Below are 72089 nucleotides of genomic sequence, written 5' to 3'. Positions count from 1 at the left end.
TGGGCATTGCTGTGCAGCATCTGTAGCAGAGAGCAGGAGGGAACAAGCAGGAGGGGGCTCAGCTTGAAAGCAGATCCCAAGCTAAAGCAATTTCAAAATGCATTCAAATGCTATAGCCCTACTTTTTTTTTTTTTTTTCTGGGAAAAATGTGGGGGTTTTTCTTACTTTATGCAATCTTCTTTATCTTTTCAGTCTGAGGTTTCTCCCTCTTAAAATAAAGACTGCTTGATATTTAACAGCTGAGACACCTCCTGTGAAAGCTGTTTCCAGCTGATGATAAATTGTGATGCATCTTAAATAGGTAGAAATTTTTGTTTAAGAGAGTGCTTTATTTAATTGACCTGTCACTACAAAAATCTCATAGACAAGACTGAAATTTATTTAACAAAATTAATAAGGCCTAATTTTATGTCTACAAGGTATTTCTTCTGCAGGCTCTGGAAACACTTTGAAGACTGCTAGGCCAATCTAAACTAGGAGTAGGACTCTTTATATATTTCTAAGTAATTACAGCAATCTTTCTTTACTAGAAAAGCTATGAATGAGGTTTTTCTATTTTTAGAAAAGGAAGCAACACAAATTCTTCAGTTTTAATGGCAAAGAGGTATTAGATTTTCAGTACACTGGAAATTTAGGAGCAGCAATAAATTTAATACTTTGAAAAGTATTACTGAGACATAATTACGTTTTTAGTAAGAATATGTATTGTGTCTTGTGGTGACTTTATGATGTTGTATCCCCTCTTGCTGCTCTATGCCCAGAAATTAATTTTGTGCCTTTCTGTGCCTTTAAACTGAGCCTGAGAGGGGGGAGAGGAAAAAACTGAGTGAACTTTTCAAAGCAGTTTGTTCAAGAACACAGACACGTACTCCTCTGCTTCTGCAGCAGCAAGAGGGGAGGAAGCACCCTGCTTGCTCTTCAAGCAGCTTTCAGCTCCTTTTCTCCGGAGGGAGACGGAAAGTTGTTTTCCTGGGACTTCGGGGTTTTATTTCCCTTCTTCTCTTCTGGACTGTTTCAACATCAAAATACATTGGGAGAATTTTCCACTAAGGCCCTGGAGGTGGGCCCACACTGACCCAGCTCCAAGGAGGAAGAGAGAGACCATACCTACAAAAGGACTCTGAAATCTTCCCAGGTTTCTCTCCACAGCAAGAGGTTTTATTATTCAGCATTATTATTCTTTTCCTGTGTGTTTGTTAAATAAACAGTTTTTACCTTTCACTTTCCTCCAAGGAAAATTTCTTTTTTCCCAAACCTGGTGAGGAGGGATGGTTGTAACCTGCCTTCTATCAGAGGATATTTTCCTCCAAATTTGTACAAACCGGCGCAGGAAGCTAGATGTTTTTTTTAAATATGTGAAATATAATCCTTTCACGGTGTTCCAGTTTGCCTATGTACGTAAGATTATTGAACACAGGGAAATCTGACTCTTTTCGCTGCATTTGACACCCAAACTGCTTTCCTGCCTCCAACAATATCAGATCTACCCTCATGTCACCACGACTGAACTAAATTCTTATATTCTTGCACTCATCCCCATTCTAGCATATTATTCATGATGATGCTATTCTGATATACGTGAGAAAAAGAACAAAAAAAAATTAGACATATCTGTATATATTTCAAAGAGTTTTCCAGTTTCTGCAGAAACTCAATTCTTTTACATAACACCTAAAACTTTGGTAATATTATTAAAAACAGGAAGAGTACTGTGACAGTAAGGTAATGCTAACTACAAGCCTGGATTTACTTCTCCTTTCCTGTCCTGAATCAATTGTCTTTATTTCACTTCTCTGCCCTCTTTCTCCTGAGTATGCTGTCTGCTGCATCCCTTCAAGTACAGTTCAACAGAGAAAAACTCCTTGTTTTAAAACTGACGTATTGCAAATCTCTAGGCACTTACAGGTAACTAATTTTTTTTAATAAAAATTGCTCTCCTAATTCGCCTTTCATACAAGACAGAAACTTACACAAAGTACTGGAATTTCCTGTGCTTATTCAAAAGTGAAGCTACATTTTCTCTTGATCATTTCTACAGAGAAACTTGGTTTATTTTCTTCAGACATAGGAGCCTAAGGGCTAGATCAAGTACAGCAAGCAAGCAGCTAAGTCTAGGCAATCCTGAAACCTCAGCTCTTGGCTGAAGGAAAATGCATTTCTGCACCCAAGATCTAAACCTTAGATTCTGCCCCTGACTTGAGTTTTCCTGAACAAATAGCTGGGATCTGCCTTTTCCTTTGCAAATAGACCCTTATCCCATAACAGCGTACAGTCTGGAGAAAACATTTCACAGGGACTCTACAGCTACATGCAACTCATCCCAGGAGATGGCACTAGTCAGGAGACCAGGCCTGATGCTGTTAGAGTTATGCCATGGTGTACTGGTATCCAGGGTTAGTAGTATAAGGAGGTCTTGATTTTGTATATGTTTTTATTTCTGGTTTTATTAATATATGAGATTAATTGCTCATGTAAAAATTTAAAAGTATCTTTTTATTGTTTTCCCATAAGCCTGCTATGCCTGATAGGCTTTGTTGCATTACACCCCCTTTGCAAAAAAAAAAAGTTCTGATAAGTGACACTTTATCGAATTAAATCTTTTGGTGGCCCTGCATGGAGTGCAGATTGCATCTCCATTAGGTGAGAGAAAAAGATCTGTGTAAAAACACCTGCACTGACATAATTTGCATGTTTGACCCACTTCTATGGTCCCCGTGTATAATAGCCAACCTGCTTCAGGAGAATTGTATAGATGATGAATTAACATTTTGTTGTCTGCATTCTCTGATAATGTTGTGTTGCACCCCTGCCCTAAATTCACACAGCATGGAGAGAAACACCCCTGCCAAGATCTTTTCTGTACTTAATAATTATTCTATGACTGTGGGTGCACACATGTGAACAGGATTTACACTCACCTTTTTATCTTTTTTGGTTTTTCTTTCTTTCTAAACTTGCCTTTTTCTTTTCAGTTTTTCTTTCTTTCCCCAAATTGCTACTGAGGGATCATTTTGATTTAAGAATCTTATCCTATCTTAAATGTCCATAATAAGTAAAGCAATGTTTACCATTTCTATGGGGGTTTTATTGCTTGCTTTACAATAAATTACTCTGAAAATAGGAATGACTGCGAAGGGTTAAAACTGATCTGTTTCCTTGTCTGTGCACATGTGGGTGTTTGCCTGTGTGTACACGTGCTCTTTGGCAAAATACTTGTCAATTAGTTGGAGGGAGATGAAAAACAGAGAAATTCGCAGGATTTTAGAAGAGTATTTTTAAAGCATCTTCTCTGCCCCACTTAACTGATATAAAAGAGTTGGAAACTCTTTTCAAGAGCTAAGGCTGAAACCTTAACTATCCAGACAGCCACCAGCACTGACATTCAGCTCTCAGAAGCTTCACAGTATTCCAGTTACTCTGTGTAACTTTTAATGTTTGAAAGCTGATTTAAAGAATATATTTCTTTTATTTCCAAATTTTGCTCTATCATTTCTTTAGGCTTTACTTGAAATGACCCAGAAGATATGTTTTGATTCATGCTGAATTGCTCATTTTATTGGCTGTGTGAGAAGTTCAGAGTTTTCCTTCTTTTGTTTTAAATAGGACATATTCTGTTAGCACATCAGGTCTGTTGAACATATTCAATGGATGGAGTTAATCTATTTAGTAAATAGAAGATTCAAAAAGTGCTGTGAAGATGAAAACATCTCAATCCACTCTATTGGCCGATCCAGCCAGTAAGGTCTAATGTCCCCAAAATCAAAGCACCATAGAAAACATTTCTGAAGTCCTACATCTGATCAAAGTTTTTCTTATAAGGAAGATATTTACTTGAACTCCAGCAATACTTTAACAGAAGTGTGGGCATATATACATAGCATGACCCAGTTTCCAAATCCAGGGTAAGGATTGTAGATTTTAGATAGGGGTGTAGAAAACAGATGCATTTGAAAGTTTGGAAGTGTTTATATAAAGTCCTCCAGATGCACTGGGACTTTCTTACATGGTTTTACCAATGATTTATTCATTCATGAGCAAATTACTGGGTTTTGGTTTTAATATACCTTTGAAAATAAGTGAAAAATTTGAATTGCTATCAGAGGCAACCTGTCACATGCTAATACAACAAAATTTAATCTCACCCAGGAACTTGACATCAAGTGAATTCTTCTTTCCTTCCACGTGAGGTACCACAGAAAGGAAGATTACAAATAAGCCTTGGAGACTTGGAGACAGAACACTGCATGCAAATTGGGGTGCAAAACTGCTTGCAGACTGTTCTCTGAGCTGAGTACTAAAATAAGCAGGGAGCTAGTGAAACTGTATGAGATTGGATGCATCTGGTGACATTGTGGGTTTTAGCACACACATGAAAGGGCAGATGACAGCTGTGCTCTGAATAAAGTAAGGAACATGGACTTTGGGATGCAGAAAATGTTTTTTTAAAACCCAAGGTGAGGAAAGGTGAGTGGGTGCAAGTTGCAGAAAAAGCTATTGTTACAGTGGATGCTGAGCAAGGTGCACAAAAATTGTGAGTGGAGCTCATAGGTCATGGCATACATTGATGCTAACAGTGAAAGTTCCTTTTCAGAAAAAATAAAATCAAAAGGTAAAAGACAGAGAGAAAAAGCAAGGGAAAACTCTCAGTGGCCAGTGGGAAGTGATGGACATCCCCAGTTAAGCAGCCACCCCAAGGCTCCTCTCGACTGCAGCAGGGTTTCCCCACAATACTCTCTTGCAGCTGAGACACAAGCTTCATGTTCAAACTCTTGTCGATGGTTCCTGACTATATGCGCTTACCTCTGACATGCTGACTGGGGCTGGTGCTGCATCCTCACTGCTACACTCAGTGAAAGTGTATTATTCGATCTTCAGTGTACCCCAAAGACCCAAAAGAGGTGAAAATAGGTCAATATTGAGTGTTTCCCCTGCCTGACATATCTGTTTCCTATGAGAACCCACCACAGCCACACTACCAACTTATTTGGTGCAAAGCCACGAGAATAGATCCGGGACAGGAAAATCCAGGCTCAAGGCCCTGGGAGATCCTGTCCAAGTGGCTGGGGAGATGGGCACCCCATGACTGCTGCGGGAAGATAGGCTGTACGTCTGCAAACAGGAGGCTCTCAGTACAAGGGAAGCTATGTCATCCAAAGCATTGTGGAACACACTGCATGCACACAGCAAATTAGCACCGGGCATTCGCCATTGTAGCCTCTGATGAGGCTGTAGAGTAAGAAAATTCTCTTCTGAGCTGTGAGTCATAAAACAATTTTGTTAGCGCAGCCATTTATCAGCCTCAGCTCTCTAAAATTAGATACTTGGGATCCAAATCAGCGAAACATTTTCTACATGTGCATGGATTTCAGGCAAAGCTTCAGATGCAAAATTTAAGTAGTCTTTTCCTTGTCTTTAGAACCATCATAAGCTTCCTACCATTAAAAACCTTAAAATGTCTTAGAAGACAATGGAAAAAGTCAGAAAAAAATTCATTAGTTGGGAACATTCAGTGTCCAGACACTTCTGAACTTCTTCTAACAAAGAGCTTGCATAGTTTCTTTCTTCTTACTTTAAACATTTTAGACTTTTAGTGTCCTTTATTGTGATTAAGGTCATAAGACAGAGTATGGTTACTTTAAACATTTTAGACTTTTAGTGTCCTTTATCATGATTAATATCATAAGACAGAGTATGTTAAAATTTAATATGTGTGCTCTTCCAGTGCTTCCAGTGAAGTAAATGAAGAGCAGTATAGTATTTGCACTGGAAAATCCAAGATGTGCTCTTAGTTTCTTTGTAAACAAAGATAAATAGCTCTATTGTTATCTAGCTCCAGACTAATCTTTAGTAAAAATAAAATAAAATAAAAATAAAACCCAACCAACCAAACACCCACACAAACTGACATACTGTCTCAAAATCAGACACTTTAATTTCATTTACATAAATGCTTTATTCTCAGCCACTAACATGTGCACTTGGAATATATCTTCCTTGCTCTCTATTCATCCCCACTGCCGCTTTTACATGCTAGCCGTTTAGAATCTTTAGAGATTCTGGGGTTTGGTAATCTTTGTCCAAAAAACAAATTAGAAACCTATAAGCAATACAGATTCATATGCTAAGAAATGCAGATTAAATTAATTGCATTTGTACCAATGTATGGCAGTATATCACATTGTCATTTTTTGCTGGTATTTATATCCTCAGTGATCTCTGCACATGACTCATGGTTAACACACTGTGTCTTGATTACACCTTTTTATGCAGGTTTGAAGGTGACTTTTTAGCTTTCTCATCTGCACAGCTACATACAAAAATGTCTGTGAATTTTTTTTACATTTTTTATAAATTTGACTGTGTTTTCAGAAAAGTAAGCTCATTTTTATTGCTGTTGGTTGAGTTAAACACAATCCCATTACATTCTAATAAAACTTGCACAGAATCACAAAATGGGTCAGGTTAGAATGGACCACAGTGGTAACAACAGGTAACAACCTCCCCTCTCAAGCAGGGCCATCCCAGAGCACACTGCACAGGATTGTGTCTAGATGGTTCTTGAATATCTCCAGTGAGGGAGACTCCACAGCCTCTCTGGGAAATCTGTTCCAGTGCTCAGTCACCCGCACAGGAAAGAAGTTCTTCCTCATGTGCAGGTGGAATTTCCTGTGCATCAGTTTCTGCCTGTTGCCTCTTGTCCTACTGCTTGGCACCAGCAAGAAGAGCCTGGTCTATCCTCCTGGCACCCTCGCTTCAGATACTGACAGACATTGATCATATCCCCTCTCAGTCATCTCTTCTGGAGCCTGAAAGGCCCAGATTCCTCAGCCTTTCCTCCTAAAAGAGATGTTCCAGTCCCTTAATCATCTTTGTAGCCCCTCATCAGACCTGCTCCAGATGCTCCATGTCTCTCTTGTGCTGAGGAGCCCCGAACTGGACACACCACTCCAGATGTGCCTCACCAGGGCTGAGTAGAAGGGCAGGATCACTCCCTGCAACCTGCTGGCAAAGCTCTTCCCAATGCACCCCAGGATACCTTTGGTCTTCTTGGCCTCAAGAACACACTGCTGGCTCATGGACAGCTTGTTGGCCACCAACAAGTATGTTGCCCCAGGTGCTTTTCCGTGGAGCTGCTCCCTGGAGCTGCTTCCCAGGAGATCAGCCCCCAGCCTGTACAGGTCCATGGGGTTATTCCTCCCCAGGGGAAGGACTCTGCACTTGCCTTTGTTGAATTTTACAGTTCTTCTCTGCTCATCTCTCCAACCCATTGAGGTCCTTCTGAAGGCCTGCACAGCCCTCTGGGATACCAGCCACTCCTCACAGATTTGTGTTCTCAGTGAACTTGCCTCTCAGGAGGCATCTGCACCTTCATCCGAGTGAGTGACAAATAAGTTTTGGTAAATTAAAAAAGCCTCAGTCCAGGACTGAACCTTGAGGGACACCATTAGTAACAGGCCTCCAACTAGACCCTTATCCATTGATTACACCCTCCAGTATCTGCTGTTCAGCCAGTTCTCAATTTACCTCAATGTCCACTTATCTGGTTCACACTTTCTGAGTTTACCTATGAGGATGTCATGAGAGATAGTGTTGAAAGTCTTGCTTTTTCTATTTTTGTTACTTCTCCTTTCTGAGCTTCTCTCAATATTTTCAAGAACCAGTAGAATATGTATTTTTTCATAGCAAATACTCATTTGAAATAAGGCATGAGAAAAAAAAATATATTGTAAATGACTTTTTATTTAATAACCATAGGAGACAGACAATCTGTAAATTAATTTAAAAAACATCTATAGCTTTGTTTGTTGAATGCAGCAATTAGAAAGTAACCAAAACCAGAGCGAATGCAAAATACCTTTCCTAAGGCTTATGAATTGTTACAAACATGAAAGCATGCATAAATCAGGAAAGGAGCCCCATACTCTGATGTTACCTAGACCAGAGGTATAGCAAGGACTTAGTCACAAAGACTGACAAAATATTTGAGTTGCCTCACTGCCAATAGATATTGAAAATATGTATAAAGTAGTCACACTGAGGTTTTTCCAACTTCACTGTGCCTTCACAGTTCTTCTTTTCTTTCTGTCTTCAAATTCACACTGCGTGTGAAAGGGATGGTTGAACAGTGCCCTGTTTCTGCATTGTAAGGCATACCAACAATGTACTGTGGTACAATGGATTTACTTTAAGGAGTTATAAGATAACAGGGAACTTCTAATGAGCTACATTTATCACTCAGAAGTGAAAAACTCACCCACACTACACAGGGAGAAAAAATATTAAACTCTTGCTACAATACTGAAAAAAAAGAAAACTCAATTGGTCTTGAACTCTTGTTTCTTGCAGTAAAAACTCACATTACATGTTCTATAGGGTCTATAGATTAAATGTAGAATCATGAAGAAACACTCAGTTTGTCACAATCCGCTAATGCAAGCGGGGGTCGTGATGGTTCGTTTATCGATCTCAGAGTGTAAAAGGACACAAGAGATTTCAGTTTTAATCAAAACAGTGCACCTTTATTAAGTGCCCACAACACAGTAATGCAATAAAAGAGAGTAAGAGAGAGAGAGAAACAAAGTAGAGAGGGGGAAAAAGAGGGGCAATAGCTACCAACGGATGAGACGAAGTCCTCGTGGTCTTCCGCCAATAGATTCGTCTTCTTTCCGTGGGGAGATCTCCGACTTGGTTATTTCAGAAAGTCCCTTTATAGTCCTTTTCAGAAGCGAGGGGCAACTGGCCAAGAGGTTGGGAAATCTACAGCCATTGTTATGGGGTCCGTTGCTTTGGGAAACAGGTACAGGACAGACGTACAAGACAGGTGTACTGGAGAGGTGTACAGGACAGGTCATTCCTTTCTGCTTCGGCGCAGTCCTTCCCGCCTGGGCAGCAAGAACGGCGCAGTCCATTGTGACCTGCACTAATTTTCCTCAGGAATGCGTACCAGTTCCCAGTGGGCACACCCGTAGGCAACACTTGGCAGACAATCCCACCTCAGCCAGGCCAGGACTGCTGTGTTCAGTCTCTGTCTTCGGCGATGATCATGAGGCAGATGAGGGATTTTCGGACTGTCTCTTACACCACCCCGTGACTCACGATTGTCGTCAAGCGAGCTCCATCAGCATGATTTTGTAGTGTCATTGTGAAGTCTTCAGGACTCGTCAATGTTGGTAGCATATCCCGGAAAAGGGTAGAGAACATAAGAAAGGAAGGAAAAGAAAAGAAAAGAAAAGAAAAGAAAAGAAAAGAAAAGAAAAGAAAAGAAAAGAAAAGAAAAGAAAAGAAAAGAAAAGAAAAGAAAAGAAAAGAAAAGAAAAGAAAAGAAAAGAAAAGAAAAAGAAGGAAACAAAAGAAAGAAGTAAATAATTTTTTAAATCAGAATACACATGTAATTTTTTTAATCAAAATACCTCTAATTTCTTATCACATCTTATTTTAATACTCGTGTAGTTCGTCTTGTGTCAACAACCTTGGGGATGTCCACAGTGGATGGGACATGGACATTTATTATAGATGTCAATTGTGTTAACCGTTTCATCATTCTCCAATTCATGATGTATAAGACTGCTGATAAAGCAAAACCAATCAAGATCAAAATCAAGAGAACAATGATGGGATGACACAATTTGTTCAGGACACCTGTAGCAGTGGGTGACCACCCAAAAATAGTATCCCACCACCTGTGTTCAGCATCTTTCTTTATCCTTTCTAGAACACGATGTATTTCTTTCACATTGTGATGAACAGTTACCAAGGCTTTCTGTCCATTTTTCTTGATCTTTTGCAAAATTTCAATTAAATCTTGGTGAAGCAACAATTGCTTTACCAAAGTAAGGTTCATTCCAATGGGGGTAGGCAATAATTGGTGAATCAGTGTGTAATTGGACTGTAAAAGGTGATAAGAAGTAACTGGGGCTAAATATGAAAAATCGCATCCTATGATTTTAGTAAAGTTACAAACACAAAAATTTGAATGATTTTTAGTATCTACTACTACATTTTCTACAAATATTTTATCACAAGCAGTTCTTAAGCATGCACATCCATTACCTATATAGACAAGCACTGTTTCAGGAATTTCGTTAGGATGAATTTCAAAATGACAGATATTTTGTTCTGTATCTAAACAAATGTCTTGAGCTCTAATTGCATTACTTTCACAGATAAATCCTTGTTGTTCTCGGACAATACAAGTTTCTAAATTAACAGTTTGCCACTTCTCACCAATTTGACGGGCCCATTCTCTATGCTCGAAAGGATAGAGAACAGCTCCATCATGGTTCAGCCCTAATGCAATGACAGGGAATATCAAATGCACTGAAGCATTACGTATGGTTAGAACAAAGGCTGTGGCTGTGTTTGTGAGGGGATCGTAGGTAAAATTTACTAAGTTCCACCAGGATTGGAATTCTCTTTCAAAATCAGTGGCACTGTCCCAGATGATTTTCCGAATTTCAGTAGGAAAAGTGCCTTCTTCGCCTTCTCTTATAATTGAGGCAGCAACTGACTGCATCCATAATTGAGCCTGGATGCAGCTGAGAGCCAAAGAAATGTTGTTTTGTGTAGCATCGAGTACGTCAATTATCAATTTGTGGTCATTCACATTTACCTTTTCCCAATTTGGTAATATGTTTGATAACAACCACTGATGGCTTCCCAAGGCTAATAGGGATGACTGTAGTGGTTGTTGTATTTTAGTCAAATCTCTAGTTGTGGCAGCCAATTTATTCATTAGTACTTCTGAATCAATACTATTTAAGATTCCCAATCCTGTTCCCATAACACCGGTTATGTCTCTTTGCGTTCGTTTCTTAGAAGGGTTCCGCTTTTGCAACCAGGTTGTCCACCCCTTGAAGGAAGTTTGCAGAAAAGGTGAACAAGCTGGCTGAACTTCTGAGACATTGTTTTGCATCAGCAATTTAACTTGTTTGAGGGACCATGCCGGATTCTTCATGTCCCTCGGAGTTCTTCTGTGAAAAGCAAACACAACAGAGTCTGCCACCAAAGGCAGAAAATTAGAATGATGGAATTATGCAGCGTGTATGTATCCGATGCTCTCTCCCTAGGGCATCAGAGGCTACCCATGCATATTTATTCAGAGGGCTTTTTAGCACTAGCGGTACTTCTCCTACAGTAGGAAGGTCTACCAAAACAGGTTGTCCAGGGTAGTGTGCAGGATTCTTAGGATCATTTGGTCCCTGTAGTGAGAGCGTTCCCAAGGCATTTAAAACACAATATCGGTTCTTTGTTGGAACAATTCCACACCTCTGGGCATCTTTCTTTGTCAGCGCAGAAATTTGTGCTCCAGCGTCAATCAGAAAAGTTACAGGTGCCCGTTTAGGGCCTGTAATAGCTGTGATCATTATATCTCCTGTTTTATATTTAGTGAGCATTCTCAGGTATATCCATGCTCCGTCTCTTCGCCCACTGACAAGAGACGGAGGGTCTAGTTTCCCTGGTTTTGAGGGAGAGGTCGTTTTGGCTCACTGCACAGACTTTGAGGGAGAGGTTGCTCTGACTCACTGCCCAGATTCTGAGGGAGGAGGGGTGCACTGGGTTGAAGTGACGGATTTGGTAGAATGGGTTTTTGGCAGTGCCAGTTAGACACTACCTTACTCAATTTGGGTAAGCCATCCATCATATCTTTGGGGACCCCCTTTTTGATGCCTAATAACCACCAATGCTGACGCTTAGGGATCTGTTTTACATTCTCTGGTTTTTCACTATGAGGAGCCCTAATGTACCTGACACCTTTTGTTTTGTCTGATTTTTCCTCTGGGATTTTTATAGGTCCATATTTCCTACTGTAATTAATCAGATCTTCTGCAACCTCACTCCATGTCCAAACTTTGTGATCACCGGCAGGTGAATTTGATTGTGAACCTGGCGGCTGAGAGGGGGTTGAGTATGGAGTAAACCCAGGATCAGTAGATCCAGTTTGGTCGCTCGGGTTTCCAAGGAATCTATCCAGCCTTTCTACGGGACCTACAGCTGCTATGGTTTTTTGAAGGACAATTGCTGTAGGTTTGAGTGATTCTGGAAGACCTCGGATTAAAGGGGTCATCAATTCAGGTTTCACAGGTAATTGCATGGGGGATTCATATCCAGGAGTTAATTTCCTTTCATGGATCATTTGCAGACAGGCGGCTTTGTGGACGCTTTCTAGAAGTTGATCGGGGGTACCAACTATAGCTAAAGGGTCTCCCCTTTCTAAAGGATTGAGTCCCTCGGCCCAGAAAGCTGCGTGCTGAGTCAGGGACCATGTGCCACGTTTGTCTCCTGTTGTCAAGAAAACTCCATGTCCCCAGTATCCACTGGCCTCCTGTTCAGTTAATTGAATTTGGTCTCCTCCAGTGAGGGACACTCGGAAAACATATTCCGTCTCAGATTCATGGGGGAGCCACCCATACTCCTTTTTTAACCTGGCCAATTCAACAGCAGTGTATGGTATTTGTTTAGTGGTGATATGCGGTTTAAGATCTTCATCATTGATATAATTATATTCTGTTTTAATCAGGAGTCTTATACGAGGGCAGCAGTTTTCCCCACAATTTTTTACTAGTATTAGTTCTTTCTGGGGGTATATTTGGTTAATGTGAGGAGTTTCCTTTTCCTCTGTCTCTTTTGGTGAGTCAGTATTCTGTGAATTCTTAAAATATTCCTCTTTTAAAGCAGTCTCTAGCAAATGATTTTTATTCTTCTCTTCATCTAATTGTTTCTGTAAAATCTCCACTAGGTTTTGAAGTGAATCTATGATTGCTTTCTCCTCAGTACATCGCTTTAAGCGATGATCTATAGCTGCCGCAAGGCATGCCCCTAAAACAGAGCAGATTATGGTTTTATTTCGGCCAAATTTAAATCTAGTCTCATGTTGTAAAGAACATACTCTATCAGTTACATTATCCAAATTAAACCAGTTATTTTGAGCCCATTCTTCCCCTCCCGGAGAGGGCCGGGCATTGTGTTTTGCTAGCAGAGCATAAAACGCGGCTTTAACTTTTGCACTAGGGTTTTCAGTCATTTTATAAAGGGATCAAAACCACCACGGGGAGGTAAAAGTTAATTACACACTGCGACACACACAGCTTCACTGTGTCTCCCTTCGCTTCCCTGGGTGGGTGAAGAGACCAAATCTGCTTGGGAGGTACTCCTTAAGTTACTTATGGTTGTCTCTTCACTACACCAAGCAGTCCAAATTCACACACACACCAAAAAACACAGTTCCCCCTTTTACACTAAGAGATCTTTTGCGAAAAATCTGAAGACAGAGCCCTCAACTGAGTATGGGGTGCTTTTCACCTAGGCGTGTGCAGTTTGCGGGAAATTCGAGTCACCCCCCTTGCTTTCTAGACACCGCTCACCCTTTTCGGGGTGTCGGGCTAGGTGCGGCTGGAGTGAAACGTCCTTCCCCTATTACAGACTACACACAACCTTGCAACCCCTTCTGTCTGTCAGATCCTGTCCGTGACGCCAGTTTAATGTCACGATCCGCTAATGCAAGCGGGGGTCGTGATGGTTCGTTTATCGATCTCAGAGTGTAAAAGGACACAAGAGATTTCAGTTTTAATCAGAACAGTGCACCTTTATTAAGTGCCCACAACACAGTAATGCAATAAAAGAGAGTAAGAGAGAGAGAGAAACAAAGTAGAGAGGGGGAAAAAGAGGGGCAATAGCTACCAACGGATGAGACGAAGTCCTCGTGGTCTTCCGCCAATAGATTCGTCTTCTTTCCGTGGGGAGATCTCCGACTTGGTTATTTCAGAAAGTCCCTTTATAGTCCTTTTCAGAAGCGAGGGGCAACTGGCCAAGAGGTTGGGAAATCTACAGCCATTGTTATGGGGTCCGTTGCTTTGGGAAACAGGTACAGGACAGACGTACAAGACAGGTGTACTGGAGAGGTGTACAGGACAGGTCATTCCTTTCTGCTTCGGCGCAGTCCTTCCCGCCTGGGCAGCAAGAACGGCGCAGTCCATTGTGACCTGCACTAATTTTCCTCAGGAATGCGTACCAGTTCCCAGTGGGCACACCCATAGGCAACACTTGGCAGACAATCCCACCTCAGCCAGGCCAGGACTGCTGTGTTCAGTCTCTGTCTTCGGCGATGATCGTGAGGCAGATGAGGGATTTTCGGACTGTCTCTTACACAGTTGAACTCCAAAAGTGTTGTTAGCTCTGCACAGCACAACATAGAGACAGTGTCTCACACCTCTGGATGTGTCATTGAGGAGCCAGCTTTGGGGTTCTTCCCCTCCAAAAGCTGCATAGGATGCTGTGGATATACCCATAGGCTTCTACAGATTAACGAGCTTGCCACAAGACTGACAAATTGACATGTACTTCACATGACCCCAGAAGGCACCAGTCAGCAGCAGGGCTGACATTGTTCATTATCAGCAACATGTATCACACAAACTACACATTCAGCAAATGTGCTGATGATGTCAAATTAGGAATGACACCAGATCAGGTGGTTTTATCTGTAGCAGGATAAACACCGTCAAACCTGTAAGAAGCTAACAAGCAGATGCAGCTTCAAGACTGCTGCAGACAAAACTGGTCAGTATAAAGAACCATTTTAACTTTGTACACAGGCTCCTGGACTAGCAAATGCATTAGGACTTGTCATTGATATTTCTCTAACAGTCATCCATGTGGGGTTTTGATCCATATCACTAAAAATTCTATATTGTCGGGGCTCTGAGCACCATTTCCAGCACCCAGTGTGATTTACTCCAAGATTGCTCCAAGACTGACTTCCAAGATTAAGATATTATCATGAAAACCACAAACACATGAATCATTCTGAATTAGAGCTGAATTTAAAAGGTATGCAGTGAGTATCTCCTAGGGCCACATATTGAGCACAAAAAGATAACACTGAAGACAATAAGCAAAGCTGTACTGGATTGTGTGGAAAAAAAGATACAAGCATATAGCTAAGCAAGTGAAGCATAAACACAAGGGACAAAAGTCACAGACAATCTTTAAAATGTTATCCCTACTTGAATTTGCAGTCTTAATAAATTGTTTTGTTGTTGTTCCTGCTGGTTTTATGTAGCAAATCTATTATTTTTCTTATTCTGGCCCGATTTCCTCTACCTTCCTGTTGCAGATCTTTAGGATAAGAGGATATAAAATTCTGCCAGAAGCAGGAAATTAGCTTCCATGAGTAAGACTATCCAGAACTATGAAGTTTTCTTAGAGATAGAAATAAGGGGAAGAGTTAGAAATCACTTCCACATTGCATTCCTGTCCTGGACTGAGTTGGTTCCACACAATTTTTTCTACCTCCCTCTCTCCTGCACTTGTATGTGAATCAGGAATGTCCCACAGTATTGATGCTGAAATCCATCTCAAGTTCACAACTACCTCCTGTCTCCACTTCCTCACCAGCCCTTCTAGCTTTGACAGTATCAACATTGCAGGGCATATATCCCTGGTATATTGATAAGAAAAACAGTAAATTTAAGGTTTAAAAAAATTTGCAGCCACTGGAAAGTCTGCTCTTGGTCTCAGTGAGACTGACATGTCCTCTTGAATAAGCAGTAAATGCTGGCCTGTTGATTCTAATAATCCTTTTCATAATTAATCCATCATCGTTTTCTTAAACATACTTTAAGTAGTAACAGAATTTCCAGTTCACTGTATCTCATGGGCACTGCGAACAGGCAGTCTTACACTGATAGTGTAAAGGTGTTTTAATACTTGTTTATTAATCCATCATAGTTTATCATTGATATTTGCAAAGCATTACCTTGGTAGAAAATAAGTCTAGATTGCCATGAATCACATAAAACAGGTTTCTGCCATGAACCAACCTTGGCCTTCTCTGCAAATATTTAATCAGCAGAGACATACAGATTTAGGCTGGCCTGGATTATAGCCACATGTCACTGGATTAGGGCCCAGGGCTGGGAATCCAATTTTCTGGCCAAAGTCAGCTTGAGTGAGAAATCACTAGTTTGTGACTCCTGACAGACTAATTGCTATGTATGGGGCTCCATAATAATTTGTCTATATTGATTCTGACTATGCTGTGTGAATTGCTAATCTAATACCCTGGAAATCCCTGTATTGTGCTCTATTTAGCTGTGTAAATGTGCTTGCCACTTATTGCAGAGCTCTTACAGTGGTGGTTGTTCTGCATGGTTTCAGGCAACAGTATTGGGGAGCAAGAATAAAGAGGGGTTCTAGAGATGATGCATCTGTGATCAGCCAGCTCTACCAAAATTTTCAGACAGCATTACAGATTAGTACTACAACTGCTTGTCTCAGTTATGTGACTTGTTTTCACTGGGTAGCAGATCTTCAGTAGCAGTGTGAAGTTTTGTAACTTGTAAGAAACGTCTTTGTATGATTACCTTTCTAATAGTTTTCTGTATGCAATTGCTATTGATTTGGGCAACATCCTGGGGTAGCTTCTATGGAAGACATTTGTAAATATTTTCATAAATCATGATATTTGCTTAAGTAGCCAGGAAAAGCAATCACCAGCATCATTTTCTACCATTCTCCATGGTATAGAGACAACTTTTCCTTCATCAAGAAGAAATACTGAGGGAAGAAGGAAATACAGATAATTAAGACAGCAGCAAAGATGGTAATTTGGAGTGTGGTTGTGAAAGGGTCTGTGAGAACTGTGAAAGCTTTAGACATAAACCAAAAATAGAAGGAATGAGGAGGTTTTCAACTAATTCCAGAGATTTCAGACACATGCCATATAAAGTCTGCCCTAACCAATGAGAGATAGTGATTTAGACTCCAGATGTTTTTGTGAATGAGCTTGATCATGTCACAGCAGTTGAAAATACTAAAGATAAAAAAGAGAGAGGGGAAGAAGGAGGAGTGCAGAAAGAAGAGGGTAGTATGATATAAAAAAAGTTTGCATTACACAAATTGTTTCAATATTGGAATAAAAAGCAGAAGTGGATTTTTTTTTAGATAAGTGAAAGGCACATGAAGTGGGAAAGAAAGAAAAGCAATTCACACAAGAAAAATTGCTAGCATTGTTGGAAATAAGTTGAGTCAGGGATGTTAAGCTATATGTCACTTCTGTTTAATTTTCAAAGCAAAACCTACCTGTCACTGTAATAATTTATTCAGCTCTGTAGTATCACAAAGTCATAAAATCATTCAGGCTGGAAGGGAATTCACACTGACTGTACTTCCACCTTCTGCTCCAAACAGAGTCTACACCAAGGTTGGACTAGGTTTCTGAGGTCTTTGGCCAGGTGGGTCAGTAAAATCTGCAAGGAATGGGGTTATGGAATCTCACTGGGTAACTTGTTCCTGTTTTGCATACCAACTTGTTTTTCTGCTCACCATGGACTTCAGCAGAGAGTCTGGCCCCATGCTCTCTGTAACTACCATGCAGGTGTCGCAAGGCTGTTGTCAGGTTTCCCCAAAGCCATCTCTGCTCCAAGCTGCACGATCCCATCTCCCTCAGCCTCTTCTCTTAGGGCAAGTGCTCCCACACCCAAAGCATGTTTGCTCCCTTCAATGAACTCATTCCAGCTTATCCTGGAGTCTCTTCTGGACATAGCAGACCAGAAGATGTTTAACAAGTGCTGAGTGAAGGAGAACAATTGCTTCCCCCTTAGCACAGCCCAGGATACTCTTGGCTTTTGCTGGTGCCAGGACTCACCGCTGGCTCGGGTTCAGCTCACTGCCCACAGATTTCATGAGAGTTTATTCTGCCTCCTCCTCCTCCTCCTCCTTCTCTTTGCTAATAAAGATATTATACAGAGGACAGTGTACTGAGGTGCTTCACCTGCTTCAGGCATTTAGGTGGAGCACAAAGCATTGACCACTACTGCATGGGCTCAACAACTGGACCAGTTTCTTACCCAGCTGGTAGTGTCCCAGTCTGGACAGAGATACATCTACTGTTAAATATGACAACGTTTAACAGGCCTCTCAGAGAAATGATGACAAGCTAGGAGCTCCTCATGCTGAGAAGAGTCTGGTAAATGCAATCACACAACTGAGTGTTGCAGGTGTTGAGGCAAATGTGAGCAAAGTAAATCTCTTCAGTGGTCCGGATGATTTCACGAGAGTTTTGGTTGCCTGCAGAAGGCCATAAATTGGCCTAAACCAAGGACCTTAATACTTCTAAGCACTTATTGGAAGCTGTCAGTCATTGCAGTCACTCCATGGGTCTTAGTCATAAAATGGCAACTGGCCAAATATGTCTGTTATTTTATAATTAGTTCCATTATTTTTCATGTCAACACTGAAATGCAAATTAATGCAAATGTTATTGCAAGTTCTGTTCCATTTTAAAACTAAATTAATATACCATGGATGGCATTGCATGTCTTGGGAGCCACTCTAACTGAACAAACAGGCTGTTAGGGAAAATGTTGCTGCATGCAGTCAAGATACTCTGCTGAGCTCTGCCCAAAAATGCACCTACATCTGACAAGTGGAACTGAAAGACAGCCCTGAAGCCAGCACAGACACTTCTTTCCTTCAAACCTTTGCCATTATAGCTGGAATTTCACTACATCACTCTAAATGAAAGAAGAGGGAAGTCTCTGTTCTTATATGCTCCATCTTAGACACCCTACTTCATAATTGCCTTCATTTGATATTATTAGAGCAACGTTTAAGGTTTCTGAATCAAAGCCTCTGTTACACTGCTAATCTGTAGCACTTATTGCAGGGTGAACATCCTGAAGACAGAAATGGTTTAACTATAGATCAGATGTACCTCTTCTGATAGGCACACTAGACACTGTAGGCTGGCTGGGAGCTCGGTATCGCTAATATGTTTCATTCCTCCTTTTTATAATTTAGATGTGTTTGTTCAAGTGGAAAAGCATTAAATACAGTAAAATGATCCCACTGGTTTTCTCTCAGCTTCAATCTTTGAAAACAAAATGAGGAAACCTTGTTTGGTTTTCCCTCTTTCTTTTGCATATGAAGTTAATATTCACCTAAATGAGAGCCTTGTCAAGTTGTTGAATTTATGACATCATTTTGAGTTAGTATTTTTATTGTTTTCCAAAAAAAAATTAAGGATCACAGCTTAGATATGTGGTACTTTATATCCGATGTAAATATGTATTTGAAAGAAAATTATTTCAACATGGCCCTGTCTGAAGGACTTTGACGTGCAGCAAGTGAAATGATGCATTTTTGGTGAAAATTTAAACTCTGTCTGTGGAGAAAATATGTTTTAAAATCAAAATTTATATTGCATTACTGAATTGAGGGACATAATTATGAATTTCCTCACATGATTTTTATCCTACAGATAAAAGCCTCTGAATACTCTGTACTTGCACTTAATTTGAAAACCTATGCAGTGCTGGCTGATTCATTCAGTCTTTCTCAGCTCTTCAAAGTCGCAGAAACAATTGTTGAGGACTTATACCTGCTCTTTCTAATAAGTAAAAATAAAAATGATGTATGAGATGGTGAATTTTTACCCTTGGGAAGATGGGATTTTCATATTTACTGTTGAAGTTCACTTGTATCCAACCTCATTAGTTATACTTTCAAAAGACTTTGTACTTTGTTTCATACTGTAACTTATGAGTCTAGGAGCCCTATTAAACCAAGCACTACTGATTTATACATAATTCAGATAAAAATATACATCATAAAGTACACATTAAGTAGGGAATATCCACACTAAGATATAAGTAATAGTGAAATTCAAACTGGGAAAATTCAACAGAATTTCACTTTTGCATCAAAATTCTAATATAGCACTATTCTGGACAGATATATTTAGGATAACTGCATATCCTTCAGTTTAATTACAACACTCATACTTCCATTAAGGCTAAAAATATAGAGAACAGATCAGTGTTATACTATAGAGTAGATAAGGTGCTTTATCAGAGGTAGGAACTACTTAAATTAACTAACCTTTATCTGTGCTATTAATTTTTGTCTTAATTAATGATATGCTAAAAATACTACATAGTTCTTTTATGGTAATGATGTTAATTTGTATTCAAGTGTCCTTCTGTAACAGAAGATATTCTTTGCTTTTTTCTAGCAGTTGTAGGAAAGCATACAAATGAAAATACAGTGACTTTATCTGAACACGTGGGAGAAATGACATCCCTGTATTTCTCAGGACTATATTTGGTCTGCTGACAATTACATTAAACTTGATTTATTAGTTCCATTAAATTGGGAGCCATCAATAGGTCAGATCCCTAAATGCAGTACTTTGGCATTGAGGACAGTGCAGCTAGGTTGACCTACCTTAACTATGGATCTGGCCCACAGTTCAGAAAACAGAATATTCCAGAGACTTCCATTTACTCAAGGTTATGAGTGGAACTCAAATTCACTTTTAAAAGACAAAATCTATTAGAAGATTAAAAATCTTTAGGCTGATTAGAAATATAAGAATTTTAAACAACAAGCCTGATGCGTACAAGCATTTGAAACTTAATAATGCTAAAATGCACTCAGTGGGATTTTTAAAAGCACCAAAAGCCAAGAATTCAGTATTCAAAACTATCATCTAAAAACCTATCCATAGCTTGAGCTATTTCCTTCTTTAGGTTTGGTCATTGAGATAAATTGCTTATATCAATATATTGAACATTTGAAAGAGTACTGGAGTGGTCAAGCTACTGTGAACCTGTGTCAGGGAAGGCATTTATGGTAGAGCTAAAGCAGACATACTCCCTGATATAACAATGGTACCACATCAGTTACACAACTGGGAAAGAGAATTCCCTTAGAAAATGATGGGAATTTTCTTTCTTTTTGAGCAGTCACTCAAAGTAATGGGTGTTTTGTTGTTATTGATTTTGGGTTGGGGTTTTTTTTGTTTTTTTTTTAGTATGTTATTATTCTTGACATATGTTGGTTATTGTACATAGATCTAAGACAATTAAAAGAAATATGACTGCAAATTCACTCTCAGAAACAAAAATCAATTATTTTTTAAAAAGATCTTGTGACTAGCCTGTGGTTTTTCATTGACACAAACACTTCATCAATGCTAAAGAGTTTTCTCAAATAACTTCAAGGAGATATCAGAACTGAAAATTTCTGCTACCATATTTGCATCTTAATGAACTTTCTGATAATGCAGGCTGCTGCTATCCCAGTGTCTGACTGGAAGTGGCATATTTTAAATTTTTTGCTCTTCTTTGTCCTGTAAAATACTTCAGAGAAGGAGCGGGATGCAGGAAACAGCAGCTAGGCTCAGAAAACAAAAACTGAGGGCAGAAAATACAGCTGACCTCCCAGCTTTTACATTAGAAGCTTAGATAGAAGTGCCTTCAGGGTTAGTCCCTCCTCTTGACCCCCAGCCTGCCTGTCCCCCATGAGAGAAGGTGCTCCAGGGATACCTGGCTGTCCAGACACCAAAGACAAGACCAAATCTTCCCTCTTCAGTGAAAGCACTGACAAGCTGACCTCAGCTCACTACTATAATCTTCTCTTTCAGTCCTGCACCTTTTGCAGACCAGACTCCCTTGCATTGTCCAGCCTTGCCATTCTGCTTGACAGACTTGCTGTCATTTGATAATTTTACTGAGGGTACCATGATAGTAGAGCTAGCCTCTGACTGCTTATCAGTCTAGCTACCAAATTACTATTTAGACAGTCTGCTTTTAGGCCATCCTATTACCGCTTTTAACCTCTTCTGTCCACATGCAGAAGACTGGAGCCAGAGGAGGCACATGCTTTAGCATCTTTCTCAAAGCAGTGCACAGAAGCACTGGACTTTACTTCACGTTCCCTGTGTCCATGAAGGCAAAATGGGTCACTCTCCTGCAATTGTCCCTGCTCTACTTCTCCCAGCATCTCCCAGAAGACTGAGAACTCAGGACTTTCCCCTGCGCTGTTTCCCTAATATTTTAAGAGATGGGACTGACAATTAATAGAAAAGTAGGATGAAAAAACACACTACAGGGTAGAAAACAAGTATAAGCTGACAATAAAAAACTTAAATGGTATTCTACCATTATATTTACTATAATGTGATGCTGCTGATACAGTCAGTTTTCTCTCTTTGCATCTCTTCCCTCATCTCCCCTTTTGGCATACTGCTTTCTTGGCTTAGGAAGCAGCCTGTGTTGCACAGTGAACTAGTGGTTCCTCCATGGCTAAAAGGGTTGGAATAACACATGCAATAATGTGGGAGCACTTGGTAAAATAAACTCCAGGCTAGTCTCAGAGGCTCAGGAAGCAGTTGTTGCTTCCAACAAAATGATTAGCAGATACTGCAGTATAAACACTACAGTGCAGCAAAAGGGTTTTTTTCCTGAAGTCTGACACTAAGAGGAAGAGAAAAGCAAGACTGGGCCTCCTTCAGTCAAAGGTACATGGGAAAATTACTTAGAGAAGTTCTTGTCCTGATGATTTCAGAAATCTGGCTACACCAGAGATAACTTTCATTTGAAACTAAGAGTGAAATTAGGGATTAAGAGACTGGAGCATGTCTCTTGCGAGGAACAGCTGAGGGAGCTGGGCTTCAAGAAGAGACTCCAGAAGAGACGACTGAGAGGGGACCTCATCAATGTCAGTATCTGAAGGCAGGGTGTCAAGATGATGGACCAGGCTCTTCTTGCTGGTGCCAAGCAACAGGACAGGAGGCAATGGGCAGAAACTGATGCACAGGAAGATCCACCTGAGCATGAGGAAGAACTTCTTTACTGTGCAGGTGACCGAGCACTGGAACAGATTGCCGAGAGAGGCTGTGGAGTCTCTGTCTCTGGGGATATTCAAGAACTGTCTGGACACAATCCTGTGCCATGTGCTCTAGGATGGCCCTGCTTGAGAGGGGAGGTGACCCTCTGTGGTCCTTTTCAACCTTACCTATTTTGTGATTCTATGATTCTTTGAAATGAAAAGTCAGACTGGGTGTTTTGGTGTGTCTGAAGACCCACCCTCTGCACACATGCTGCTGGTCAGTCCAGAAATCTGCTTGTCCCATGCACTCTGCAGCTTCCAAAAGCTCTTGTCTTCCATCACACGGACATCTGCCAAGCACAGATCTGGAAAGAGGCACCTGGAGCATTTGCCACCTGAAAAGAAACAGGAAAAGCATTTTAATTTCAAAACAGGTAGCACAGACACCATGCAATAAAAACATGAACTCTTCAAGATCCTTTTAGATAAGGGGGCTGGTGCCTCCAGGGAATAGCAGGGATAGGACAGCACCTGCCCTCCTCTGCATCAATCACTCTCCTGGGGTCCCCCCTGCCCCTGAGGTCAGCCCTAGTTTGCATCATAACTGGGTGGGTTTTGAGACTTCTTTGGAATATGAATTGCTTGTGACATATGCATTGAACTTGATTTTTGCCATCCCTCTGTGTTTGTTCTGCATAGAGAAAATTAATTCACATTGGTTCCCAATGAAGGAAGAAATCAGTATAAAACAAAGAAAAATTGAGATATTTATCCTTTGCAACAAATATATCCCACAGATATTTCTAAAACTTGATGTGGCCTAGCATATCATAGATTCATAGAATCATTCGAGGTGGAAAAGTCTTCTTAGATCATCGACTCCAACCATTAACCCCCTACTGCCAAACCCACCACTAAACCATGTCCCCAAGTGCCACATCTACATGCTTTTTAATTACCTCTGGGGATAGTGAATCAACCACTTCCCTGGGCAGTCTGTTCCTCTTCTTGGCACCCCATTCAGTAAAGAATTCTTTTACTAATATTCTATAATACACCAGCATATTGGTATTTAGAAAAGAATTTAACATGTCTTTCTTTTTTTTTAACAAACACTTGCTCACATAAGACCATGTGTAAATTGCAACGTTTACATGACCCCTCACAACAATTTTGAATTGTGAATCCATCTTTTGCACAGAGTGACTTGTATGTCAGTTATAGCTAAATGGTTTAAAATCAGGAGTCAGAGTGCAATGCATATTTTATGCTACAGCACCATCTACAGTAAGGATAAAATATCTTGTGCTACAGTTTCTATTTTATCAGATGGTAAATCACAGTGGACTTGAATTTACATTTGTCTGCAGATTTGGCAAGTTATTCCCAATTTGCAATACCAAAATTGCTTATTTTCTGATTAATGAATAATAATAACCTTTGCTTCCTTATCTGTTCTTTTTCTCAGGCTGCCTCACTTGTCGGTGTTTTATAGGTTAACTTGCGGACTTTTTAATTTTATAATAATTTTTTAGTCTGTGATAACTCTTTCTAATTCTATAAAACATAGGAAGTATTTAGATGACATCAGTCGTTACAAATAAAACAACAATCTGCAACTTAAATCCTGAGTTATGTCAAATGTTATGTTTCAAGCCCAGATCTCTGTGCTTCCTCCTTTTGTCACTACAGATAGGTATTTGCTGCCAGACAAATTATCTGGCAGCAAATACCTACCTGTAGTGACAAAAGGTCCTGGTCAGGCATCCTGGTCTAGTGGGCATCTAAATATGTGTCAGTTCACTCCCAAGTTCTCACTCAAAATAACTGATCAGCTTAATGTGAGCACAATCCCCAGCGACTTTTGCTTGTTCATTGTTCTAAGCAGGAGAATGGAAAAAGTAACATTTTTCTTCCATACCATTCAACTTTCTGGAAATATCCATAGAGGGCACTATCATACAAAAAATATCTTTCAGTCTGGTTGACCATATTTAGCCTCCGTCTCCTCAAATCCTTGTAAGTATACAACATCAGTGCATACCTCATTGTATATATTTAAATTTAGAATTTCTGTTAAGTGTGCACATTCTGCTGGACTTATCTGTAGTTTATTAGGACTTTTAAATTTCTCTTTTACTTGTAATATTTCCCTTTGTTTTTCTTTTCCTGTAAGTCTTACCTAAAGTATAGCTAATAATCTCTCTAAGTGTTGAATTTTTTTTTTCTTAGTGACCTCTACCAAATTGCTTTTCCCTCCAAAATGCTACAAATTGCAAAATTTTATTAGGTGACCAAAAGAAGCTTACTTTAAACCTTCAATTCTTTATTGCTTACCATCTAAGTAGTAGAAAAGCTAACATTTTCACAGATCGGAGCAGACACTGGAGCTCATGAGATAAAGTCCTCTTTTTTTATTGTTTTCTGTACAATTAACCCTTTAGTTCTATTCTGCAAAATAAAAAAATCACAGGTGAAAAAAAGAACATAGGACAAGTAGAGGCAGGAGGTATGGAGAATGCCAGGGGAGGTCTCTATAAACTTCTCCCTCATGTCCCACAGTAAAACACCTGCATCAAATTCTGAACAATTTCAGCAGATTATTTTTCTTCTGACAATTTAGCATAATCTTAGGTGAATCACCCCATACTTTCTCCCATGACACACAGGGGTTTGACCTAAGAATCAGGTGGAATTAGAATAACAATCTTATTTAAGAAAAGAGCTCTATGTATGGAAAGGCTCTGTAGTAAGTTGGAATAACAGCTTTTTGCAAGCAGGACTTCACAGTTAATAACTTTACCTCCTGAGTGTCAGAAGAGTATTGGCAGAGCTAATGAGAAGCTGTAAGAGCTGTACCAGTGGCCTAATGCAGATTCATAAGTGGAATAATTCCTGAAGGTATGTGTAATGTAACACACATGTGAAATGATAAAGCAGCTGCTCCACAGTTTGCTCCTTTTTCACAATAACCTTAGCAGAGGGCTCATGAATTGAGAAGCCAACTATCACTTCCTGTAAACTGTGAAGGGCAACAGAGCAGCTAAAAATTCTCAAATTGTCTATAACTTATAATTTCAGGTGATTGGATGTGGCAATTATTCCACTTCTTCTATTTTTTTAACAAGTGTTGAGTCAGTTTCAATACTTTTCTTGATAATAAAGTCTTCCCAAGAGTGCTATTTAATCTTTATATCTCTTCCAGATCTAAAAAAATGGTGTCTTTCAAAGAGTGAGAGGATTTTATTATACACAGCCTAGTTACTTAAAGGTTTGAGATAATTACAAAGCATTAGACAGTCTGGTCTGATTTCCCATGTCTGAAACACTTTTCATTTTTGTACAGTTACCCAACCCATCTTATGAATTATGACAAATCCCCAAAATTACATTTAGACAAAGTTTGAGCATAATTATCTGATATTTTTGTAGCTGAACATCAAATAAAACAGCGAGGACCCTAGACATGACCAGGTTTGGCCACTTGTCCATGCTAATCTCAGTATGGTACTGCCCTTTCTACACTCTAGGATTGCTCCCATGTTCTTACATATGGTGCCTCTGTTTCTTCCCCTGTCTGTAAATGGGGATGAGCTTTAAATACATTTAATGCCTCATTTGAGACATGATTGTGCCCCTGGCTTGGGAACTAATCATGATTCTATGAACGAGGGAGAGGAAGTATCCATGACTTTTGTCAGCCCCAGATATTAATGGTGCTGTGTCTTGTTTTATATACAAGTTCTTATATATAAATTCTTATATACGAATTCTTTATATACAAATTGTTTTATATACAAATTCTTTATATGCAAATTGTCTGGCTTCAGGTTTCACTTGCTACTTCTTGTTGCCTTTCTCTGCTGCGTGTTTCCTCCTCCTGTGGATATCAAGGTTCTGTCAAAAAATCATAGTTTTGCCTTTTTTTTCCATTAAATAAACTGGATTTTTAAATACTCACAAAGTATTTCCTTTAGTCTTTAATGTATTTTTTGTGACTCATTTTGCACGTCTCCAACTTCAGCTTCTTCAAATTTTTTTTAAGTACTGTATGTGCTTAGTATAGATGAAAGTAATTTCACTTATGCTACTCATTGTTCTTTTATTAAATTTTACCCCATCACATCAGCTATTTTTGAAACAATAGTATCTTGAAAGCTTCTGTTGAATTACTTTTCTTCAAGACTTCTCTGAGTTACAGTTTTCCAGAACAGAATACTTCCTTCATCAGGAACAGACTGCATATTGGGGTTTTTTAGCTTTAAAATCATGTCAAACCTTTAAAAAAAAAAAAGTAATTGTACAAAGTTTAATTCCAATATACTTTTCTTTCTGTTCCTCTAGCAGTAAGAAGTCTGAGCTCATAACGCCTCCAGAGAGACATGAAACTTGTGGCTTGTACTGAATGTGGAACTCAGAGTAAACTGGCTTCTGAAAGTCAAAGCCACTGGCTCTCTCTCAGTACCCTCTGGATCCTGGTCCTCTCCCAGATTCTTTCATGACATTGAAAATCTACCAGCATGCCAAGTTCTGTATCAGCTCCATAGGCTGGTGGTCCTCATGCTACACATACTGACCCGCTTGCCTACTAAATCCACCTGGTTCCTTTTGGTGAGTGAGGAGCTGGAATCTATGCATTGACTTCCTGGATTTGGAATAATGAATTTGCAGCAATTTGCAGCAAAATAAACTGAATTTACCACAATATGAAAGTGCTTGACAATCATTTTCATCACTGTTCATTGTTTTAATGACAAAACATTACCAGCCACAAATATGTGCACCCCTTTAACCTTTGAAATTCCAAAAGGCAATTGTTTCCAGACTTTGAACACAATCTCCAAGTGGCAAAGCTATATTCTTGCTTTGGTTTAGCAAATACAGAGGGTCCATGCACACATTCTGTTTCCATCTTCTTCCACATTATCTGTTACAGCACCATTCAAAATGCTTCTCACAGCTGTGAAATATTATATTTAGTTGAGGAAGATATTGATTTTCTCACCCTCTCCCAGCCTTTGCCAGTAGATTGTGTTCACTAGCAACCATATCACAGATTAGGCCAGCATGACAGTTTTGGACACAGATAGCCAGTTCAAGAGGCCTTTGGAAATTATATAAACATTAAGACATGCACAGAAACTTTTTTTCTAAGATTTAATTCAAAATTCAACAAGAAAAACAAATAGCCATTGCTGAGAAAGAGCACATTAGCTTTTCTAAATGTTTCCAGTGGCTTTCATGATGAAAAATATATATGCAGCATAGTTGCCTTCTCAAAAGGAGGTGATTGCTGTAACCGCTAGACTCTGCCTAGCAGGCTGCTGCTCCCTGAGAGCTCAGCGAGGGTTTCCTAGGGCCGTGCGATTGATCACATCCTGGAGTCCATTTCAGACAGCCCCGTGACCTGGCTCCGGCAGCCAGCAGCGTTACAACGCAGTGGTGGTAAAGAAGGTAGAGAAGGGTCTCTCATGAGGGTTTGAGATGGCTTTAATCACATCTTGTCCCTGCGATGTTCAGAGGTAGAGAGACAACGTGGTCTGGGTGTGGGATGGTTTTGTCAGGGGCCCAGGGGCGGTCCCTGGGTGGGGTTGGGGTACAGGAGCAAATAGGGAGAAACCGAGGGAGTGGCCAGGGCTAGGGAGGGAACAGGGGGAACATACAGAATCAGGGGGTTAACAGGGCACCACAGGTGATGATACGGGACAAGAAACCCTGGCAACATTGATTCTCCTTTGCCTTATATATTTTTTTTTCCTAATGGTATCATACTTCAGTTCAAAGATGAGTAATTACTTTTATCACCAAAAATTCATTTCAGTGATCAACATGCCAAAATAAATATATGAATATGTTCTTCCAGGAAAGCATTTAGGGTTCCCTAACCATGTAAGTTTTGGGGTTGGGGTATGGGGTTAAATGCATGTGTGTTTGTGTTCAGGGGTTGTACAAAGGAATTGCTTAAGTTATTTCATAACCATGCACTTAGAGACAAAAATTATGCAAAACACAGCTTTTGAGTTTTTCAACAGTCATGTTTCAGATGCTAAATAATAAATTGTGAGAACCTGAAATCACTGATGAATAAATCCTTTAATTCTTGTCTCAGGGGAGAAAGGCATATTCAATTTGTTTTCTCTTGGATATTTATATGATCATGTTGATTGTGAATGTGTCCTAAAGTTTTCTTTTTCCTTGGTGGCTTCTTGATTATTGATAAAACAGACAGATTGATATGATGGAGAGAAGAGGTTTCAAAGAGGAAAATAGGCATGGATGCTGCTGAAAAGTGACTTCAGCAGAAGAGATTGAAGGGGTCTGTGAGTGCCATGGATGAGCACTGACACCACAGCTGCAGAGACCAGACTCAGTTGTCCTACCACTTGGGATTCAGTTTTTCTACGGTAGAAAAACTAGTGAAGGGCAGCCTGCTAAATTTTGCTGAATGTTGTGATGAGCCAGGAAAACAGAGATGACTGACAGCTGGAGCTGTTCATCCTGAAGGAAGAGAAGGCTCCAGGGAGCCCTTAGAACACCTTGTAGTACATAAAGGGGGTTACAAGAAGGCTGGAAAGAGACTTTTCACAAGGACCTGTAGTGGTAGGACAAATGGGAATGACAAACTGAAGGAGGAGAGGGGAGGTTTAGATTAGATACTAGGATGAAGTTCTTTACTGTGAGAGTGGTGACCTGCTGAAACAGGTTGCCCAGGGAAGCAGTGGATGCTTTATCACTGGGAGTATTCAAGGCCTGGTAGGATGGAGTTTTGAGGAATTTGGTGTCAGAGACTGAAATATTATAATTTATGACTTAAACATTTTCATGAAGGACTTTTAAAACTGTATTACAAAAGCTGCAAAGAAGACTACCGAACCCTGAATGGGGCCCTGACTGAGGCCTTACACCGGTCACTGATGAAGATAAGATAAAGTAACAACTCAGGGCTGGGGACATTCACAAAGCACAAGCTTAACACCTCCAAGGTGGAGACCACAGCCCCAGGGCTATCAGCTGCCAGGCTTGAACAGACCCTTGCACCAAAGAGGGGGTGGGGGCAGGAAAGGCTTTGGGTATCTTGGAAAAGCCTCTGGTCAGAGGCGCAGTGACTGCCCATCCTCCACTGTGCAGAGGAGCCCAGCTGAGGGGTCCTCACAGGGCAGGGGGGGTAAGCTTATCCACATCAGAAGGGGGTGACATGGCCCATCAAAGGGGCCCCCCTCAAAGGGGTCCCCAGACCCTGCACCAGAGATGATGCAACAGACCCTCAGTGTTGCAAGGGACAGTGTCAAGCCAGCCCCTGCAAGAGAGATGTGGGCATTCCCACATGGCCCAAAGTGTATATTAATCCACGGGATTCTGTACTCTCTGGTGTGTGGTGTGGTGGCGTGTGGCAGTGTGTGGTGGCGTGACCACGGCAGCGAGAGGGGACCCTCACCACCAGCAGACCAGATGGACGGGAGCAACAAGACGTCATTGGGACCCTTGGATGGGTGATATGCTTCCACCTAACCCCTGTCACCTCTCCCTGTGCCCCCACCCCCCACACACACTTCTTTCTCTATTTCTTTCTTTCTTTTCTCTTTCCTTCTCTTTGCCTCTCTACTATTAAATAAAATACATCCATTTTTTGGCATCAACATCTAACCTCGTTTGGTTTTAATCTTGTTTCTGGGAATATTTTGAACCTTCTAAGTTCTTTCCGGTTTATGCACAGAGACTTAGCTTTCTTTGCTTTTTTGGGTTTAAACCGGATCGTAACACTTGGTCTAATGGAAAATGTCCCTGCCCATGACAGGTAGGTAGGAACTTGATGGTCTTTAAGGTCCTTTGCAACCCAAGCCATTCTGTGATTCTATTCTATGATTCAAAATGTACCTATGTGTAGGTACAAAAATGCTGTTAGCGAGGATTTTCTTGTTATTTTTCTAAGTCCGTGAGAGACTTTTCTCTCTCACAGAAGAGGTAGCAGGGAATGTAAACAACCAAGCCACCTGCAACCTTGGAAAGTCTTGTTTATGGTATAGTAGAAAATATTTTGATAATGGATGTTTTAGGATTTTGGCCAATCACCCCCAAGGGGTGGCTGGTCCTTTGTCCAATTAGACTGTGAAGAAAACAGTCTATAAAAGAGTTTGTAAAATAATTAAATAAATCAATCTTGCTGCACAATTCCTGCCTGTTGGATCTTCTCCTCCTCCTCCTCCTCCCTATGGCTGTGGGACACGGTGATATACCGTAGGAACCAGGCCTGCGGTAATACCTATGTATTACAGCTGGTGATGGAGGGTCAGAGGTTCTGACCCAGGAAGAGGTGACCGGTCCGGGGAGATGGTCCCAAAAGGAATCGCCTTCCTGAGGCCCAGTGTCTTCCCTCAGCTGCTGGCAGGAGGGCCCTTGCAGAAGCTATCAGCTCTTTAGTGATATCAGCTCGTGATTTCAGCTCAGCTCTGCAGGGCAGCCTCCAGGCCAAGCCAGACCAGAGAGAGAGACGAGAAGGCTCGTGTGGCTGGTTCCGCACGAAGGTAGCTTTATTGTGGGTCCCCTCCGGCGAAGGGGAGAGCCAGGGACGAGAACCCTCTCTGCCCAGGGGCCCCAGAGAGCTTGCTTTTATAGGGATACAGGGGATCAGTAAAGGCCAATGGGTTACAGAGGATCTGGGATGGGAACAGACCAACGGGTTACAGAATGATCTGCATAGTGTCTCCCAAAGGATTGTGGGTCTGCCTTTCCTCGCCATGACCAAAGTGGTTGCCTTTCCAGGGAGTCCTGCTGGGTGATTGCGAAATCTCTTATCTCAGCAGAGATCCCTCCAGGGCAAGGGCTGGGCATACCCCACACCTATGTACTTGAATTGAAGAAAGAGTGAATCATCATTTTCTATCAAGACCAGTAATAACTGTCTCACCCTAAATCCTAATAATTCATCTTCATAATAAAGTATTCCTTTGGTATATTTTAAGATATATCACAGCATTTGTGCCATAATATTTTATCTGATTAACCTGGATTCTCACCAAAAAAACTTTCAGTGTTTCCTGCACAGGCCCTAACTTCTTCTGAGTGGCAGAGTTGGATAGACTGCTAAGCTTGGTGTGACTTGAGGTCAAGAAGAGGAGGGTTCACTTTACCTTGCAAGATGTATAAATCTATTGCATTCCCAGTTAAGTGTTTATGCCTTATTTTATTCTGAAACTGTTTAGGTTTAGCTGACAGTCCATGCACATTTTTATGTCTTTGTTTGCAAGATAGATGGCTCATATATTCTGTTAAATCACTTTACCATGTAGGTACTTACGGACATCGATTCAGTTACGTTCTAGGCTTAGATTAGAGATTGATATCAGCTGTCTTAGCATTGCAGTTATCCTTAAGTTCATGTCGAGTTTGTTATCTACCATGATCAGACTAATTCCCTTTCTGAGTCAGTGATATCCAGAACATATTCCCCCATTTGTAAGTAGCATTATTAGTGTCTAGAATACAGCCTCAAATTTGCTGCATTAAAATACTTATTATACAAATGAGTCCAGGTGGCTGCAAAGTTTTAGGGTTTTTCTGGAAAAACTTACTTCTTTTACTATTATTTTTAACTCTGGCATTTTTTATATTATATACAGCTATGTCAGCATGGATTTGCATTTCCGGTAGTTTTCTTCAGGATAGTAAGAGGTCAATGACATATTCGTCATTAATCCTACTTGAAATGCACCAACTGGATAATGATTAACCATTAACTTATCTTTTAAGGAACTCTAAGGTAATCATTTTACTGTAGACTTGAAATATATATTATCAAAATTTTAATCAAAATACTGTGCAATGCTACATCAACTGACTTCTACTAGTTTAAGCATATTTTATCAAACCCCTTGTAAGTCAAATCTGTAATCATACAATGAAGATTTGCTTCAGCTGGGATGATCTATTAGCTATAAAAAACTGTTGAGTGGTATTAATAAGATTACAATTCTTTAATTCTTTCTGAAGCATCATGCATCAAAAATTTCATAAGAAAGCATAGATATAAAGAATATAAGAAGTGAAGGCTGTGTTAAGATCTGGCAACTCTTTTAGTCAATATTTTTCTACCTGCCTAATTTCATTAAAAGGCAATGTAAACAGGCATGATTTGAAGGATTATGGTTCAGAGAAACTGCAGAGACTGGCAGTGTAGAGTGGGGGTTATCCAGTCTGACTAAGTCAACATGAATTTCAGTTTTGCAAGGAGAATCCATTTTCATTCCTAGAAATCTTGTCAGAGCAGAATATTTGCAGAGTACTCGACCAGGATTTCTAGACAGCCCTCAGCACAGCAGGAGCTCTGAACATAATGTCTGTAGATCAGATATGTTCACTGTGAAACTTCAGACCATTATCACTGGATCAAAATGTTCACTCTTACAGATCTGATCCTGATCTACTGAACATGTGTCACATCAAAATGTCTGGGCATACTCTAGCTATTGTAGATTTAAAAAAAAGATAAATACATGTAGAATATGTCTTGTGCTTTTTGGACATGTTTGATACGTAGTACATAGCACACCCACAACTACTTCTGGGCAGAAAATTTAGCAGAACTTTGGTCATCTTGCTGTCAGCCACATGGTTTTAATATTCCTCTGTGGGCAGGAATTGTATAAAAACATTACCAGAAGATTTTGCTTGCAAATTCCTGGGAGGGAGTTGCAATACAATACACTCCAATGATCCTGAACAAAAGAAAAGATCTCGGAAGTTGTGGCCTGTCAATTAAAGAAAGCATACCTGAAGCCTTTAATTTCCATCAGCAAATTACCAGGCTCCTCATCCCCATTGAGCAGAAAGGTCATATTTTTGTTTTCACAGGAGAGACATGCGAATGAAATACTGATACAAAGGTAGAAAGTGGACCAGGGAGTTAATGTGACTAACTGAGATACCTAATTTTGGTGCAAAAAGATCTGAATACTGGATGCAAAGCACTATTGGGAAACACAATCTGCTCTTCTGAAAGTACATACTTAAAGTCTTTCTGCAGACAGCACAGAAATAGCTACAGCTTTGGAGGCTTATGGAGAGCTGTAAAGTAAAATTACACTAATTACTTACATGTTCTCTTCTTAATTGAAAATGCCTACATCCACTGACAACCTGAACAGATGGTGTCTTCTAAAAGATGTAGCCAAGTGGTCAGCACTTGGTATGAATCTCTTTTCTTTCACGGTCTCAGCCCACCCTTCCAAGGAGATGCCTTTACTGTCAGCTTTTGGTTGTTTTTGCTCTTTTTATAGTTGTGAAGCCAAAAATGCATGAGTGAAATATGGTGAGATGTGGATCTAGGCAAGACAGAACTCAGCTCTCACCCAGCAGAGAAATGTTGGGGTCCCTCCCCCCTGCCATTGTGGCCCTGGGAGAGGGGCCCTGGGGGGGAGGCACAGGGTTTCCCTGCCCCTGGTTAGCCTCGTTCCCCATTGGTTGGTTTGTGTTTCCCTGTGTGGCCAAGGACCCTCGGGTCCCGTGACTGGGAGAGTTCCTGAGGAGAGCCCTGGCCATGCGGCTGGAGAAATAAACATCTCTGAAACATCTACCAAGAATCTGTCCATATATATTTCCTTTCCACGGGACTCCTGGTTTGATATATGTGTGCTACAGCAACCCCCACTGTAGCAACTGGTGGTGGAATGCGGGCAAGACACTGATCCCTGAGGAAGATTCGTGAGTAAAAACCACTCTAGACCTCTCTCTTCTCATCTTGGTTTGGATATTCTCTCTGGACTATGGAAGAATCGTGGGAAATGGGGCTCTCTCAGCCACAGAAAAAAATGTATCTAGAAGTTAAAGGAATCCTTGAACAACAAAACAAAAAAGTATTGGAACCGGGAGATCTAGAACATTTTTTTAACTGGCTTTTCAAAAGGTTCTATATTTCTCGAGACTTACTTTTTGATATTACACCTCCTGCATCTTGTCAGGGGTGGTTTTGGGACGAGATCTGGGATAAGGTAAGGGATCAAACAGAACATGGACTAGCGGTAGAAGCTCTCCGTGCATCCCTTATAATCAGTGAAGCTCTTGAGGAGCATTTGTATGGTCCCATTACTCCTAAAGCAGAGGATCATACTTATCCCATGGCCGAGACTGCGTGGCCACCATCCCAGGGGCGCGTGACTGCAGCCGTGCCGGCGGAGGTGCCTGCTCTGGATGCGCCCGGCCCCCTCGGGAGCGCGCGCCTTATCGCGGACCCCATCCCTGTCTCGGGGTCCCCAGCCACGCGACCACGAGTGAGGGAGCGATGCCGCAGGTGCCGCGGGTGTCGTGGGCCACGAGCAGCCAGGAACCGGGCATTGGCGTGACAGGCCGCTCTGAGCGACTGGCTCAGAGAGCCCTGTGGAGGGAGAAGCGGCAGTTTCCACAGCGACACGAGAAGCCGCGCAGCGCAGCGCCGAAACGAAACGGGGCTGCTCTCAAAGCAGCGTGGAGTTGGCGGAGCGGAACCACTCACAGGGCACGGGGCTGTCGGCGATGGCAACGCGGGGCCGTGCAGAGCCCAGACACGCGCCAGAGCAGAGCCCCTCGGAGGGCGCGGAGCAGCCGCAATGCGGGGGCCTGGCCGAGACGTCGGAGTCAGCGAGGCAGCGGCCACGCAGGACCGGCACCCACGACAAACACGCAAGCACGTGATAGGAGGAGTTATAGCAACGAAAATAACAGGAACTGTGCAATGGTACAATGTAAAAAACACGAGATGATACAGGGGAAGATTTATTCATCCATAGAACTGCCATTAAAAGGAATAACCCTAAAAATTACCTGCAAAGTGTAGGAGATGGGGAAGTTGTACAGTTTGATATAGTGCAAGGAAAGAAGGGTTTTCAAGCAGTGAATGTTACTGGGCCTGGAGGTATTCCCATCAAAGGCAGCCGTTATGCAGAAAATTATAAACAATATCCATCCCAGCAATTTCCCTACCCACAGCCTACTTCCCCCTTTTACCCTATACCCAATATGAACCCTTTCCTAAGTTTACCCCATCCCCAGTTTATTCCTAATCCGTTTTTCACCCCATGGCTTCCCTATACAATTCCATTTCCCTACAATTCCTCTCCGATGCCAAGGGGGGGATGAAAAGGGGGAGGGAAGAAATTAAACCCTCTCCTGCTTCAGTTTCCCCACAAAGCATGCCCGGAGAGTTCTGTCTCCCTTCTGTCAGCCCTAAGATGTTCCACAGAATCTGTTTGGACATTTGAGGACTCAGGAGGGTGGCTTGTTTTGTCTTGAAACTGTTCTTGTTATGTTTATCCAGTTGTTTTCTTTCTCCTTTTATTAAAATAAAACGGGTGAGATGTTGGGGTCCCTCCCCCCTGCCATTGTGGCCCTGGGAGAGGGGCCCTGGGGGGGAGGCACAGGGTTTCTCTGCCCCTGGTCTGCCTCATTCCCCATTGGTTGGTTTGTGTTCCCGAGTGTGGCCAAGGACCCTCGGGTCCCGTGACTGGGAGAGTTCCTGAGGAGAGCCCCGGCCATGCGGCTGGAGAAATAAACATCTCTGAAACATCTACCAAGAATCTGTCCATATATATTTCCTTTTCACGGGACTCCTGGTTTGATATATGCGTGCTACAGCAACCCCCACTGTAGCGGGGAAAGACCTGGACATTTTGTCCCTGCTCTGCTACACTAACAGAGGTCTTTAATGCAAGAATGAAAAGAAAAATTATATTTGTGGGCGAGAAAAGAATTTTTTGATTATTGATATTGAATAAGTATTTATGCTGACATTGGCTAAGCTGTATGATACATTTGTGTCCACTGAAAATAAAAGCATTGAAGTCCATGTAGCAGATCAAAGCAGTGCTGCAGTGTTTGAAAGGTACCTGAGACAAACTGTCAAAGTTATTCCATTACTTTTATTCAATGTCTATTAGAAAGCTGGATGACTTTATTAAGAAAGTGAGATACCTTTCAATTAATTTATACTGCTGTTAGCAAAATCTTCTGGGGATTAGTCCTGAAATTGAATTATATGAAGAAATTCTATAAAGAATGCATATGAAAACTCAGCTGAATTTAGCATTTAATTACTGCTCATAACATGTTTCAAGGAGGTGACATCTCGTTGCTTGCTGTCGTAGCGCAAGGCTTTGGGTTCACTCTCATCACAGGTATAAATTCAAAGTTATTTCTGATTAGTAAAAGAGTTGATAAAACTCATAAGTCACAGCCACTCTTTTCTTCTCTACATCTTTTGGAATTGTTGGGGTTTTAGGAGTTCTCCTGGGTTTTTTTCTGTTAAAGGAGTTTTCTCCATACATGTTGCTAGGGGGACAAATTGCTGGGTATTTAAGAAAAACAAAAACCTAGCCATTGCAGTGGGGTGCATCTGATTACTCTTTTTCACTTGGGTTGGTAGGCAGTCAGTTCCCAGAGTTTGGACAGAGAGAGAGGCTGCATTTTCGGCTGCTTTCCTGCTACTGGAGAAACCCCAGGACCCCAAAGCCCACCTTCCCTGTCCTGCTGGGAGTCGGGCCGTGGCCGCCCTGTCCCCGCTGTTGCTTCGAGCCTTCGCTACATTGTAGCCCTGCTTGCCCTGCCTGCCCAGACCTCCAGGGGGTTCCCACTGCATCTCGTCTGCCACCTGGGATTTGTGCTTGTCCCTGCTGTTCCAGCCCGCTGTTCCAGCCTGCTGTTCCTGAGGGTCCAGCCGGACACCGAGATCAGCTGCCCAGGGGTTTGTAAAGCTTTTGTTCCATCCCTCCCCGGGATCCCAGGCCACCAGCGCCGTGTGCTCCCCGAGCTCGCTCCGGAGCGCCCCCTGCAGCCGCGGGGGAACCATCGCACCTGCCCTGCTCACCGGGAGCCGCCAGCGCCCCTGCCGGCTGCGAGCGGAACTGCACCCGAGGGGAAAGGGCCTGACAGCCGAGAAGGCTGGGACTGGGTTTGTGATTGTTTGCTATTACTGCCATAGTTATTGTTGTTTGTTTGACTTGTTATACACATATAGATATATAATAGTGAAGAACTGTTATTCCTGTTTCCCATATCTTTGCCTGAAAGCCCCTTGATTTCAAAATTATAATAACTTGGAGGGAAGGGGAGTTGCATCTGCCATTCCAAGAGAGGTTCCTGCCTTCCTTAGCAGACACCTGTCTTTCAAACCAAGACAGGAATACACTTAAGTTCCATATTTTGCACTTCTGATTCTCTTTATGTAAGAAACAGAGAGGAAAACAATCTTGTGATATAAGCAAGAGATCTGCCATGAGAACAAATCCCTAGGGAACCTTCAATAATGCCACACAGAGCATTAATCAAGCATATTCTTGGAAAAATACTTGAATATAACCACTTAAGTAATTGCCTGGTTTATTCAACCTACACACAAAAGGCCTGCAGTCTAAAATATTTTAGATAATGCTGGTTTGCTAAAAACCATCTCAAGTTACTTTGTAAAAGCAGTGATATTACGGTTGATGTCTGGCTGAACTAAGCAAAATGTCAAGCCGATTATGAGTCCTTTGGCTGAACTTTTTCATTAGAAAATGGTGATTCACTCATATTGAAACTCTGCAAAAGAATGTGCAGCTCTAGCTAGATGTTCTGTTCATGGGGAAAACAATGTCCAGAGCAGCACCTCTGCGCTGGGAAGCCTGATTCCGAAACAGCATCCAGAACACTCGTGTCTATGGCCACAGAAGCTGAAAGGCATTTATTCATAGACTAAAGCAAGGAAAATTGCTCCAATATTATTGTTTGAATCAAATCTGGATCAAAGCAGTTTCTTATTTTGCTGATGTTACAGAAATTACTGGTAATCAATAATTTGGGATCATTACCATCAATACAACAGATAATCACCTGTACTAGACACATAAAAAGTGTAAACAGATGCTATTCTATAAAAAAATTCCAAAACATTCTAATCCTGTCCCAACACACTCACACATGTGTACACTTCGTGGACTCTCTTTTTGTCCCTCTGAACTTACCTGTGCACCTCATATCCTGAGAATGATGGTTCCCCCTTTGCAAGCTATATATTTTCATCCCCCACTGGAGATGTGTGCTCTCCAGCACTACATGCACCCCTGCAGCTCCCTCCAACTTTCTGGGACTCGGACTGGTGCAAAATGCCCCTCAGAGTCCCACAGGCACACCAAGGTGTGAGTGCCCATGTGTGTGTCCCTCTCCTCAGACTGGACACAGATGGCTCGGGGTGATCCATTGGTTGCAACTTTGCAGGGCAGCTTCTGGCAGTATCACACCAGGCTTTGCTTCAAAAGATTTTATTACGCCCCTGTCTCCCAGGTAAAAAAAATTTCAAGGGGTCTTTTATACTTCTTTTCAAGCTGATCCTTTTTATGACTGAAAAGTCTCCAAGAAAATGACTGGTTACTGGTTAATCTGGCTGGTGATCATCTTTCCCCCAGCAGTACCAGTCTGTTCAAGCACTTGGGCTGGTTGGCTTTTGGAAGTTTGGGTTAGGATCTTGTTTTATCATTCCCTAGAAACAACTGATGATTTCATCTGCTTGGATCTTTTAAGAGATTGAATGGATTAGTTGCAAGCAGTAATCAAAATTTTGAAAAGGGATTTGAAACTCGGTACTTAATTTTTATATTCCTGAAATGAGATATCTTACTAAAACCTGTTATCAAAGATGTCCCAAAAGGGAAGAGAGACAAAGCGATATCTGATTGCTGCCTATTACAAGCTTAGAGGCAATACAGAAGCAGATTCTTCTCAGAGGTACTCAACAAAGGGACAAGAAGCAACAGTTTTAAATTTCATCAAGGGAAATTTCAAGATTTTATTTATCTATAGAACTCCCCATAAAAGTGGTTAAGCACAAGTTGCTAGAGGATTTAGGATATCTCCATCGTTGGAAATTTTTAGAAATTGACTGGACAAGGCCAGGAGTAACTAGAAGTAAGCTAGACAGAAATGTTGCTTAGGGAGGGATGTTCGATTACCTTTAGTCATCTCTTCCAACCTAAATAATGCTGTGGTTCAGCACTTCCACTTTCACATATGTTGGTGATTGAATCACGGACCCAGACTGGAAGGGAATCTGAATCATTTATTCAAAGGAATGAGCTGGTTTTATACACTTTTCTAAGGCAGAGTATTTCCTTATATAGTGTGACCTATCCCGTGTTGCCACATCAGCAACACACTATTTCAGTGAGCAATGATCAGCCAAATCAAGTGGACCAAAAGGTCCATTAGTTGGATGCTTCCACAGCCCAAAAGCCTTGAGCATTCAAAAGGCTGTGAAAAATGTATAAATCCATGCCTTACCATTGGCCACAGCCCTCCCTTCCCCTTATTTCTCATATTTGGTTGCCTTTCAAGAGAGTTCTATGTTCTTCGGTAGTCAATTGGTCCTTGTTACTCCTCCCCACCTACCCCTTCTCCCATTTGCTGTGATTCCTTCTCCCTGCCTTGGTAACACCCCCTGGCTGATGTTCCATTGGTTACTGTGTGTTTTCCATGCCCATATTGTGGAAGTACAAGACCCCCTGAAAGCCACGAAGCTTCGGCTTTCTCCGTGGATTTTTCTCCCTAATAAACCATCTACCCCCGCGAAGAAGTCCCTCCGCCTTTCTCCTTCCTCCTTCATGCCATCGGTGGGCAAGGCAAACCTGATCCAAAGCATCGCCTGCCCTCCTGCACCTCGATTTGGCTTCTGTCCGCCCCTTTGGAGCAGGCAGAGATTGCCCGGTGCCCGGGACAGTGTGCTAGTTGGCACGGCACTGCAGCAACACACTTTCTATATGTCCTTCTATGGGGTGGTCACCCGTCTGTCAGCTCCCAACAGGCTCCTCTTGGTAGGGGTCTGCTGTGTGACACCTCCAACCCCCAGGGTCCGGCAACAACAAGACTCTGTGCCGCCGTGTGCCTCTGCAGGCAGGTTTTACAGCTCACAACCCAGTTCTCTCTTATAATTCCCCATACACATACTTAGCACTCTCCTAAGGACAGATACGTGATTACTGACAACAAGTCTTCAGTCTAGTAGGACAATTAAAGAACTCCTGAAGAACACTGCATCTAAAGTAGTAAAATTCTCAGTGCATGAGCACTAAGTTGGCAGAGTTTGGACAAATAAATTCTCTTAAATTTTCTTAAACATCAAAACAGATAGATGCAATTGGTTTCAGGACCCTGAGAAGTATAGGAAGGTAAGCTTGACAGAAGAAAGAGTAAGACACTAGAAAATGTGTATATCGGTGCTAACTGCACCACTGTTGGGAAAGAGCTGTAATAATTTGGTAGCCAGTAGATTGTAAGAGTTAATTTTGGTGCAACTGGCCTAATAATGATATTGCGAACTTTAGACTCATAATAAAGTATTGATTCCATATAGAAGGTGTAATTCTTTAGCCCACTTTATTCACACAAGGTGCAGCCTGGTAACCCACTCTTGAGAACCAGTTGTGAAATTTGTGTGTAATGATGTAGAATGTGGGCAATAAAGGATGGTACAGGGAATTCATCAGCTGATCAGGTCAAACAGCTGGTTTGAACCCAGGATTATTTGGAAAAGTCTGACACAGCCTGCGCTATTGGCATACATAGAAAAGTTTTGACCATGGAACTCATCAAGTTTCAGCGTCCTTGCTAGCTAGCAAAACCATGTTCCTTTCTCTTCTACGGACATTCAAACCTACATTCTCCAGTTCCTTTGTCAAAGCCTAGGCAGTGACTGACAGTATAAGTAAAACTTGAGCTCTGTTGAAAATTGTTAGGAAACCATGAATGTCAGAGCCATGAAACCAGACTGAGATAAAACAAAGTGTAATACAGTCTCACCCTGTGATTTGGACACTTAGTTTGATGAGTGACGACAGACTTGTGCACACCTTCCCCAGATCAATATGCACTCTTTATGGTGTCTCAAAGTGAGTAAACACTCACTTGGAGATGAAAATAAAAACCAGAAACAATCTGGAGAACAAATACCCTGTTTAAGTACCTCCAGTCACCTCTCCCAAGGGAGTGTCCTAGCTTTTAATCTGCTCAGCAAAGTGGTTCACTACTCCCCTTTTTCAGATGATAGATACCATCTGTGGCTGCTTTGCTCTCTGTTGAACTCTGTGCCTACTCTGTGGTAAGTGGTGCAAAGATCACACCTAACAGACCCCTGCTTTCCCCAGTGTTTTATTCAGCTCTTTGTTTCAGCTCTGAATCACAACACAGATGAGGCAGGAACTAAAAAGGCTCCTTTATACATTTGCATGCCAGGGGAACTTTGCAATGCCAAATGTTGACACTACTTACAAGTATGTTCTGGAGTTTAGGTTTTTCAAATTGCTCTTCTTGACTGTGGATTTGAAGCTGAGAGGATTTTTTGAAAGAACTTTATGTCCAAAAGTTAGACATGAAACAAATTAGATGGGGAAAAAATTAAAATTTGGTGATCATCTTCAGGCTCTCAGAGGGAAAAAAAAGAGAAAAAAGAGAAGGAATCTGTTGCCTAAGCAGCATATTTCTTGAAGAAATGTATCTATAGGAAACAGAGGATGCTTGAGCATTTAAAAGTCATCAGCAACAACCAAAACCAGGAGCAGAAAAACTAGGAACCTCTCTCAGTAAAATCCCCTTCTCACAGGAGTTTAGCTAATTTTCTTGCTTTGTTTGCACTCTGTGCTGTAAAAAGTTCAGCAGAAAAAGCTCAAAAGAGAATTAGCCCTGACTTTTCTACCAGTTTCTTGGCTACAGGGTAGTAGAAATTGTGGAACAAACATCCTCAAGCTAATGTAAACCTAGAGCCTTTCCCTGATTTCTTGGCAACTGCACTACTGTGTGAAGTAAGCCTTCTCCTTTGTATCTCCTTCTACGTTAAGTGCCTGCTCCCAAATGAGCGTTAACCCTGTTGGGGTTCCTCCCCCCTGCCTTGGGGTCCTGGGAGAGGGGACCCTAGGATAGAGGCATGGCCTAGCCACGGGGTCTCCCTGCTCCCTGGTCACACGTACCCTAATCCTGTTTGCCTGCCTGGGAAGGACTCTGGTTGTCGAGTGATTCCCGAGTCTTTGGGCAGTCTCCCAGCCATGTGGCTGGAAAATAAAGAGCTCTGAAACTTCTGTCAAGAATTGGTCCCTATTTCTTTCCACGGGCCTCACTGTCTAATGCATGTTGCAGGAGACCCCACTGCAACAGATGGTAGGGAATGCAGGCAACATAACAATTCCCTGGAGACAGCGACTGTGAAACAATCAAGATTTTGAAGATCCTCAAAAATTTGTGAATAAAGAAACTCTCTGGATCTCTCTTCTTGCTTTTGTTTTGCTGTTCCATCTCTAAACTATGGAGGAACCATGGAAAGACTCACGGCTGTCCAAGACACAAAGGGATATTTATCTTAAACTTGAAAAGATTCTTAAACAGAGATATGTAAATTTTAGCTCAATTCAGGCTCAAAAAGAACTGAGACACTTCCGGGCATGGTTGTTTAAAAATTTTTTCTACGTTTTTTGAGACTTGATTCTTACCAAAGACTTTTGGAAGAATGTTTGGACACAGTTAATTTCTGAGTCAAAATATATGCTGATGGAAGAATATTTCCCTGAATATTATCTAATTACGGAGACTGTTGAACAATATCAGCTGTGTCTCTGCGAAGGGAAACGTCCCTTTCCTATCCCAGCAGTGGACAATGGAATCCACCGTGGGGCCATGTGGTCGAACGGCGCGTGCGTTACAGTGGGCTCCTCCACTACCTCAGAGACCACGCGGCCCCGGCTGCGCGCACCGAGTGCACTACGGGCAGTGACAAGGCAGTTCCTGCGCGTGGGCAGGCCAGCACGAGCTGCAGGGTCGGTAGCGGAGCCAGGCTCAGCGGGAGCAGCGCAATGGAGCGGACTTGGCAGTGCCCGCCTGGCCCCGTGCAGAGCATGGTGGTGAGAGTCCTGTAAACATCCAGACGAGAAAAGCTGCGCACGGGTGGCAGCCAGTGGCGATGGTGGCGGAGCAGAGCTGCACAAAGCCCAGACACGCACTGAAACAGAGCCACTTGCAGTGCGCAGGGAGGCCGCCACGCGGGGGCCCGGCCAAGACGCCGGCATGGCGCCAGGCAGCGGCAGCGCATCTGTTGCCAGAACTGGAGGCAGCAGCGGTGGCTGCGTGAGGGGAAATGAGCAGCGTGGCCCAGCCCAGCCTGCATGGTCCCAAATGCGACCCCGAGAACTCGGAACTCCACGGCAAGAGCACGCAGACACGGGAGGCCCCGGTGGCCCTGGCTGCCCCAATCCGGGAGCAAGCAAAAGCGAAAGTGAAAGCAGGAACACAGTGAGACAAAAAATGGCAGCGACACACAGAAAAGAAAAAATTATCATAGCTAAGGTTTTAGGAACAGTAAAATGGTATAATGTCAAACAAAATTATGGTTTTATAACGAGATGTGACAACAAGGAAGACATACTTGCTCATCATACTGCCATTATGAAGAATAATCCCAAAAAATATATCACAAACTTAGGAGACGGAGAAGTGGTAGAGTTCAAGATTATACAAGGAAGGAAAAGCCTGCAAGCAGCAAATGTTACTGGGCCTGGTGGTGTTTCTGTGAAAGGCAGTATATACACTGCAAATCGTAGTCATCCCAGACAATATCCCCATTACAAGCAACCCATATAGTCTCCCTTTCCCAATCCTACCTTTCCCTTTTATCCTATATCCTATTATCCCCAGTGTATTCCTAATCTGTTTTTTCACTCATGGTTTCCCTCACAAAACCATGCTTTTACCAATCCATTTCCCAAAAATTCCTTTCCAATGTCAAGTGGGGGATGACAAGAGGGGGAGAAAGAATTAACTATTGTTGTTTAGAGTTCCAACAGGTACAAATAGAAGAAACCCTCTCCTGCCTCAGTTTCCCCACAAGGCATGCTCAGAGAGTCCTGTCTCCCTTCTGCCAGCCCTAAGATGTCCCAGAGAAAAAATCTGTTTGGACATTTAGAAACTCAGGAGGGTGGCTTGTGTTCTTTTAAAATTGTTATCTTATGTTTATCCAGTTGTTTCCAATGTTAAGTTTTAAATCTCTTTTAGTTAAAACAAAAGGGTGAGGTGTTGGGGTTCCTCCCCCCTGCCATGGGGTCCTCGGAGAGGGGACCCTGGGATAGAGGCATGGCCTAGCCATGGGGTCTCCCTGCTCCCTGGTCACACGTACCCTAATCCTGTTCCCCATTGGTTATTTTGTTCCCCTGCCTGGGGAGGACCCTGGTTGTCGAGTGATTCCTGAGTCTCTGGGCAGCCCCCCGGCCATGTGGCTGGAAAATAAAGAGCTCTGAAAGTTCTATCAAGAATCGGTCCCTATTTCTTTCCACAGGCCTCACTGTCTATGGATGTTGCAGGAGACCCCACTGCAACACAACCCTTCTGGGACTATTTAAAAATCTCTGAAATCACAAACTAGAGACCTTTATGGTCAGGCAGGAAGCCTAGGACCAGGTTAGATTGCCTGAATTAGTTTATGAAAGCTTGCAGTCTTTTTAAGCACTGAAGGATCCAATTTGAATGTGTCACGTGGGCAGTGTGAATGACAGGTCTCTCTTACCTTAGAGCAGTGTTGGATTTCTACAATGTTTTGTTCCAGTGCAGAACAAGAAAAAGAATTTATTTCACCTACCTGAAGTCCTAATGTCCTCTTCAAGGACCAAATTTAGTTCTGCTAGAGCGCGTTTTGAATGTATTTTATTCTGATAGCATTCTGCTATACACAGACTCCTTTATTGCTACATGGATACCAGGATGGGGGGAAAAAAGTCACTTGTAGTAGTAAAACAGAATTTCCTTGTTCAACAGTACAAACCCCCTTCACTAGTATATATTTTAGAAGGTGTTTCATACTTTCCAATAAAGAAAACTTCATTTTACTTTTTTAAGACCTAGAGGTACTTCAGTGCTGCTTATAGTATTGGATGAGAGAATATATGTTGGGGCCCTCTCCCTGCCATGTGGTCCTGGAAGAGGGGCCCTGGGGGGGAGACACGGGGTTTCCCTGCCCCTGGTCAGCCTCATTCCCCATTGGTTGTTTTGTGTTCCCCTGCGTGGGCAAGGACCCTCGGGTCCCGTGATTGCAGCAGTTCCTCGGCAGATCCTCAGCCATCCATGCAGCTGGGGAAATAAACATCTCTGAAACATCTATCAAGAATCGGTCCATATATATTTCTTTTCCACGGACCTCGTTGTTTGATGCGCATGTTGCAGTATCCGTGCTGTAACAAATATATTTTTACTCTTCTCTTTAAAATGGTGTCTGAGGAAATAAACATGAAAACTTTTGTATTGGCTGTTACTAACACTGAAAATTATTCAAAAGTATTAGGAAATTCTAGAGTTAAATTTTCAGTGCTTGTGCTAAATCTTAAGTATCATTGTTATATTACAGCCTTTAACAACATAAGCATATAATATTTTTTCCACAGGATACTACGTCATTCAGTGCACAGGACAGACTGTAAAGCCTCTAGTGAATGAAACCGTTGTCTGTACAAACCCTGCCTTATGTTTGATTGAGGTTGGAACTTAAATAGAAAACAAAACAAAACAAAAAAAAAAATTGGGCACTTTAGGAGGAGAAAGGATGGTCTTGTTCATCAGTTGATTGAGTACAGGCTGGGTATATTTCAGCCTCTGCCAGATGTCCAGTTTGTCAGAAAAGCCTAATTTCAATGTTTTCTATGAAAATGAGAGTTGGATAAAGCAGAATTGCAGGAAATGCTGTGCAAAGTGACGCTTAAATATATTTATCCATTAGTCTTTAATATAAAGATGCATTATTTTATAATACCTTTACAAACACTTTAAACATTTATAAATTTTAAATATCTTAATAAATCAGGGACATAAATCATATATTTGTAGTTAGCTGGGCAAGTTGTTCCAAGTTTACAGAGCTGTCATATTAAGCCTAACTCAGAAGGTAAATCTATCCAAAGTAAAATTACTTTGTTATTTTTAATACTAATTACCTTCTATTAGAATAACTGTTTCATTTTTAATTTCAGCAGTATTAACTATGTATTGGTTTTGGCTCTGCCTGTGGAGTACATAGGAATATTTGCACATGTTGGGACATATTTCTTCCCCACAAGGTGGTGGTATTACTATGTTATATAGTATCTTTTCTTCAGAATGAACTGCGACCGTTGTATTTCCAAAAGGCATAGAATGTCATGCCATTTCGAGCCATGAGCAGAACAATTCAAGCTCATGTTTATTTAGTTAAAAGGTTAAATAACTCCAGCCACCTCAACTTTTAAGCTTAAAATATCTTTTTGTAGATTATCTAGATTTGCCTAGAGAGCAATTTTATTGTAAGAACCCAAGAACTGAGGAATCAGTTTCTCTGTGTGATGAGAGGTGTAGGATCACTTCAGTCAGACAGAAAACTGACGTTTCTGAGGGTGGTCAGCAGCTCACATCTCAGTGGTCTCTGGGGAGCTGCTGACCAGCACCCCAAGGTGTGATTAAGCTGGGCTATGGAATGCCAAATCCCTTTCTTTTATGTAATTGATTAAAACCCCATGTTCATCACTGAAGATTGAAAATTGCTAAGCACCTAGATAAATTAACAATTAAGTAAGTCTCAAAGTGGTATCTCCAGTTTCTTCCTTGCTGAAGGGACTTAGAAATATCACCTGGTTCAACAATTTAAGGGAAAGGGGTCCTTGATTAAATTATCTAGCATCCTGTACAATCCTATCTTGAAAACCTCCAGTGGTTGGGATTCTACCACACCCCTGGGGAGGGAATTCCAGCACTCAAAACACTGTCACTAATGTAAACATGTCATTGCTAAGGGAAAGGTGTTATATAGCTGTAAAAATTGACAGCTTTAGATCTCTCCTATTTCCTGAAACATAAAAACACAAAATCTGCTAAAAATTCATTGAAATGTTTGATTGTTCTGAAGCATCATATTCCTTCTTTAATCAGAGCAATATTTAAAGTAAGAGAATACATCAGATTTTAAGGTTTGCACTTCAGGGAAAATATGAGAACAAACAGTATTAGATTCTCCATAGTAAAATTTCTTTCAAAATCTTTAATACAGCCCAAAGCAGTTTTAATAAACAATATATAAGGGCAATTTCATAGGAAACAAACTTTTGAAAAGCCAATGGTAAACCAGCCAAAATCTGCCTTCATAATCATATACATAATTCACATTGGGGAATTGATGTTGTTAATTGCTCTTTTACAACCTGCTTCTTTGGCCACTGGCACATATAATAGCAGAATTTAACATCCACGTAAACAGAAGCAGACTTTGGTAGTGAGTGCTTTCTTCAGGAAGCTTGGTGGTCTGGGAACATTACTGATGGATCTGCATTTATATGAGAGAAATACATTTAAACTCAGCTCAGAGGGGGTATTTTTACTCCATATGAAACAGAATGATCATGAATAGCATTGCTTCAGAAAACAACCTACAAATGTAGGAAATCAACAAAAACTTCAGCAATAATTTGACTGCAGGTATCTAAGAGGAGACTCCTGTCAAAATTGCAGGTTCTACCTTAATCTAAGAAGTGACAAATGGAGACATTCTTTGTAAATAGGTTGTTTTACATTAAATTCCTTAGCAAACAAATGATTTTCACTTTTCCCTTGAACCATATTAAGGAGAAGTTAGATGAGAAATAATTACATGCTCAGGGTATGTTTTACTGAAGGTCTTTGAGAGCACCACAGAATTACTTTTTAAAGCATTTTCTCTGCAGATTTTTTTGTTTTGTTTTGTTTTTTCAACAAACAGTCTTGCTAAGAGATTTTATTTTGTAAATTGAGGGGCAGGGAAGGAATGAGAAATTTGCTATTTGAAAAAAGAAGTGAATTAATGATATGCCACTGAATATTGCTCCATTCTACTAATCAGTGTGTGAACATATTCACAGATGGGAAAAGAGTAAATAGGAAAAGTAATTTGACTAAATGGTAGCTAAACCAGCTATTTTTATGGTCTTTGCTTTTGTGTTTGGAAGATCACAGACTGTTGGCTGTATTTCTTACTTTGGCCTCTGAATCTGTAAATCTTGTGATTCATCTTTCCCTGTTTTTTTCTATTTTTTAATAATGTATGAAAGGTGGTTACTCACATTGCCTGCTGCATACTCATGCCAAGTGCACTTTCACATTAGGATGATGATAACATGTAAATCTCAGCTTCACAGTTTCTGTCAGCTGTCTGAGGATTTTCTCTGATGATACCTTTTTGGCCTGAGGTAGTGTGAAGAGTTGCACATCAAGAACTACTTGTGTTACTTACTTCTTATTCCATATACGCAACTTTGGGTATCATGGTGCAGGAATTCACCTTCAGGAACTCAGGTTCCCCTTCCATGAGGATTTTAGACCACCTAAATTGTTGAGATAGACTGCCCATTTCTGGCTCCTTCTTGCAATTTTCTACATCTGGCTACCTCAACTGAAGCAATGGCAAGATTTCCCATCCCACCTCAGGCTCACATCTGAGCTGCTTTTTGACAAGGAAAGAATTTGAGGCTTATATTCCTCCTTTAGCTGAGGCAGTAAATAAACCTAAGTGACCCTAATGTTATCCTTTCCCAGGTACACATTTTAATGATAGTTATAAAGATAGTTATGCAAAAGATGGGCATTTTGCTCTACCTATATAATTCAGTTCCAAGGTCTTCCTTTAAAAGCATGATACTTCTAGCGACAAGCATAAGCACTGAACATATAATCACTTATGTCTGGCACAAATTCTTAAACATACTTATGCCTGGAGTTTTCACAGAACCAGCTGCAATTTTTGACATCAGTGCTTGAGCAACGTGGGAGTCTGGTTCATAACATGACCTATAAAGAGGCCTTAATTATTCTTAGATAATTAATGTAACTCTAAAATGTTGCTGCCTGTTCCGAGATTCCCCTCCTCCTCCCCGAGACAAGGCAGGACTTGCCTCTCTCATGTGCTCTGAACCCCTTTATTCCAGGCATGGGCAAAACCTAATGTTACTCAAACTCTTTAACAGTGTCTGATTGGCCAGTCACCCCGGGTCTGCCCCCAGTCCTCCCCTTTCCCCTTCTCTGAATAAAAGAAAAGACCAAGAGGGGGCCTGCCCTCTTTTGGCTTTGCAAATCTTTCTGTGAACATCTGTGTACTTCTGTTTCTTTGAAAGCTTCTAATTGTGGGAATTAAGCAAGCTAAGAGCTATATTTCTCCCTCTTTGCTTCTGCTGGTGGTATTAGATTTGCAGCTACCATTTTGCCACTTTTAGAGCTACTGAAATGCTGGATCGCCCGTGCTACCTCTCCAGGCTGCCCGAGGCTTTCTAAGGCATTGAACTACGAGCCTAGCCGGTAAAAAGCTGTAAGTATACCTTCTAAACATACCACCACTAAAACATATTTTCATTAGGCAATATGCCTTCCTGGAGCCTTAACTCTGCACTTAAACTCGAGGGAGCAGAAAAAATTCTGTCATAATCCATCTTTGGCAATTTCTGTTGGCTAGTCTTCCCCTCTCAGTACACAGGAGTTTGGGACTACCATTTTGAATTATATAACCCTTCCCATGCTCTGAGGACTGTAATTCTTGATTCTGGATTGCATTTCAGGGAAAAGTGCTTAAAATATAGCTACTGCACTGCCTGTTTTCAAGTTTCATAAATTCTCTTTTGGCTCTAACCTAAATTGCCATTGAAGATCTATCCTTTAATATCCAGGAAGTCTATGAAACTGAGCATTTCAGATTGCTGAAAATGCAATGCTCAGAATAAAGGTGAACAAATACTTAATCCTGAATACACTGAAAACATTTTTATGTTTTTCTTCCAGCTGGAGATTAATTAAATTAATGCAAAATTTTTACAATAAAACCTGACACAGGGAACCAGGACAGATAATAGCATGTACAGAGTTGAAGTCATGCCTGTTTAAAGATTGCCTAAACTTCATGAGCCTTTTCATATTTACCCAGACCACTTTGAGGTTTTATGCTGAAATAATGTTTAACTTGGGGTTTTGACATGACACCAAGTGAAATTCTGTTTCAATTTTCAGTTCCATTCAAAGTCCAAAAAAAAAGTGGAAGGGGAAACTGTATCCTTATCTGCTGTAAACCAGCATCTCTGCACTACTTTCAATAAGGCTGTGTAAGCTTACAACTGAAGAGCTAATCCTGGTGAAGTAAAGCTGTGTGGTGAATTGAACCAAAGAAAATGTTCAAATGAGTAAGGCCAGCTGTACAGCACAGGCAGACTCTGCAGATGGGCGCTGGGCCAGGTTTCCCCATTAATTGCCTCCCCATGCTTCATTGAAGGAAGTTTGAAACCATTCCAAATCTCCTAAGCTCCCCAGCACCACCCCTCTGTTTTTACTCCAGCCGAGACTTCCAGACATTGCTCTCACTGGCAACAAAAATGGGAATACACACAAAGAAATTTAGAAAACAGTATGTTGCGTGAGCTCCAGAAACAGGGCTTAGTCATCAGTAACTCTAGTTCCTGGAGCAGCACTGTTATAGGGGCTGGTGATGAGGATCCAAGTAGAGGAAATGAGGTGGGAAGAAGGGCCTGGAAAAACAAGGCAGGGAAATCATATGGGGAAATTAGAGCTTGTCTGAACACGTTGAAAAGGAAGGGAGAAGAAGCAGCTCTGAAAGCATAAAGACTTATGGAAAAGTCTGAGTGGAAAAGCAAGAAAGTAAAGTCCAAAAGGAAGCATATGGGATAAAGTTTGTGAGTTAGGAGATGTCCACAAGACAGATCCTTGTCTGGAAAGGAACCTGAGCAGGACAGTGTGGTAAAGAATTGAAGAGTTCTTTTAGGACAAATCATCAGGAAAGGTTGAATGGATCAGGAGAATGTGGTGGGAGTCAGCAAAGAGACACTGGGGTTAGGGAGGTGAGAGCTGGAGTGGGAAGAAATTATATTGGATAAAACAGGATGAGTGTGAACGCCTGGCTGAGGATCTGGGAGAGCAGAGAGGCTTGACACAAACATGGTGGTGGAGACATCAGCAAAAAAGGTTTCCCATCTGGAAGAAATGGCCTAAGATGTCAGTATACAGTAAAGAAGTCTCCCTTAAAACTAAAACATAGTTCCTCATTTTTGAGCATCAAAGTTTCCAGTGGCAGCACATAACTTTGAAACCCAGAGTTATTTTTATGCTGAAATAATCAAAAATAGCACATATTGAAATGGTTCTGCCCATCAGCTATCAGTGCTGTCTAGTATTAGTGTTCTGACAATTCACATATTCCAAAATAGCACTACTGAATCCTATTGGCAAACAGTCTCAATTCCCTCTCACAGCCGTTGGAGAGATGATAGCAACTTATTACTACTATTGATTAATCTCTGAATTGAAGTGGAGCTTGAAGAAGAAATGAGAACAGTGAAATCCATGTTATGGAATTGATGAATGAATGAACGTGCACAAGCCAGAAGAGCTGTTTTGGAAAGATTAAATTTTTTTCTTTACTCCAAAGTAAAAAAAAAATAAAGAAAACACTTTGAGGCTTTGAAAAAAGTTCACAAAGCAAATTTCATAGTTTTGCTATCAGGAGGTCTTCTGCCTTATGTCTTTCAGAACAGAGGAGGCCTACAATGAATAAGACAAGGATGCAAGCAAAGGACAATTTCTGAAAAGATGCAGTATTATCCATGACATGGGCTGTCACCAAGTCCCTGTGCCATGCTGGGTTATCAACCCTGTCAGCCAGGGCATGAAGTCCATATTTCCCTTGTGCCTGGTTTAGAGGACTGAAACAAAGACTATTTGCTGCTCTCTTCTCACCTCAACTGTACTCTCCATGAAAAGTATTTATCTTCAGTACTTGAGCCTTCTATCAAAATTTTCAGCTTGGAGGGGCTGATGCCTTTAGCCAGCACTCTCTCTGCTTCCTGTAGTTATGACACTAGTTCTGTTACAGAACTGTGCATACTAATCACATGATAAATATAGAGAGGATAGTTTACTAAATGCTTTACCAAGTGTTATACAAAATCAACAGCTAGCAAACTAGGCTTCCTTTTTCCTTTCTTAGTCTCCAGAGCATACATGAAGCCTCAGACCTCTTAGCCTGGCCTGTGGGAGCTGGCAGAACATCCCCTGGGAAATTCCAGCTGACAGCTGTGAGAGAACAGCACAGGCTGGGCTCATTCCCTCCCGCTCGTCCTGGCCGAGTCCAAGCTGTCCTCCAAGCATGCAGCCTATAACTCTCTGTGAATGGGAAGTCCTCAACTGGTAAGACAGTTTTTATTCTCCCCACAATGCCAAAGGCAAGTCTTGAAACATGAATGAGTTTTTCATGTTCTCCAAGATATTCACTAGCACAAACTGCACAAACTGCAAACTTTGCTCCTTTGCCTTCTGTTCTAATTAAGTCAGACTTTGGGCCAAACATTGGAGCCAGTTGCAGTGATTCTATTTCACATCAAGGTACAATAGTGTAAGCACTATGACTCTGTATTTATAGTAGCCTAAATTCCCACTTCTTCTGTACCCTTCTGTGCAACTGCACTCTGCCTTGGTTACTTTTAATTGGACCTTTCCCTGGCAAGAGCAAATACAGCTTTTTGTCATCTATAGTCTTCAGCTTTTATAGCATTTAGGTTGTTCTGGTGAACTACCCTCCCAATCTCCTGTTATAAAGTTGGAATTTGGGAGAGACAGGGAGAAGAGGAGGAACACTGCATGACAGTGATTTTCCTTCTTTTAAGCAATTGTATTTAGCAGACTCCATGCTCTTTACGCTAGAACAAAAAAACAGAGGCTAGATGAAGAGGTTTGAAAAGCATGTGGATGTCATGTACTGGATTTATTACCACTTCATAAATTCCCACAAAGGTTTGATTTCCTTTGTTTTTAATTGCCAGCAGTGAAACAGTTCACAGTACACAGGAAACACAGCCCTAGCTTTTTGTTAGAGACAGTTGGAGGGGAGGGGGAAGAGAGGGGAAAGGCTCATGAGAAACATGAATGAGTAAGCTTTGCTGACTCTTCTAACTACAGGGCCTGACAAAGTGCCTATAAATACATTTCCCATGATGTTAATAGCTGAGCAGGACTTTTGTTGTATGATAAGTGGGAATCTGATCTTGTCAAACTTAGACAAGTGGGAGTAAATTGTAATTAACATCTCTAATAGAAAAATTAAAGAATTGATCTGTATTTTACAACATAACTTTGACATATATATCATAAACACTGCATTTGCTTTACTGACTGTGTTTTCAAGTTACCTCTTTAGTGTTTTTTGATATTTTACTGCATAGAATCTCCTAGCCTAACTAATTCAAATCACAAATATCAATCACAAATACTATTTTTGGTTAAGTACAGCTGTCCATTCATAGTATATCAAACAGACTTATTGATCATGTAAGGTTACATGATTGCAAATAATGATAAAAAAAGGGAAAATATATGTTTATCACAAGGTGTATCTGAAAGGAGTAAATTTTTCCTTTATTATCTTTCACCTTCCTCTAGGGATATTTATTTCCTGAAAAGCTGTTTCAGACAAAAATTGAAAAGAACTATTGTAGTAACATCTTGGAAAATGTTTTAGTGGGCATAAGCATAAATCAGTTTCCTTTCCACTAAAAACAAACAAAAAAAGCTAAACAAAGAGGTAAAAAACATGATAAAAGAAGTATTTCAACATGTTAAAATTTCAAGAGAGACAGAATTTCAATCTCATGTGTAGGTTACGGGGGTTCTGAGGTTCTGTCGGGACGGCCGGACGTAGACGGTGACGGATGGAGACGAGAGATCTCTATAGGCAGGTCTTGGGACACAGCCGGTTTATTGTAAAGGGCGTGGGTATTGGGGCACTGCTCAGAGCTGGTAGACTCAGCTCTGAGCAGGCCCAAGAGAGCAAGAGAGTGAACGGGTGAGAGAGAGAGAGAGAGAGAGTAGGAGCATGAGTGGAAGTGGAAGAGAGAGAATGAGAATGTGAATGAGAAGAAGAGAGAGAGTGAGAATGAGAATGTCTGAAGTCCTGGTTACAATACAATAAATCATCTTCTGTACTGAATATTCTAATTGTCACTAACCAATCTAATACAAGATACAAATCCTATAGCATTTACATACAGCCTGTAAGAGTTCTTATATTACCATAGAGTGTTACATCTTAACTTCTAAAAACTACTCTTTGGACCCCTTCTGCTGAGCTAGTAGGGTCTGCTCTGACCCTTGGACCTGTTTGCAAGCAGAGGGTATTGTTCCATCAAGAGGGGATTACTTCAGTCGGCCATACCATTGTTTTCTAGTTGTTCAGTAACTAAGACCGGGTATTTCAAAAGTGGCTTTCATTTCGATGTTGCCTGTAGTTTTCATATTCCCAAAATCTTTTGTCAGGCAATCATATTTCCAAGGCTTTCCTGTTTCATCTTCCCCAACATCTCCCCCTTTTCGACGGACAATTAAGATATTAGACATAGTCTTACTCGTTATTTTTTGCACACACTGAAGTATACAAGGTACTGCTACTAAAACTATAATTATTACTACTAGAATAATCAAGCCTATTTTACAGAGTTCCCTTAGCCAGGGTGCAAAGCTCCAACCATCAAACAAACTGTCTAGCCAAGACGAGTTATCTGTTGTAATTTGGTTAGCTAGGTCCCTTAGGTTTTGTAACTGTTTGTGAATGGAAACAGAATGATCGGATAAGTTCATACAGCATAATCCTTCAAAATCTTCACAGCCATGCCCATGTGCTAATAAAAGATAATCAATGGCAGCTCTATTTTGTAAAGTGGCATGTCTGACTGCCTCTTCATCAGTTAACAAATCACTGATCATAGTAGAGGTGGCATTTACCTCTTTGCTGAGCCAACATCCCAACTTGTTTAACTGTTTTAGTGCAATTGAGGAACTTAACTGAGGAAGAAAAATGCTCGCAACAATTGATTTTTCAGAGTTCCAAGGATGAAAGTCACTATCACAGTCGCTCTCATACTGATGTCCCCAGGAAGATCTAATTTTTCTGTTTTTCTTTTTGATTACTTCTTTGACACTGGGAGCAATAATTGTAAGTTGTCCCAGAGCACAAGGGCCACCATCTATTTTTGAAGGTATACCTTGCCAGGCTCTGTCTCCACAGATGAGCCAAATTCCTCTAGGGAATCGAATAGGAAGTTTGTTAAAATGATCTGCATGAGGTTCATCATATATAAGAAGCTTAGCTTGGTTGCACCAAGAAGTTACATTGCTATAAGCTGGGTGATATGGGGGTAACATTTAAATGAGGACCGTTTTCTCCTAGAAAGTGAAAGAAATAGCAGGTATCCATAGTTAACGAGCCTAGGATTTCTAGCTCTTGAAGGTCAGATTTATCAATTTTAGAATTATCAATATAAGTTTGGTGTTTATGGCTGGTAGTTGGAGAAATGTGATCATCGTATGGCCAGTACTTATCAAGAGTAACATTATCAAAACCTTCTGGTAAAGGTATTCCAACTAAACAAGTTGAAAAAGGTTTGTCAGGGCTTGTGTCAGATAGACAGATGGTATCGGAGCCTGCAGATTTGGCTAAAGCAACCCAGACATTTGTCTTTGGTTGGTTTACAGGTAAAGCTTCACTATAAAAACTAAAACATAAGAATAAAAGCAACATGCACGCGCGCAGATGAGAAAGCTCCATTATTTTCTTGAGCTGTTTTTGGCAGATCGCTTTCTTCTGGTGATTCTACGCACTTTAGGTTTGGGTGCTTGCTTCCTGGCTTCCACTTGCAGGGTCACTGACTGGTGTGGAACAGACAGTGGGCTTTGATGCGTGGTACAGCTTCACGTTCTTTGCTGGAATCCACTTGGTTCCTTCACCTGTGGAGAGACATGCAAATCCCTTTCCCCACATTATAAGATCATAAGGTCTTTCTATTTTTCCTGATGCTAAATTCTTAATTAAAACTGGAGGGTGCTCTTTCAGTTTTGCTTTTTTGTTGTTTAGGAAATGTCTATAGATGGGGGGTTCAGGCTCTTCTGCAGAGCTGTTCAAGAAATTAAAAACATACAAGGCTTTATTCAACCTTCTTTGAGGTGTAGCCTGGGCTTTTCCCCTTTTCTGTTGATTTAAAATGCATTTTAAAGTTTGATGTGTTCCTTTTAGGGTACTTTTTGGCAGTTGTTTAAGATACGGTGAGCAAATGCCACTGTATCTTACAGCACTTTTTAGTTCTTTAATTTGGAGAGTGGAGATGAGAGCCCACATTTTAGGACTGTCAGGCTGTTGGCTAGCTATCACAGGCTTAGTTAATAGACTAAGACTTTCATCTTTATAGATTTGGGGTTTTATTTCATGGCAATCTGTTAATTTAGAATAATCTCAGCACTTTGGAGGATTTTTTGATTCAGAAGGTAGTGCTGACAAACTTTCAGAACTCGTTTTCTCTTTCTGGGTTGCAAGATCCCCGCCGCTTGCCGGCGGGACTCTGGGGCTTATTGCAAACAAATCTGGCTGCTTTTCAGAGTTTACTTGTGTTAGTTTTAAAGCATCAGCTCCGGCAGAGGGGCTCTCCATCTCCCCTGCCACTGGAGCTGCATTATTGCTCTCGGTTCCCCCCCTGCTCGCAGCTTCTGAGGCAAGGCTGCGCTGCGCGGAGGGATACGGCTGTACGGTGTCGGGGGACCCCGGCGGGGGCGGCTGCGGCGCGGGGATGGGACCCGGCGGGGCTGATGATGGCATGGCAGAGTTCGGGAGTGGTGCAGCCGATCTCGGTGGCGGCGGGCGAGGAGGCGGGGTGGAGCTGCGCGGCGGAGTCGCGGGAGGATGCGCGGCTGGTCCCGGGAGCGGTGCTGAGGTTGGAGAAGTCTGAGCGGACTGATACCACTGGTCCGGGAGTTGCAGCAATGGCGCATGCGCGTGTTGCGTCATCAGGTCCGCGCGGTAGGCTGTAAGGGCAGCAGTCCGTGTGGCGGGCGGTTCGGGCGGAGCGAAAGATGGCAGGACTGCAGAACCAGGGGCTGGGGCTGCGGTCGCGGGAGGCAGGAGGGCTGGTGGCTGGACCGCGGCGTGCTGCTGCTGGAAGCTTGTAGGCTGGGCTGGGGTGGGTGGTGGTGCCGCGGGAGATGGGGCTGCAGTGCCGGGAGACGTAGCTGGAGCAGGGGCAGGAACGGAGGAGACTGCAGACCTCCGTGCAGGCAGCGCGGCACCGGCATCAAGTGGCTCGCGGAGCTGGGGCGCTCCCAGCGCAAGCGATGGTGTGCGGGGATCGGGGAACAGCACAGAAACGGCAGGAGAGACGGGAGTAGACACAGGCGGCTGCTGTGCCGCCACGGGGCCGGGGGACCGCTCGGGGCGTGCTGTGTGCGCTTGAACGGCAGGGTGGGGGGGGTAGGGTTCCTGCGGTAACGTGCACAGGGGGTGCCGGAGACAGCAGGACGGCCGTGGCCGGCGCTCTGGGCACCGGTGGTTCGGGAGCGGCAGGGGACTGTGAAGACGCAGCAGCGGCGGACGCAGATGGAACAATGGCTATCATCGGCGCCGTGTGGGGGGGGGGGGACCTGGGGGGCTGGAAGAAGGGTCGCCGCTTGGCTTTGGGGGGGGCCGGCTATAATGCCAGCCATGGCCATAACCGGCGCGGCTGGGGGAGGGGTAACACCCGTAGGTAGCAGGGGGGTAGGCGCTGGCCCCGCCGGGGTACCGCCGGGGGGCGGGGCCACCATGATGTCAGCAGCGGGGGGTGGGGTAGCAATGACAGCAGCGGGGGGGGTGGAGCCGCGGTGACGGAACCGGGGGGGGGGGCACGGAGGGGCAGGGGCAACGGGGGCCGTGGGGGATGGGGGCAGCGGGGGCCGCGGGGGATGGGGCAGCGGGGGCCGCGGGGGATGGGGCAGCGGGGACCGCGGGGGATGGGGCGGCGCGCGTCAGCCGGACCGCGGGTATCGGAGCCGCGGGGTCCGGCGGAGGGGCGGGGGCCATGCTCCGCTGCGGGCTCGCGACGGCAAGGGGCGGACTCGCAGCCGGAACCGGGCTCGGCGGGGTGACTGCTGCAGGCGGCATCACCGCAGCAAACAGCTCTACCAGCGCTCTGCAAGCTGGGAGCAGCTGTGCAGCTGCCATATCCCGGTAGGAGATATTATTAAAGAGCTTAACTCCAACTGTGTCCCAAAAGTCTCTTGTAAAGACGGCTGAACGGTCAGCATTTGGGAAATTAAGTCGGGTCCATTCTAAAAGATTTTTTAGCTCGTGTTTAGGCAACTGACTTGGACCAGAGCTTATAAGTAAATGCTTAAGTTGCTTATAGAGATCTCTGTCATGGGCAGAGTGGGTTTGTCCCATTTTTTTAGACCAGTATGATACTCACTTAGGTGATGTCGCAGGAGCAGCGTCCTTACTCAGATGTCTGTCGTGGGGGGCTGGCCAGGCACTCCACTCAGCACTCAGGACGCTGCTTTTCGGTCCTTTCCCAGAGCTCCGGTTTCAGGCGTCGCTTGGCAACGGCTTTCCGTGCTCAGGACCTCACGGGTGGGTCCGCACTGAGCTCCAGTGCGGGCGGTGCTGAGCACTACTCGCCTGTGCTCGGGGCGTGCGGCAGATTTCCCTCCGCAGAGCTCCGGTCAGTACTGCTTAGCAGCGTGTCCGTGCTCGAGGGGTGATACGGCAGACCTCCTCAAAGAGCTCCAGGTAGCCGCTGCGCAGCAGTGGCGGCCCGTGCTCGAGGACTGCCAGGCAATTGCCTCCAAGAGCTCCAGGTAAACCCCGTGCTCGAAGGCTGCCTCAGCAGAATTACAGAGCTCCAGCTATTACGATGCGCAGCATCGGTATGCCGTGCTCACGACAAGTTCTAGGTGGCTATAACTGGTCTTTTAGTTACCGTCCATGGAGAAAAGTCCTACAGATGGAGAAGGCTGAACCGGGCGTTCAATCACGTTGTGCGCCAGGCTGCAGGTGCTGGGTGTGGGTTCGGCAATCACGGTGGGCGCCAGACTGTAGGTTACGGGTGTGGGTTCGGCAATCACGGTGGGCGCCAGACTGTAGGTTACGGGGGTTCTGAGGTTCTGTCGGGACGGCCGGACGTAGACGGTGACGGATGGAGACGAGAGATCTCTATAGGCAGGTCTTGGGACACAGCCGGTTTATTGTAAAGGGCGTGGGTATTGGGGCACTGCTCAGAGCTGGTAGACTCAGCTCTGAGCAGGCCCAAGAGAGCAAGAGAGTGAACGGGTGAGAGAGAGAGAGAGAGAGAGTAGGAGCATGAGTGGAAGTGGAAGAGAGAGAATGAGAATGTGAATGAGAAGAAGAGAGAGAGTGAGAATGAGAATGTCTGAAGTCCTGGTTACAATACAATAAATCATCTTCTGTACTGAATATTCTAATTGTCACTAACCAATCTAATACAAGATACAAATCCTATAGCATTTACATACAGCCTGTAAGAGTTCTTATATTACCATAGAGTGTTACATCTTAACTTCTAAAAACTACTCTTTGGACCCCTTCTGCTGAGCTAGTAGGGTCTGCTCTGACCCTTGGACCTGTTTGCAAGCAGAGGGTATTGTTCCATCAAGAGGGGATTACTTCAGTCGGCCATACCATTGTTTTCTAGTTGTTCAGTAACTAAGACCAGGTATTTCAAAAGTGGCTTTCATTTCGATGTTGCCTGTAGTTTTCATATTCCCAAAATCTTTTGTCAGGCAATCATATTTCCAAGGCTTTCCTGTTTCATCTTCCCCAACACTCATGGATTTTTGTCTTGCAAAAATAGGAGCTGTCTTCAGCCACTGAGTTTTTTTAATTGCCTGGGATACAAAGTTTAGACACTGGATCTTCTGGCATCCCTAGTTATAGCTTATCAATTTCCTTCAGAAAAGGCCATAAAGTTTTGTTCACTTCAGGTGTTCATTGTGATTTACTGTGCCAACTCTATTGCACTAAGTATTTCACAGGTTTGCTCTTTTTGGTTGTACTTAACTAAATCAACTGTGATTATTTTGAGCTCAAGAAATTAATGTACTATTTTTTAGGAAGATGTTACCTGTAGTGCCTCCCAATCATACCAATATCTTCTGAAAATTACTCAGTGAAATCATGGTGCATTTCCTATTGTAACTGTTGATAATTTTTAAACTGAGTTTTTGCTCCATATTTGCTTAAGATCTGAGACATGTTTCTTCGCTGTTTTAAAGGAACAAAATTACAGACGTACTAATGTAATCTGATGTTCATAGTTTGAAACCAGGTGATCTGCAAAACAGGATGAGATTTCAATGCAGGTCTATAATATACCCCTCATACTTGCACTCTGGAGTTCCCATGGTATCTTGCCTGTGAAAGAGCCACAAAAAAAGCATTATGCATTTGTTCAGTGACATTTTCCATGTGTTTCAGTGGATAGTTTTCCATTCACTCCCCCATTCCCTTCATTATATGTCATCTGCCATGGTACCTGCATGATATGCATAACTACCTGCATTCCTATGCACAACTGCAATCAAATATTGCCTGCTGAGATACATTTTATAAATTGTTTGCTTCATACATCAAAGCTACAGTGCAGCACCACTTCCTCCAAGCCTTCGAAGCTCACTCTTATGAATCTAATGAGTAAAGTTTCTTCCTAGCTGTCTTCATCCATTTCCTCAAGGTGGTTGCCTCTGCAGGCAATCTTTTTACATGCCTAAATACATATTTGTACACACACATTCTTTCACCTAAAGGTCTCAGCCCTTCATTTTTTTTTCCATATGAAACAATTTTTGGGGTGACAGCAAATTGCAAAGTGCAAGCCTCCGGAGGCAATCACCATCCAAGCTACTGCTCATTACCTCTGTCTTTGAGGTAATACCTTACTGCAAACTACAGCAACTTCTTCCAAATGCTCATGGCCTCCATCATGCCTTCTCTTGTTCATAAAAATAGCTCTCCATATGAGATATTTGACCAGTAAAGGAACAATCACCTGAGTCTTTTTACACTAGCCAGAGAAAAGGATGTATAGAGAGTCACAAATCTGTCACTCAAGCCTTTAGGAGCAGTAATGAGAGTGGTGCCCGGCCAAATGTTCAGAGGTAAGGAAAAGTCAGGTACAGCCAGTGCATTAATTAGAACTTTACTGCCTTTAAGCTCAGCATCCTCATCCCGGGATAGCTTCTGGTGCTGCCTTCTGCTGGATCTGACAGCCAGCACACTGGCAACATGGTGTGAGAGGGGGAGCATGAGGTACAGCTCAGGAAGGAAAACTGTGTTCTTCTTGGAGTGCAGGTAAATATATTCAGCTTACATTCAAATAGTGATTCTGGAGTCTTCAATTACATGCATAGAAGCAGCATGATAGTCTGCAAACACACATGATAGAAAGTTTGGGAGTATGTTGAAATGAGAGAAGAAGCAGATTAAAAGATTGGTATACTGATTTTGGCTAGGATAGAGTTTGTCATAGTTTTCATGGTGCTATGTTTTGGATTTGTGCTGTAAACAGTGCTGAAGGATTTTTTTTTAGCTATTTCTGGGCAGTGCTTGTGCAGTGTCAAGGTCTTATCTGCTCTTACCCCACCAGTGAGGAGGCTGGGGGTGCACAAGAAGCTGGGAGGGGAAACAGACTGGACAGCTGACCCCTGTCACGACCTACCTCTGAGTCAGGACAACTGGGTTCTTCACTAAAGGATCTCTTGGAGGAGATTACAGCAAAAAAATGTTCAATAACTGCTTATAGCAACAACAACAGCTTTTATTTTTAACAGCTCTGGAATCGTAACTAGAAAAACCATAAGTGGAAAAAACATAACTGGAAAAAGTGGTCTATAGGCATTCTGGGATCTAAGATTACCCTAAAAGAGGAGATATAGAAGGAGAAAGACAGAAAAGGAGATAGAGAAATAAGAAACAAGATAGAGAGATATCACCAGCTGTGGCTCCAGTGGGGCATGAATGGTTGCAATCAGTCACAGCACACAGTCCCTGTCCATCAAGGGTGAGGGCCACCCCCCCCCCCCCCCAGGGGTGAGGGCCACCCCCCCCCCCCCTCCCCCCCCCCCAGCAAAAATTAAAGTTTTTACACTCTTGGTCTCTTCCAAAAGATGGCCCAGTATTTCCCCCAGTAGGAGTATCAGTGGACATATGTCATCTTTCCTTGGAAAGGTCTGGAATGGTTGAGAGAGGGGATCAGTGTACAGGCTGAAAGCCTGTGGGTTTCGGTTGTGCAGTGATGACTTTCTGCACAGGAAGGAGACCGGCACAGTAACAATGCTACCCTGACTACCTGCCCAAAATATGGGAAGCATGGACTCTAAGTGATTAGCACCAACTCACTCCCTTCAAAGCTCTTCCTAATACGTCACATAACATGTCACATTGCTAAAATAGGCATAGACACAGCTTCTAGCTACTTCTTATGCTGAAGTCATGCATTTTGAGTCCAGAAGACTAGATCTCTGTTTTTCTCAAAACACAGCAAAAAAACACACTGTGTCATTCAGTCCTCGGACCGCAATTAGAAACCCAATCTCCAGACCCAGTCATACATGATTGGGGATGTGCCCAAGTGACATGTCAGAGGCCTGGGTAGGTTGTTGCACTGACTGTGGGAGTCCCACTGCCAGCTGTCAGACATGGGATTAATAGTTGGGCATTCTTGAAGCTCAGAATAGCAATCAGTCATCATCCAGAGACTAGCGGAGCTTAAAAGGGCATGAAACCCTGAGACTGGATCCAGTCAAAACAAGCAATGTTTTTTCAGAGTGGTGAGTCAGAAAGTTGTAGAAGATATCTAGCAAAGCTATCTGAAGATGCTCTATCTTTCTCATTTTCTCACTTCTCCCTATTTCTTTGGAGCCACACAATGGAGAAGCTAGAAAGAGAAATCTTTCAAAAACATCCTTAAACCACATGTTCAGAAAAAATGCAACATTTACATTAAATACATAATGCAGGAAACTGCTCTGCAAGACAAGATATTCCTCACTTGATTATGATTGGAATGCAATAAATAGAAAGAACTAATAAAACAAATGACAACTGAAAACACATGCATTTAGGTCTTTGGCTCCAGAATAAATTAAGTGCAAACGTAGATTTTCCATATATCTGCCAGAATTTAGGTAACTTGTTATTTTAGCCTATTTAACAGGTTGCTTGTATGAAAAGTTTTTTCTAACAATGAAATACTTGCTGTGAAAGAGCTTTAAACATTTTGTTACTGACACAGTTAGAATGAAAGTGGGTTTTTTTCGGCTTTTCTGTGCCTGTACAGTTACAGTAAATGCCAACTGAGATAACAAATAGTTGCTGATGGCAAACACAGACCCTAAGGTCTATTACATCATTAGGTCTATTTAGATCTCTAAGACTTTAAGTGCTCATAAAGTCTGGTCTTCGTGGCTGATGTGATAGATGTATTTATTTAATTAAACTAAATTCTTTCAAAAGCCCCCAAATATTACCATTTAATGGTCCATGATCAAGAATAAGTAGCTGAATTCTATTCTTGGATAACACAAAGTGACTGCCAATATTTAAAGAAATGTTCTGGATTCAACCTTCAAGCAAATTTGATAACAACCTTGAACTCCAAAAGCTAAAGTTCAGATCATTCTGCTGTAACAAAGCTCCCTTGAGATTTGGTCAGATGCCTTTACATTACATATTTTCAAATGTACTTAGCCACTGAAATCAGTTGAATCCATTTCAATGAAAGCTGGGTGCTTTGTCAGTGTAGAATCTGGTCTCCTTGTTTTGCAGTTTCCGATTTGTAAAGAGGAAATTTCCAAACATCACCAGCTGTAATTTTCAACAATAAGTTTTCATGGGGCAAAAAAAATTCAGAAGTCTGCAGAACACAGGCAGACATAGGTATTCAGTAGTTTATATTCTGCAGTTATTCCAAATTTTCATAATTTTATTTGCAGAACAGCTCTAGATTATCACAAGACCCTAAAGAACCAGAAAACATTGATATTTTCAGCTTACTGTCATTCCACAGGACATGTCACCTTCCATCAAAACTGCCATTTATCTCCTCTACACACAATTCCTTTTTTACCGTTTAATTCTACCTCCATTATGAAAACACCAATTACCATAAATGGCTTAAGACTGCACAGCCAAGTGTAGCCCTGTAACTCTCTGCTTCTTCATAAGTTTTGACTATTCTATTATTAGGATTAGGATGGTATTCAGAAATCTCAGTCATGTTATATGAAGCCTCATAGCAGTAGTCAATCCCTGCTCTGAAAACCTTAGGCCCTCAATAGGTACAAGAGACAAAAAAAATACTGTTTTCCAAACATTAGAGATTGCCGGGCTCCCAGTAACACAACTTGATGCTTCTGCTCTGAGCAATTATCAGACACTGGAAGGCAGAAAGTGCATGGTAGTTGCTCAGAGCAGCTCTTTCCTCTTCAGGCAGTAAGTGGCAGCATTGCAGTAGCCTTTGCTTCCCTATCTTCTTTGTTGTTGCCTTCCAAGGTGGTCCTGCTTTTCTGCTCAAGCTCACAAAACTCCTTCTGCCATTTCTATATCCCTAAAATATTATACTGGAAAGCAATATATTATATTTAATATAAATAATTTTGTGTAAAGTTAAATTAAAAAGAAAATTTGCAGATGTGGGATCTTGAGAATGGAGACTGTGCATATGAAAAGCAACCCCTCCATTTCTATGCTCTTGGTCAGGAAGTATTTTTTATCCTTATCAAAATTTCTAAAAACTGAAAAAATTAAAACAAAGGGAAGCTGGAATATTTTATTTGTGTTTCTGAAGCAGAGGATGTAAATGAGATTCTATCTACAGACAGACATCATAGTGTATATCCTTATTCTTGAATATTTTACAGCCACTAAAAAATAAGCTTGCAAAATCAGCATCGGATCATTTCATGTTAATTGACTTGCCAGTGATACTGGATTGGATTTACCCTGTTCTAAAAGGGCTTTTTGGAATAACAACTGTGATTTTTTCCTGGCTCATTATCATCATCAGCCATAAGGAAACAGCAATCAGAAGGGAGGAGACAGATCTGCTGATGAAGCACAAGCCTGCCTCATATCTAACTCCCTCTTGAGCTGTGTTGGCTCTGCAGTGCTAAAAGGAACAACATACATCAGGAATTCAGTTCTGTCACTTGCATAAACATATAGTCCTAAATATGAATTACACCCTTTTCCGTGTCTGCTGAAGTGAGTGGCAATTTGCAGTTGTGGGGTAGGACTAAAGAGTGGATCTTTTCCTAAGAATCCATTTCAGGAAGAAACGGATTCTCAGGATAATTGATTTTTCTGGTTATATCTGTCTGTGGTGATTAGCTTGTATAGTCATTAGTTCTTGGGCTGTTTTCACACTTTCTGGCTGTGATGCTGGATGTTCCTGTCAAAGGTTGTCATTTTCTCTGGTGTGGCATTTATGTTACTGGCCTTTGCAGAGGAATGAAAACTGTATGCTCTGTCTCTTGTGGAAAATTGTCTTTATAAAGATCCAGTTTTCCCATAAGAACATGGCAAATTGTGTAAGGCAGCTTTTCATTAAAAACCTTGCTTATTAGCTGTCAAGGTTAAGAAGTGAATGAGAAAACTCCTTTATTTTTCAGGGCAAAATGGAGCATTTCCAGTGAAGAATCCTGGAAACATTTGCAAGAAAAGGAAAAGGAAAAGGAAAATTACTTCATAATATTTGCACCATGCCTATGTCCAAAAATCACAATTTTATGACATTTCTGAGTCCCCATTTTGAGTAATGTTATATTAACTGAGGCCTGATTTGGTGCCTGGGCATTTTTGACCATGTTTAGGAGAATCAGTCATAATAATATTTTAGTGAAAATTTTAAAAGGATTAATTAAAGCATAATACACTGCATATAGTCTGGCAATTATTTAAAATTCTCTTTCGGTGATATTTATGTTTTCCTGCAACACCAAGTACGAACACTTTTATTCAGCATGTTTTTAATATACTTTGGAATACTGAGAATAGAATTGCTTTATAAATTTAAACCATTACTATTAATTATTGCTACAGAATTTTTCCTTAATTGTCTTTCTGATCTTTAAAGAACATTAATGACAAAGTTTACACATTCTGAGTATGAGCTGGTTTTAATGAATGTCTTTCCCTGAGACTATATGACTTCTAAGATGAAAGCTCTCAAATGTTAATGCACTTGAGGTTTACAATGTCTAATGTTAATGTCACAGGACATAGGTCAGCAAAGTGAACTGGGAGTGATTGCTCATGGCAAACAATCTGCATGTTATTTTGCAGCAACAACACAGGGTAAGCTAAGTCCCAGGAGTTATGTCTACTGAGTTATGACGTGATTGCAGGACTTCATCTAGCATTAATGAGGCATCATTTCAACAAATGGGAAATTCTTGAAATAGGATATCACAGAACTAATTTCTGAAGAGCTCAAGGGAATAAATGTTGAGAGAAGGCTAACTGGATCTGGCCTTTAATGATGCACAGGGAAAAAGAGGAGAGAACTTCTCACATTTCATATTCCACTGTTAGGCTACAGAAACTGCCCTGTGTCCCCTTGAGAAATAAAGGACATTTTTCAGAATTTCTTTTTTCCCCTTTGTTTCCTTCTCCTCTCTTCTGTGTTATTCTGGAGGTCAAAATTTGAGATTACATGTTCACACACAGAACATCTTTAAGTGAAAGAAATCTTTAAGCTTGCTGTTTACATTCACAGCTATAAAGCACAAAAATCTTTTAATGTTACTGCACCTACTGCACTCTAAACTACATTTTGCCCACTGGTATCCAGCTACAAATGATAGGTTTCAGGCTGAGTTGCTATGTCAGCTAGATAGCGATTCACATGTACTTTTATTTTATGGTCTGGTTTATATTCTTCTTAGTTTTGTACTATTCTGTGATAGGGACAAAAACTGTACATGCAGTGGAGGAGGACTAGAAAAAAGAAATAGCTCTTTTAAATTTTATCTTTGAAAATGAATTTAATTTTGACTACATTATTTGTAACTAAGTCTGTAAATGTTTTGAGACCACTAGTTTCAAACGTTAAATTACTTTTTATTGCTACAAATTACAGCTTCAGAATATATAAAGGAAGCTGCCCTTATAATGGTAATGGTGGAATGTGCAAAACTTATATAATCCAATTAAATACCTGTTCCGCCTGCTAGCTTTTAAAAAAGTAAACACACAACTAGTTCTCCTAGAAGAGATGCATCTATTTGTCCCCATGCTCTCAGACTCAAAGAAGCAAGGGTTATGTCTATTTTCTACCCAGCATCCTATAGTCTTCCTGTGGGATAACTAAATCCTTACGCTACAAAGTGACAAAGTCACTTGTACTCAAATCTGTTCGTACAGGATTCCCTGGAGGAGAGTCAATGCGAGCGAATGGGGTTAATACCAGCAGAGAATTTGAACTATTTGTTGGTAAGCGGGAAAACAGCATAAACTACCATTGTCATAAATCTCTTTTGTAAGGTTTATAAGAAATTAGAGATATGTAAATAAGATACAGGAAATTAGTTTTCTTTCCAGGGAATTAGACTGTTTTATTACAGCATGCTTTGGTTATTTAATAACATCTGGAGAGGCTATTTCAATTGCTTTCAAGACAAAAATTAGATAAAAATCTTGGAACATACCATTTCATATAAGTGGAAATAATGCTGTGTATGAAGGAGGAAAATAAATAACAACTCACGTATTCATGTTATTAGGCAGTTCTCAACACACATTTTTATAGAAATTATGAAATTCTTTTTTATTTCTTACCTTATGTCAGTCATTCCTGACAAGTAATTTCTATATTGTTGTGTGCTGCTATAGAAGAGGAACATTTAAAACAATGCAGGTATTTTTGGGAACCACCAAAAGCTCTATCATCTAGCAGTAGATATGTTAAGTTAAAAACCTTCGAGGTACAATAGACCTCCAGATCTTTCTCCTGGGCACATAGAGGAGCCTTGGACAAACATTCTTCTTGATTCTGGTCAGGGAAGATGCGAAGGGTATTAAAAGCAACATGCTAACATCATTAGTCTTTAAATACAGATAGATATCACCCAAGTCTCTCCCTAAGGGCTGAAGAGATTGTTGATGGAGAGAAAGAAGTATATAAAGGCACATTCCTGACTTACGGATATTTGTGCCAGGATGACTTGAATTACACCCAAGACGAAAGGCACCTCAATGACTAATATGAACATTTACCTTGTAGACATCCTCATTATGGACAGTGAATCCAACCCACGGAGTTTTATTTTCTCAGAAGCAAAGTGGAACTGAGAGAAGGGATTCTAGGGTTTATTGATCAGCTTAGGTCCATCTTCAGAGAGCCAGACAGCCTGGCATCTGCAGCCAGGCACTTGGCCATAAGCAGCAGGCATTTGCCCTTATAGGCTATGTATGCAACCAGCTGTCAAGCAATAAGCCTAATCAATCTTTTTGCTTGATAGGGCACAGTGAGAAAAAGTCTAAAGAAGACTAAAAGTTGAAATCAGATGAGAAATCATTTCTTCTCAGCTTTCGTAATACTCATATAGAAGGGTAGATGGGAGATCTTAAAAACAAGGCCAGAAGCATTGCCCCATATTGGAGAAAATGAAACCCTTTTTATTGGAGAAGCCTGTTAGCTGGCATGTGAGCTCAGAGGAACCCAGGAAGACTGACAAGCCTGCCTCTAAGTTTGGCTTTTGTCTTGTAATCAGTAGGACGGTTCCAGGACACTTGCGTTCGCTCAGACCAGCAACAACAGTGAAAATGAAGTTGTCATCATTCAAGTCACGTATGGGTTTTACTACTGAGCCTTTTATATTCTATCTATAATAAAATAATTCAGTGTAACTGTTGGTCTTAAGGACCTGGGCACAAGTGAGTTATTTTAATTATTCTTATGGGACCTACTGCCAGTGAACTACTACATTTCTCTTCTGAATTTCCTTGTCTTGAAACTGAGCAACCATACTAATATCTGTTTACTCCTTAGTATTTATTATAAACTATGAATATTAAACCTATACATTTGAGATATATTCAGTAAATGGTAGATAAAGTAGCTTGCAGATGACTCTTCATGGAAAGAAAGGGAGAGAGAAAGAAAGAAATAAAGAAAGGGAGAGAGAAAGAAAGAAAGGGAGAGAGAAAGAAAGAAAGGGAGAGAGAAAGAAAGAAAGAAAGGGAGAGAGAAAGAAAGAAAGAAAGAAAGAAAGAAAGAAAGAAAGAAAGAAAGAAAGAAAGAAAGAAAGAAAGAAAGAGAAAGAAAGAAAGAAAGAAAGAAAGAAAGAAAGAAAAAGAAAAGAAGAAAAGAAAAGGAAAGAAAAAGAAAGGAAAAGAAAGAAAGGGAAGGAAAGGAAAGGGAAAGGAAAGGGAAAGGGAAAGGGAAAGAGAAACTGAGGATTTTACAGGTCTCATCTACATGCCAGATGAGCAGCAGTTAGAAGTAGTACCTGAGCTGAATGGGTCTGGAATGACTATATCCTTTAGCCAGCTGTGACTAAATACACGTATCCAGCAGAGTGAATTACAGTCATTTAATTTACATAGGAACAACAACAATTTTCTGTATGTTGATGTTGTAATTTCCTCTGCATCAGGTCACTCTTACTTATCTGATTATTTAGCTGATCGGCAACCTAAACCATCTGCACTCAATTAACAATGTCATTCCTTCTAAAAGCTGAGCTTGTGTTATTTGTAGGGATACTCATAAGCTTCTTGTTAGTTTGAAGAAATGCTGTGCTGACTTAACTAGCTATTCATGGGAAAGTAAGGCTTGGCACTCACTGTAGGTTCTATGGCTGCTATCACATATCCTGCATTGCTACTATGACAAGCATTTTGAAGCAGACATTATTAAAAACCCCTTGGCTGCTAACCCTTCACTGGGACACTGTAAAACAAAATGGCACAAAACACGTATAAATTATATGCTCACAATGGACAACCTTGGCAAGGGTCATTTCATTTAATTTTGGATACCTGCAAGGTACAGGTTTACATCCAAGATCATCACCCTTGGTTCCTTCTGCCATCGATGAAGGGAATGAGTCATGTCTATGACAGGATTCACCACAGCATAGACATTCACAGGGTGAATCCCATCAAACTGTAAAAGTGTTGATTCTCTTAATTTATGGTGATGAAATGAGCCTGACTAGTCTGAGCACAGATGTTCACATTATAGTTTTCTAAAGTGCAGTAGAAGGAATCCAGGCAGGTTTTGCTGCTCTTTGAGAATCTGAAAGGTCTGTCACCTGACATTTTGTTTTGCCATGATTCTAGCGTTTTAAATTTGGATTACAGCATGGATTTTCAGAAAGTCAGCATACTCTTGGAAAATATGCAAAAAGATGAAATATCTTAAATGGGCAACAGGAAGGGAAAGGAGCAGTGAAAGAGGGAGACATAACAAACTGTAATATAGAGATTAGGTTATATATTGCTCTTCTGGCTGACGAATGGCATCCTGGCACTTTTGCCACACTGCCTACCCTGTGTCCATCATCCTCAGCATTATCAAAGCACAGCAGAACACTCCCTCCTGTCTGCCTCTTGACTGCTGGCAGTGAGTGCTCTGAGTGACAGGTGCAAAGCTGCACGTCGCAAAATGTAAAGGAATTTGTGTCCCTATTTTTGCTCAGTTACTCTTTAGAGACTCCAATTTGCCTGTGGCTATATGTCTGGGGCTGATATATATGTCTCACAAACTAGTTATTTTTCTATTTCTTCCTCTGTCTCATTGATTTTTCAAAATTCATTCTAAGTAAAAAATTTCAACATTTCCTTTCCAACAGTAGTTACTATATATACCAGAAACACTCAGGAGTGAAATTTCAATGTTCATTTCTAGTTAGGTACAGTAAAAATTTCACATGCTAAAATTCATGTCAATATAATGATTCTTTTTCAATTAATCCTTTTTTTTTCTCTTTAAAATCCATTTTTCTTCCATTTTCTTATTCCAATTATCAAACACTGATGATATTATTTCCCTTCCTTTTACAGATATTCTGGTCTTTTTCATTTCATTCTGACACTTGGCATTTTCCAGGGAAATATGTCAGTGTATAAGAACTCTGTTCCAGAGCATTTCCTTAGAGAAGTTTAACAAAGCTCCTCTTCCCATAGGCAGTGATGCACACACTGCTCTGAGGAATGAATCTTGCTCCTGAAACAAATTGGCCCAAGAGGTGTCTCAGTAGTGTTCTAGCAATGTCTAGTTGCTAACTGCTAATTGTTATTCTGTTCCTCAGAGTCTATCCTATTCATTAAGGCAAAGCTTTCTAGGTGCCTTTCTGAGCAGTGATGAGCCAGCATCCAGCCTAAAGTAATCTACATTATTTGATCATGCAACTGTGCCCAGTGCAGGGCCTTCTCTCTGTGGACCTTTCTTTCTGTTACAACTGAAATCTTGAACCCTCTTTTTTTCCTGTGTATGAATTCTGTTTAGGTATGGGAGCTTTCCAAAACACCACTTATATGTAACAGTATCAAGACTACTTCATATTCTCTGTGTATATCACATTAAGTGAATTGAAGTTAAATATTCAAATAGATTAAAGCTTGACATGTATTCCTGTGCTGGCATAATAATCACAT

Source organism: Corvus hawaiiensis, chromosome 3 (assembly GCF_020740725.1).
Source record: "Corvus hawaiiensis isolate bCorHaw1 chromosome 3, bCorHaw1.pri.cur, whole genome shotgun sequence".
NCBI lineage: Eukaryota > Metazoa > Chordata > Aves > Passeriformes > Corvidae > Corvus > Corvus hawaiiensis.
This window is presented reverse-complemented; position numbering follows the sequence as displayed.